We start from the raw sequence: 72,089 nt of genomic DNA, 5'->3' as shown, positions 1-72,089 counted from the left end.
ATTTCTAGTTAAGACCATATTCTGAAAGAGCAGACTTTAAGCTTTAAAATGATGTATAACTCAAATCAAATGGACTCTCCTAACCTATCTAAATATTGGAAAGAAAGCACAAACTCAGGAAAAGTGTGAACTGAGAAAAGAGGCTCTGAAGTACAGTGTCTATTCAAGCGCTTAATCTTTACCAAACCGTGCTGGCTGTGCGATGAATGGGACAAAAAAAGAGGAAGTAAACCTCCAGAGTAACAACAATGAAGGGATTATCAGATTAAACTGAAATTAAGCATGCCTCATTAACATATTCTGTCCATAATTAATGCCAACTTTCAAAGCAGTAGCACTATCCTTTCAAAAGTTATCAGAGTTGAAAGTGAAGAGTGTGGACAAGGTTTTTCAAAAATGAAAAAGGGATTCTAAAGACACACCTAATCACACTATTCTACCAAAAATGTTCGAGATAAACTGCTAAAAAAAAACACACTTTCCTGCCCGTTTTATGATACCAAATTTTAGCATAATGTAAAAGAAGACCCGCTCTTTCAGAAAATATGAAAAAAGTCAAGTTCGGCTAGGTTGACCCATTTCACTTATTTTCAGTCCTCGCGCAAAATCAGTGTGTGCGACTTTATGTTCGTTTTGAGGTACACGGTCACATATATTCTTTTTGTATTTACCTCAGCCAATCTATTTAAAATGATTTGAATATCCGGTGTTTTCAGCTTTGCCCGCTCCACTTGTTTATTTTCTCTGATCCTCATACCATCAAAACTTAATCAAATATTATCTGGCTATGAATCTCCACTTGCATAAGACCCAGAGAGATATTAGACATTATGATGTTCATAACTGGTGAATAGAATACATTTTAAAGATGTTGTAAGTCCATCACCTCTCACGTTTTTTTTTTTTTTTTTGTATCTGTCTTAGATAAAATCTTTATTCAGACTGGTGACTGAATCATGTCAAATGTGTACAATATTTTGATGTATGTTTTATCTATATTTTGCACACAACCTCTTGTTGTCCGTTGAACAGTGTATTATAGTTATTTTTTGTGTCACTACAATGTAACAATTTCATTTGATTGGTCTGAATAAAGGCTATAAAAAGCGTCAAAAAAAAAAAAAAATATCGACACCGTCGAAAACTTATGAAAGACAAACTCACGCCGGCCTGGTAAGGGGCGGAAGGTTGAATAATAATTGTATGAAAAAACACGTATAGGCAGTAGCAATAATAGTTAGACAAGGATCTGACAGTGTCAGAAAGGAGATTGAGGTTTTACAAACAAAATGCAAAAAACAAACCAATCAACAAACAGACAAATGAAACAAACAGAAACACACACAGATAATGTCTTTGCAGTGTGTTTAGGCGTCAGGAGTTTTACGAATGTTAGGACTGACAATAATGATAATAGTAATAATAATGATAATAATAATAATAATAATAATAATAATAATAATAATAATAATAACAATAATAAGAAAAATGATAATAATAACAATAACAATAATAGTAAGCATGATATTATAATACCAGTATAAAGTAAATGGGCAATCTTTACGTATTCACATGGAAAAAGAAAGATATTATCATTAAAACGCAGGACGCTATAGATGGCGCTGTTTCATTTGTGGCCAGACCCACCACAAAACCAACAACAAAATGTCGCCAGAGAATCGTGTCCCATTCCGTACGAGAGCCTGGTGGCCTGCGTATTAGGTCTATGGAAATTTATTCAATATGGAATGGGGTAAGGATCTGTTTCTGACAGAGTAGTCGCTAGATTAAGAAATATAATAACTCACTACAAAAGAGCTTCCTTGACAAATCTAAACAATGGAAAGAAAGAAACACTTTGGAAAAGTGTCTCCTAAGGAAAAAGAGGTTTTGACGTTTAAGCTCACTTATCTCCTTTCTTTGCAGCAAATGGAAAGAAAAAGATGTAAAGCTATGAAGCTACCACAGGAAAGGTAATAATAAACTAACCCCCGCTCTCTCTCTCTCTCTCTCTCTCTCTCTCTCTATATATATATATATATATATATATATATATATATGAAGAGCTTGTTTGCAAAAACCGATAAGTCCATTTTTGAAGATTTTGAGTTACGGTCTCTGTCATAAAGTACAAAATAATACCTTTTAAATGATATATCGGTCACTACATATAAAGGTGTATTTTTGAAGTTATGGTCAAAAGAAGCACAAATTTTCTTATTATCCTCTTTATTTTTCTTGACTTTCAATCGCAAATATCTCCATTTGGCAAATATGTACTTATCGGTTTTTGCAAACAAACTCTTCATATATATAATATATATATTATATATGTCTACACTCGGGGACCGATCTCCTTCACGTAATGGACTGTCTATACACGTCTATTTCAATCAGCTATCTGTTGCAGACGTTGAGTTGTTTTGTAAAATATTTGCCAAGAGATATATCAATGATTGTCCTTTTTCTAGCTGCATTACTCAGGAGAAGTTTAAGTTGTTTGCATGTTGCGTGTATTGGTAATTAAATGTTGGTTATCTAACAACCCTGTTTCTGTATGGTAACAAACTTTACCTTATAACCCTTCCTACACATCCTGCTGCCAGGCACAAAATTTTGTCAAGGTGTCTTATCTTTCGTAACATTACAACCACAGCCACACTCACAGTCCTCATATACATGTGAATTAACTGCATGCAGCAATAATTTTATTGTAGAGCACATCAGGAAAATTTAAGGGCAAATCGGAAGATCCGTGAAAAAGTTATGATTTTTTAAAATATCTGCGCAGTCACTGCTGGATGAGAAGACTAGTACGACGAACTGAAAGAAAGAAAGAAAAACAGAATTAGGTGAAAAACACTCCTTACCGTTTCGCCTATTAACGCAGAGATATCACCACTTCTCAGAGTAAATGGGTGACAAAATGGCAAGTCATATGTATGCAACCCTAGCTAACACGGTATTCCTACGTCTTAACTTGTCTATGTAATTATTGTCTCATAAACTGCGTTCCCTCTACAAATTTAGTTCAAGGGTAACTTTACATAAAAAGGCTTTAACGTAAGATAATGATAATGATATTGGCATCGTATGCGATCATGACTATTTAACGATCTATTCAAATGTTTTTTTCAAATGAGTAGAGAACTAAAGATTCGACGGCTGTCAGTCTTTACTATACCTCACTTACTGCCTCCACTTCTTTTGTTGACATGACAGTATAACTCATTAAATCATTTAATCCGGGTTCATCATTAGGCAGAGAGACCATGATGTTATTGTGCTTGAGCAGCGCAGTGTAAACACTGCCGTTGTATAATGCACTTGCCTATTTTGCACAAGATGATGTAATACTTATTTTGATTCGAATGTTCAATTTTCAATTTGAAATATACACTAGTAACCTTTGAATGCAAAAGCTGGCATTTCCAAACCAAATCCAAACTAATTTAATTAAACAAGGGTACCACAAGTCATGATGTTACATTATGTCAGCACAATAACTGTTACATTGGTAACACAATAAATCAATGTTTCTGCAAATAGCAAACCTAATTCGTACAATACTTTAAATAACAATAAGGTTACATAAAGGACATTACTGACCACGGCGTCTATGATACTGTCACTTATATATAATCAAGGATGCAGTTTATGAAAGCAGGTCGTCTTTATCTGTGACTTACAAAAACGGAGAAATTATCAAAAACAAATGTGGATACGACTAAACACAATATATTTTCGACTTATTTCCGTTGGAAGATTTTCGAATGCACTCTAAGGTGCAGACGACCCTCCATTTATATACCGTTGTCGCATCGAAATCTACCCATGGTTTTAGTGTAGTTATGTAATATAACACTTGCTGACTAAATACTTATCAATGGAAGACAACTTTTTTTTTTATTAGTTTCTTCAATCTGTTTCCCTCTACAGATTAAACATAATGTGTTAAGATCGCAACTTCTGATCTATATTTTACAGATAAACAGCCGCGATCTTAACAAATTTATATGAAAACAAAATCATTTTAATGTAATTCAGTTAAATTCATTCGAATTTTTAGAGAGGGGAGAAATTGAAGAAACTCCTACCCTAAGACCTTCACTCCTCTAAATAATACCTTGCTTTTGAATGGGAAACAAGTTTCCCACATTTCATCGTGCTGCGTGAAAATTCAACTCATAATATAAATAGGGAAACTTAAAGTTATGAATTAGGGAAAAAAGTGTTCTGCCTCACGTACTGTGAATCTCACATTGAAACATTATAATCATTGCCGCGATTCCATGTATTTATTGGGACATAAGTAATGAAAATTGATTCCACACCCGACGTTACGCTCAATAGTGGGGAGGAAGGTGGAAAGGTCTTCACCAAATTTTCTTTCTCTTTTAAATTCTAAAGGTACATGCTACATTACTTCATGCATTTACTGATAAACAAAGAGAGTTAACCATGTACATGTACCGATACACATTTTAAAAGTTGATGATTTTGCAATCGAAACAAAAACAAACTGTGGGTGTATTAAAAAGAAACCAAAATCCTTGATTGCCTCTGCTCACAAGGTGAATTTCAAGACGACAGAGGAACGTAAGGCCTACTCATCTGGGAACAGAGGATCATACTCAGTCTTGTTGTCAGACAGCTTCAAAAATATGGCCTCCCTCTCCGGGAGTGGTACGAAGAATTTGATGTGGACACAATTACGGTGATCTTCTGGCTGATAAGGCTTAACCTTCAACTGAATGAAGTTTGAGAGAAAATCGAAAAGAAGGTAAGCAAACAATTAGAGCAGTGACCATTGATTACCAATATGTCCAATTTTATTGAGCCATACAGGAGTTACCAATGAATGTCAAGAATTGACTACTGGTAGTCGAAGATAAAATGCATTTGTTTTGTTTTGTTTTTCGTTGATTGCCAAAAAATGGTATAGCGTAATAACCTCCACGTGACTATAAAGATAAGCGTACTGAAGTCCCGAAACCAAAAAAAAAAAAAAAAAAAAAAAAAAAAACATGCGCATGACACTAGGGTGTTACTCGTTGAAACAATCATCATTCTCGCTTAGAATTGAAAGATGAGATGAGATCGTACCACAAATAATGTAATTACATTACATTAGAGGGTGTCTATGGGAAATGCGTGTTTTAGCAAAATTATTCCGTTCTCAAATGGTTAAAGGAGTGTTTTATGATAATGTATCAATCTGAAACAAGCGAAATGTGTCTAGTTGACCGCCTAAGGTGACTTAGGTATACCGTGATACAACCACAAGAAAACTCATAAGCAGATGAAAGACAATGACGAAATTATTTCCTTCGTTAAACCGAGTTCCAAACCAAGCGCTTATAACATTACAGAATACCTTACGTCTTAACTTTTGTATGGAAACAGATTGTGAAACTGTATAACACGTCTTAGAAACGTAACTTTTTGAGGCAGACAATACATCTGAAGGATGAAAAACAAAATCATGTTCAACTAAAACAAATTACCACAATGATTACCTTCACTAGGTAGTTGGTTCCCGCGACAGCCTGAGATGCAAATACGAGAGGAGTGAACTCCTTGAACTTTCTGTCAGCTGCTTTTTCAGTTTCACTTTGCACCTTGGTAGAAAAAAAGATAAAAGAAAATTTATGGACATATTGAGTAATTTCAAGAGATAAGAAGAAAGAATTCATGGGACAAGGGACATAAGATATCAGGTGTAAAGGGGCATTTCAGACGATGTTCATAGTTTCACATCCTAATAGCCATGTGCAGATGTATTTTAAGTCGGAGTAAAATCTAAAGGCGCAGCAATTAGGATTCAAATGTACGCTTATCTTAGCACGACACTGTGTCCACGCGACGGTCGTGGGAAGAAACTCTGACCAATTTACCACAGCCTTCGTAGGGATCACCGTAGAGGGTCGGTGTAACTTCCGAAAATGGTAGCGCCGTGCACGTCAACCATACCATTGTTTTTGTTTGTTTGTTTGTTTGTTTGTTTTTACCAGCGACATTTATCATTTCCATTCTTGTTGATGAGAATTTCTGAGCGCTAGCTTCTCCGTTGAGATCGACTAGGTTAGAATCTGTGTACTGCAAGCGCATGTGTACTCGCATTTGACTCCGCAAGTTTTACTTATGGGTCGTACAAAGTTTGTAAGGTCATAGATACTCCGAAGGCTTGTCCGCAGGGGTGATTTGTTCCGAGCGGCTAGTCGTGGTAGCGAGCTACTCCTGAGGGCAATTTACTCCGACCGGCTAGTCGTGGTAGCGAGATACTCCTGAAAAAAAAAATCAAAAAACAACAACAACAAACAAACAAACAAACAAACAAACAATTTAGGAGTATCTTTGTTGGAGGAAGAGGCCGTGGTAAGTTCCCCCGACCGGAGGAAGTTACCTCGACCTTGTTCAGACGGGCACTACTCCGACCTTTTCTCCGACCCCTTCCTCCCATGTTACTCCGACCAAAACTGCCTCCGTCTGAACGCAGCTAATGTAAACTTAATGTTACATAAATCAATAGATCCATGGATAGATTGGTGGAATGTATTGTGATCCTCGAGCAGAAAAATCGTTACTCTGAAAAACCCAAAACAAATTACGCTGAACAAAGATGATGACATGGGACCCTCGTAAAATACTTCAGAAATGGAGTAGTGTAATTTGTATGACATAACCACGTGCATAACAAGTTCGCCTATGCAGAATTTATGCATGCTTTCTTCTTTGGTTCTGCTTCCTCGAGCCCGAACCCGTGCATTCTTCAAGGGAGTGAGGCTGCCATGTTATCATTCTTGTTCATCATAATTTACTATAAGATTTTGGAAAAATTTTTATTCCTCACCCCATATCACTATAACTCCAAAAACTCTGTACCCAGTACAACCAAATTATAGTTGTTCATAACGTAAAAGTCTAAAAATAATCCGGAAGTCTCCTTTCGGAGATGGGGTTCCAACCATGCCAACTGCCTGTAATTATTCATACAGTTGTCCGTTTGTTCTTTGTTTTGTTGTTGTTGTTGTTATTGTTGATTTGGTCAACATTGTGACTTCAATTCTAAAGCCATTCGATGATGGTAAACACACTATTGGTGTATTCATTGATTTTCAAAAGGTTTTCGACACATAAACCACAAGATCCTCCAAAGCAAATTGCGTTTTTATGGCATTCGCGGCAAACCCTTCCAATGGTTTGAGAGTTATCTTGCAATGCACGCTAATCGATCACAAGTAATATGTTACAAGGAAACAGTCAGTATAGTCAGAGCACTCTGTATAAAGTGTGGTGTACCACATGGATCATTTTTTTTTTTTTTTGCTAACGCTCTTCTTAAGATGACCTACACAACTCAACTTCATTTTTTTTTTTTTTTATTCAGACTATTTGTGACCCGCTACAACCAAAGGATCCGAAAGTCGGGGGAGGACAATTTTCTGAAAATGGCATGACATTATTCCCTTACTCTTTTACTTTGATTTCATACATAGTACAATTCATAAAGATACTCGGTTGCGGAGATATCAATGATCTTAGTAGCGCATGTCAAGTGGTTGAGGAAATCAGAGTTTCGAGAAAAACGCCTTCAAAGTTTTCCTTCCAACGCTATCATGATCAAGGGGAGGCGAGACAGTTTTTCCCGCTTAACAATAGAAGGCATGTTCCAAGTAACCTCCGCGTTGTTCATTCAAGCTTAGCGCCAGCGGTTTACGCATGACCAATCAATTCAATTCGATTCAATTTATTCATTTCATAAAATCACATATAGAATATTTACATACATGTGTGAGTCAAAGGAGGAAATCACACAAAAGCCCAGGGCTGGGAAATGGAGATTCCCTTTACAATATAGTTCAAAATCACAGTTTTGAATGAAACATATATATATATATATCAAACTAGAACTTAGATTAGAGACCGTTACAAAATCAACAAGATATTGTGATGGAAACAGGAAACAGGAAACAAAACAAGGACTGAACTAATACAATAATATTACAATACAATACAATACAATACAATACAAAACAAAACAAACATGCAGGGTATTTGTCAAAGGTTTGTATGGGAATTGCACAATTTTCATAATTCATTCATATATAATAAACAATCAGTACAGATTAAGAAAAAGCTGCTTATATTGAGTCATAAAAAGATTCAATGTGTTAGCAATTTTCAGTTTCATGCTTAACATATTCCACAATTTAGCCCCTTTGTACTTTATTGAGTTGGATTGACTAATTTTCAGACAATAAAATGGTGAAACATAACATTGTTTATTTCTAGTATTGAAAGAATGTTTCTTGGCATGAGTAGAAAAATAATCATTAAATATATCTGTCAAGACTGAGCGAACATATTTATACATAAAAATACCAAGTTTGAATGAAATTCTGTTTCGAAAATTTAACGTTTGCAAGTCCTTAAATAATGGAGGGGTGTGGGCAAGATTGAGGGAATTTGTACAAAGGCGAATGGCTTTCTTTTGGAGGACCGTTAGCCGATCTAATTGTCTCTGGCTGTTCCCTGACCAGACGAGATTACAATAGTCTAAGTACGGCAAGATAAAGGCATTGTAAAGCATTAACAGTGTAGTTTTCGGGATTAACGAGCGAAGCTTGAACATCATACCAAGTGCAACACTTATCTTTCCGTGGACGTAATTTATATGGTTATTCCAGGACAACTTTTCGTCAGTATACACCCCTAAGAAATTTATTGTGGCAACCTTTTCAATTTCATTATTACCAATTTTTATAGAAAAGTTTGGATAAAATTGTATCTGTCTTCTGGAAGATTGAAAAATCATATATTTCGTTTTACTAATATCCATTTGTAGTTTATTTGCCTTGAACCAGTTGCATAAGGATTGCACTAGTCTTTATCATTAACAATTTGGTTAAAACATTTTCTGATCAGAATGTGAATATATAATATAATATCATCAGCATAAATTACAAAACGAAAAACTTTCGATGAATTGATAACATCGTTGACATAAATCAAAAAGAGAAGAGGGCCAAGATTACTACCTTGGGGCACGCCATGAGATACGGGCATGAGGTCCGACTTACCACCGTTGAAGCTGGTGTATTGTTGTCGTCCACTCAATAATCAACAAACCAAGAATGAGGCACACCACGAATACCATAGTGTTCTAGCTTGTGCAAGAGTATGTTATGGTCCAGTGAGTCAAACGCTTTGCTCAGGTCAATGTACATAGCCAAAGGAATTTCTTTCTTTTCGAGGGATAAAATGACTTGTTCCAAGGTGTGTAACAATGCTGATTCTGTCGAAGAGGAGGGTCGAAAACCAAATTGTTCTTTTATGAGAAGGTCATTTTCGGACAAATACTTATACAATCGTTTATATACAATGCGTTCAATTATTTTGGAGAAAGTTGGAAGAAGAGAAATTGGTCTATAATTTTCTATCAAAAATGTATTATTCTTCTTATAAACAGGAATTACCTTTGCAAGTTTGAGGGAGTCTGAGACCTTACCTGAGCATAGCGATTGATTAGATATAAAATCCAGGGGACGAGCAATATAATGAGTAATCAGGATGCCACGCACTGACCAATGATATCACTCCCTTGTTGCTAGGGGCGGAGTTTAGCTGCCGGCGCTAAATCCAAATCTTTGGACACGTTTCTGTTCCGTTGAAAGTCGGAAAATCATGGTGCAGAAAAAACAAACAAACATTGATTTCTTGCCTTTCCTTTGATCATTCAGCTTCGAAATTTCGGCAGATGATAGACAAGACATGAGACTACAAAATTATGCCAAAAATGGAAATCCGACTGTTCTGACCATTGTTTATGATCTGACTTCAAACTCGAATTTCTCGGCTCAGCCGTCAGCGACTTTAGGATCCTTTTATTGTAGCGGGTCACATTTGCTGACGATTCAAATATATTCCATACATGTAATGTTGGCCAGAGGGAAGTTGACATGTGGATCATCAATCTGCATTTAGGGAAAGAGTCGTGCAATTCTCATGAAGTTATAATTGATCTGAAAAAAAAGGCAAATTATACGATTATACAAAGTAAAAAAGAAGAAAAGAAAATGGGAAGTTTCTGTGAAAGGAACAATGAAACTGTTAGATAATGTCATTAGTAGAGAAAATGAGGCATTTTTTTTTTTGGAATATACATTGATATTCATCTGACTTGGAAGAGTCACAAGCTGCAAATAAATGTGTAAGAAGGAAGGTTGTATTCTGTTTAAATTACGACACTGTGTCCCCTAACTATACACAGCACAGTCGCTGTAAAAATAGCAACAGGGCTGTACCGGAACGGCCCATAGCATAAAGAGAGCTCAGCGATAGCTTTACAATTGCTTTGAGTTTTTGATACTTGACATCATTATTTTCTGTCACCTCAAATTCATTAAATGTAATCTTTACTAATGACACTACATATATAGGTATGTTATCGAAAAAGACACACATATCTCACAACATACCGAAAATAAAGATTATACACGTACATGCATTATTACGTCGATGCAGGGCAATTTGTCAATCAGTTGCAATGAAAGCATCTCGACGGAAGAATTCCATGATTTGAATAATTACGCAGTACCCGCTGCATGCTTTAAGTATTAGAACCAACACTTGCTGTCGGGCGAAAACTCGGTTGTCTAATATGGAGATGACGCCTGTCCGGTGATCAGGAGGTCGTAGGTTCAAATCCTACTCGACTATGTTCGCCTATGATATTGTTATCATGGCTAGTACAGAAACACTTATCAATTCAGTGCTTATTTACGTCCATGAAGGGCAATTTGTCAAGCAGTTGCAATGTGTGTTGTTGTTATGAATAAACTCAATCTCAAACTCAAAAGAATTCCGAAGGAGCATTGTGTCTTTAAGGATCGGGCTTTGATGCGGTTATCTTGCTGAACAATCTAAAATTCATTTTGACCGTTAGAGTTCTTTATTCTTTACCTAAAAGTACATGTTGAAAGCGATGATAACAATAATAGTTGGATTGAGATGGGGTTTCATGTTTTAAAGGGATCGTATAGTTTTTGGTTGCGACCTAATTTCAGGTTTCTAACATTCTTTGGTGAGATAATGAGAAACCTCTTATGAAAATTGAAAGGGCATGTAATTCCATGAGAAATTCAACGTTTATTTGATGAAAATTGGTTTTGAAATGGCTGAGATATCCAAAACAGGGCGATTTTAAAGTGTGGAACCCACACTTTATTACGATCGCTTTGTCGTGTTTTACTTTGTTTTTGGATGTTTCAGTCATTCCAAACCCGACTTTCATCAAATAAACTTTGAATTTCTCTTAAAATGTTATACTCTGTACTATTTCATAAGCGTTTTATTGGTATCTTGTAAAAACTAAAAAGCCCACTTTTCATCTCCACCAATACTGTACTTTCCCTTTAACGTTATGGTTTTGCGAGATAATAAGAAACCACTAACATGAAATATTAAAGAGCAGATAACATAGGAATTAAACGAATTAAACGCTTATTTGACTAAAATCGATTATGAAACGGCTGAGATGTTGAAAAACAAAGTAAAGCACAGTGATACAAATAAAAGATGCAAGTACATGTAGGCCCTACAAGACGAGGATGAGAAATAGCTAAGCTTTCAAGGTCGACGTCTTGCATGTTTGGAAATCATATGCTCTAATTATGCTCTGTACCTGTGAGGCGTTGGCAGTGAGAGTATACTGTAACGAAAAAGAAGAAGATGATTATGATGAAGAAGAAAGGCCATGTCTGTGGATTACTACAATACACATTACTAGTACTTAGCGTGTTTGCACAAACCTGTAGTGTATATCTCCACCGTAGGGGTTATTTTCTGTGGAGCAGTCCATCCTCCAAACATCATGTTGGTTTTGCAGGATTGCTGTTCCGCCATCATTAAAACTCACTGAGACCGTCAAGTCTATTCAAAGAAGAAGTCACCAGCATTTGCAGCAACATTCGTATAATCTTGCCACTCACTTAAATACTCGAACTGAACAAAATAGGTCTGAAAAATGCACATGTAATTATTGTTATATCTATATGATATCTGAAGATCACAGACATGGGCGGGTACTGCGGCTACGCGCAGTTCCGGGTACCAAGGGGACGCGTGTGATTCGTTCGTTAGTTAGTTGCTTTACGTCGCTGAACTTCTGACTTTTGCAACTAACATTTGGAACAAAGCAACCCAAAACATTTGAATTTTTTTTTTTCATCAAATAAAGAGAAGATCCAAATGAGTATTATTGTACAGATTCCCTGTACATTGCTCTACAGGAAATACGCACAGGTATCAAATTAGATATTCTGTATGAACCTATATGAACATGACACACAAAATATTTTACACACAGATATCTACGGAGTATACGTTGTATATTCCAAGGTTAAACATTGTTCAAATTTTGTTCGAAATTTTATACCACTACAGCTATCAATGGCTGTGTTCAGAAGACTTACATGTTTAAAGTCACCATCGAAGAAATCCAAGCAGTAAACCTACTGAATAAATTATTGTAGTATATAGAAAGAGACAGAGAGAGAGAGAGGAGGAGAAAGAGAAAGAGAGGGAGAGAGAGAGAGAAAGTGGGAGAGGGGGGGGGGATGGTTTCTTGGCATCTCGTAAAATGATAAAAGCCCAATCCTCATCTCCATCAATACTGTACCGTCCCTTTGATGATGCACTGAACCATGAATTCCGAAAAGTATACTCTGTTATCGCCCTCAAACACAGACACACACGCATACGAACAGCGGTTAGGGAACTTTCTACACATATAAGACCCCGTTTACAGTGCGGGTCTGAGCCCTCTTTCATTTCGGTGTAAACGCGCAAAAGGCCTTTGCAGAAGGAAAAAATCCTTTGCAGGACAAAACCACCTTAACCAATACTAGTTTTCGACGTTGAGGTGGTTAATATCCTGAATAGCGAAATAGTACGGGCAGAAGGTTTGGAAGCCAGACTAAAATTGGCCGCGCATTTGGCCCAGTTTGCGTTTACACTGAGAAAAGGCTGAGCTCGGCGGCGGCCGAGACCACCTCCAGAGCGTGGCCAAATGCGCGGCCAAATGCGCGGCCAATTTTGGCCTCGCATTTCGCCTTTTGCGCGTTTACACTGAAATGAAGGCGGCCTCGCACTGTAAACGGGGTCTAATTGTACAAGCACTGCTGTTTGTGCAAGTTCCCTCCATATCCATACCCCGATATTCCTTACTATCGAGGGCTATTAAAACTCACAGTGAATTCATGATGATGAACTATGTAAAGCGCGTGTAATTATGTTTGTAGGTGCATCTCCACATGTACCGTATACTTATGTATTATTGCCAGCATTTGAAGAGTTTGTTTGCAAAAACCGATAGGTCCATTTTTGAAGATTTTGAAGTACGGTCTCTGTCATACAAAGGTATATTTTTGAAGTTATGGTCAAAAGAAGCAAAAATCTTCTTATTATGCTCTTTAGTTTTCTTGACCTTTAATCGCAAATATCTCCATTTGGCAAATATGGACTTATCGGTTTTTGCAAACAAACTCTTCATTTGTATCAATCGTTCATGACACTTTAAGTTCACGTACCAATGAACTATTCTATTTTGCAATTGTTTTGTATTATCTGGATAAGGAAAAAGTAAATGAATTAAAATGATTTAGACACATCTCAGTGGTGAGAGTAGATGTCACTTATTTCCTACCAAAAAAAAAAAGGCAAGATTAACATTTACATGTAAACAAAGATGATGGGTTTATTGGGGTATTAGTATTAATCCCACTTCAGTGAAAAAAAAAAATGAGTACAAAAAACCTACAGCACAAGACCATGTAATCAAACATTATTTGTACATCATACACTGACTTTTCAAACCTACACCGGATTATTATTGCGATCTTTTGTTTTAATAGCAGTTGTGTGAAAATGAGGTCAACTTTATAGGGCATTATACAAGCAACTTTAATAATATTTTCTTTGTTTCTACCTAAGAATCGTGCAGTGAATTTGAAATTTGCGCAGTGATTTTCTCCTTACCGTCCAGAATCAAGTATGCATAGTTCTTAAAATTAGTTTGATTTCAATCAGTTCAGTTCGATTTTATTTCTGCATTTTTTTTTCAAGGAAATCAAATATTGACAAAAATGACAACACGTGCATCTGACAACAGAATAGGAAAAAAAAAAACAACATTACACTCATAGTGCCTTAATCACAATCTTTAAGGTATACACATAACAATAAGATCAAAGGAATCGAGGATGCACTTGTTTTAGAATAAAGAGGAAGAAAAAACGTGCAGGAGCTGCCGTCTTTAAGCACATGCTTGATAGTTATGGCAGCCTCAGAATCTCAAAAAAGGAAATGAGAAACATACAAATTTGTATATACAAAATGGGCAATTTCCCATTGAAATGCTTTGTGATAATTTTGTGGCGTCCGCAAGGGGACGCCAGTGGGATAAAGAAAAAAAAAGAAAAAGAAAAAAAAAAGCAACATGTGCAGAGTAGTGAATAAAATGCATTAGATGCAGTTAAATGTGCTTTTATTATTACTATAATTCATTAAGACAAATTTTATGGATGTATGTATTACATGATTGTGGACATGAATATGTTTATGTTAAATGTACAGAGCGTATCAAAAAAAAGGTAATCCAACTTCGGAGAGCTGCCATTTCTTAATTGTCAGTTATGAAGAGCACAATGTTGATTGTAAGGAAAGGGGAACTCTTCCTCTTTCAATAGATACCTAATTACATGTATGTTGACAATTGTCATGCATGACTGAGCACGTGGACTTTAAAGACGACAATGACAAATTGCACTTTTTCCAAGTTTGCGTGTTATTGTGAAGGAACAATGCATGTCTCACTGCATGGATGAGATCTGTCAATGAAAGTTGCCAAATAGGCCAGCCTGTACGAATGCAGGTTTGTGTTTAGGTTTTCTCCTAACATTTTATGGCCCATAAGCTTTAACATGGCCTTTTGTCCGAAAACTTGGTTGCTCCCACAGAGGCCAACACACACAATCCATTTTCCCTGTTCATGTTCAACACATAGCTCCCAGTGGCAAACCACGTCTTGAATATGAAGAGAGTAAAATGGATAATGGTTTCGCCTTAATGGGAAGGACCAAATATCGACAACGTGGCCATGTTGAAGGTTATGAACCATAAAACGTTAGAAGAAATCCTAAAACACGAATCTGTAGTCGTGCAGGCTGGCCTGATAATTTGACCACTTTCACTGACAGAGATCTTATCCATGTAGTCAGACATGCATTGTTCCTTCACAATAACACGCAAACTTGGAAAAAGTGCAATTTGTCATTGTCGTCTTTAAAGTCCATGTGCTCGGTCATGCATGACAATTGTCAACATAATTAGGTATTAATGGAAAGAAGAAGAGTTCCTCGTTCCTTACAGCCAATATTGTGCTCTTCATAACTGACAATTAAGAAATGGCAGCCCTCCAAAGTTGGATTACCTTTTTTTTTTGATACGCTCTGTATTTGTGTGTGTGTTTGTGTGAGTGTGCGTCACCTGTGTATACCGTATGTCTGCATGCACGTATTATGCATTTGGGTTGATACATACTGATTTAATAGTTTGAAAATTCGTTTATTATAAAACAAATTATCATATTTTATACAAAATTATTAAATGATTAATAGAATTAGAAATCAACTGAATAACTCAAAATTTAGAAGAAGAAAATAACTTTTTCATCTCCTTTAATATGCCTGATATTTTGAAATAAGATATTTCTTAAATGATACCTTAAAGGAATTTAAAAGAGGAACACGAATTTAAATGATTGGATAAAGCGTTTCAAACATCCGGTACGTGATGCCTGATTGATCTTTGAGCTAAAATGAGTTTGGGATTATTGGTGAATGACGCGTCGGGTAATTATGTATATTTGATTTAACATTATACATATCTTGAAACAAAAACGGGATTTGGGTGGACTCATATTTATACATAAATATACCTGTTTGTAAAATGTGAATGTCTTGTATTCTTAGAGTATTTAGATGATGGAATAATGGTTATGTATGAGACAAATAATTATTGTTAGTAATTGTACGAATCGCTCGTTGCTGAAGTAATGACAAGGAATTTATTTTTGATGTACTGCAATTTTCCCCAGCGATATTACAATATGTATTGAAATTAGAAATTAGAACTCTCTTGTAAAATGTTACTCCTGTATGACACACTTACGTATAGAGGTTGCTGTGAACCAATCAATTTTCGTGTCTTTGATTAAGTAATTAATTCATTAATTGATTAATTTATGTACTTATTTATTCATCTAGCTATCTATATTCTATTTCAGTCCCTGTTAATGATGTTCTTAATTTTACCCTTTTTTTTTAATGGTCGACAGTTTTGAACCTCCTACAGTGTTCATCCATCAACCACAGTACCCCCCCCCACACACACACACACTCACCGCTACATAATGTGATCTATCACCACTTCAAAGGCATTATTTATCATTTATCAATGTTTCCAGGTTAGCATGCCTGTACAGTGACGGGGCGATCGTTAACGGACCGTTAATAAGTAGGGTACACGGTTTGAATCTTTTCTATAGTACTAAGCTCTGATTGACACTCTTCAGCTTTCGTTTTACCGGTTTACATTACATTTTGTCATTGGCGGGTAGTTCAGTTCATTTAAAGGGGATGGCTAGTAACTTATCAGTGGGAATCAATGGGAATGCTGGGGGTTGATTTTCCAATCCTTAATAAGAGTACATTATATCTATTGTTGTGTGAAAATTATTTGCTTCAGAATGGTCTCATATTCAAGTAATGTGCAGTTTAATGTTTCCAGTTTAGCATACCTGTACTGTGACGGGGCAATCGTTAATGGGACGTTAAAGGGACTGTACAGCACTGGTTGAACTGGGGATTCATGTTTTGAACATTCCTAAGTGAGATAATGAGAAACCTCTTATGAAATATGAAAGAGCATGTAATTTTAAGAAGGATTCAACTTTTTTTTTGATGAAAATTGGTTTTCAAATAGCTGAGATATCAAAAAAGTGATAATAATAAAAGGCGACAGGCCACGCCTTTTATTAGGATCTCTTTGTTTTACCTTGTTTTTGGATATCTCAGCCATTTCAAAACCGATTTTCATCAAATAAACTCTTGATACCCCTTGGAATTGCATGCTCTTTGACATCTCATAGAGCGACTTCTGAATATCTCGCAAAACGTTAAAAGCTAAATCCTTACCTCAACCAGAACAGTACACATCCTTTAACGATGAAGTAAATAATTTTCACACAACAATAGATAGACCTATATAATGTACTCTTAAATGAATCCCACAAGAATTGGAACAATCATCCCAAGCATTACCACTGATTCCCACTCATCAGTTACTAGCCATCCCCTTTAAACAAGTCCAATACACCGGATTTTGCACAATATCATAATTATATTATTACACTTTAAAATGAATCTCGAGAATGCTTGAAAAGATGGCAGTTTCAAGAATGTATTAAAACCACGCAGCTGTGGCATTTTTGTTTTTACATTCACAGAAAACAGACAATATATACTGTTTTAATAATTAAGGGCTCTTCTTGGGATTCAAGCTCTTGAATCCCTTTCGTTCAAAGCAGATTTGTTTGTCAAGTAGGAACCTACTTGTCATAGAGAAGTAAGAACAAAATAAGCATGCTCGGACATTAGCATGTTTTTTCAATGGGTATAATAGCCAGACGTTGAATGTCTTTACATTATTTATGTGTGGTGACTGATTAAGATATTTGTGTGTTTTCATCCGGGCATGGATCTGGACATGTTGAAAAACAGCCATCGGCTGAATCTTTGCTGGGCTTACCAAAAAAAAAAAAATTATAAAAAATAAAAAAAGCAAATAAATAAACGAAACGAAAGAGAAGCTTTTCCGGATCTCTAGACACAAGCAAGATGACTACACACATAAAAAGTACACACAAACACACACACACACACACACACACACACACACACACACACAGACACACACATACACATACATGTACCTTCTTACCAAGGACATGCGATATATACACATGGGAATTTGTCGTTCGTTAATTCACCGACATATTTGCTTTCTGTCAAAAAGCGTTACAATAACATAAACCTGCTTTCCTACTTTTTCCTACTTCCTACTCATCATCACCGTGAGAAAAAGAAGAGGCACGTCTAGAATTCTAAAAATTACGTCAACAAAAGAGAACAACTCTATTATTAACAACAACGCGTGTGCGTTGCAGTGCATATTGCGCACATACATACCCGCACACACAGACCAACAAATAACGCAATCATGCATGGATCATTGATAGTAGCGTGGTTCTTTCTTTTCTCTCTTCCTCTCTCTCTCTCTCTCTCTCTCTCTTTAACCACAAACTCTAACTTTGAGATGAATTAATGTATCAAGAAAAAGCGGACCGAATGAGGGATTCACAGAATAGGGGTGAGAGGGTGGGGAGAGACAGACAGGACAATACCAAAGATTAACAAGCGCAAGAAATTGCAAACAGACATTGTGCTTATATCTGCTGTATGTCGCACTGCATTTAAAGGGACTGTACAGTACTGGTTGAGGTAGGGATTCATGTTTTGAACATTCCTAAGTGAGATAATGAAAAGAATCTTATGAAATATGAAAGAGCATGTACAAAGGTAGTTTTAAGAAGGATTCAACATTTGTTTGATGAAAATTGGTTTTCAAATGGCTGAGATATCAAAAAAAGTGCTAATAATAAAAGGCGACATGCCACAACTTTATTAGGATCTCTTTGTTTCACTTTGTTTTTGGATATCTCAGCCATTTCAAAACAGATTTTCAAACTTTTGATACCCCTTAGAACTGCATGCTCTTTGACATCTCATAGAGTGATTTCTGAATATCTCGCAAAACGTTAAAAGCTAAATCCTCACCTCGACCAGAACTGTACACACCCTTTAATGTGTTCAATAGATATTGCCATTTCCTCGCATGCACCTGTATGCTTTTATCATTTTACGAGTACAAGTATAAACTCTCTGTTTTTGTCTTGTGCATTATGTATTTCTATATTATAATGCTAAGTGACAAGACAAGTGGACAAATAAGATGTATCTGAACCTACAGGGAAACCATTCATATTTCCTTATTCGATATAAGAAAATTAGGATTCAACCATTTGCTGTCCCAATCCGTCAAAGTGATTACCACAGCATTAGCTCATCTTTGGTGGCAAGCTTCCATATAAAGGAACATGTTTACTTGTATTACTACAAAAGTCGTTACTTAATACACATTAAGTCGAGATGTACTAAAATGTCACGAAGAAATAAGTGCAAAAGTATGACTGTTGCCAAACTGTATACGTGTTTGGTGGGTGCTCCACATGTCCTATATAAGACCCGAATACTCCCACCAGATCATAATTGGCTTAGCTTTGTTGTGTAAACCTCTTGTAACCCACTACATTAATGTTGTTTTATTACTGTCAATAAAAGTGCACTAATGGTTAGGTGTTGTCATTTGTTTTACTCAAAATGCCAGGCTTTGCTTCCCTATAGTTGGAGAATCCAAAATGATGATAATAATAAGACGACCCACTGGACCTTGTTCGTTTAATCAAAGGCAGAATACAGCAACCACTGAATCTTTCACCGTTGTTGTTCAACCTTTTTAGTTCTATGTTCACAACAAACGAAAAACTATAGATACAAAACACTCTCAAAACGACTATTATTAACTAAATGAATGTCATGGTATTCTGAAGTCAGAAGTAATAAAAAAAACAGCATAAGAAATGTTATTCAGTAGGTTCAATACTGCGATTTCTTTGCTCGTGAACTTAAACAGTCTTCTGCACCTATATCGAGTCAACGAAATTTGAACAACTCGGATATTAAAAGTTGGTCAATACAGAATAGTTTAAAGCTGAATGAATATAAAACAGAATGAAAGTAAAGGCCCCGTCACACTATAGCGTATAAATCAGCGAATGCCTAGCGGATACCATTTAGGGGCAAAATTTGGCAAAGTCCAGATACGCTCGAATGATGAGCATATATGAACCGTCTTACGAGCGGATATAGTAACGAATGAAAGCGAATGCATACAGGCTATCCAACGGATGCTGAGCGGACAAACCGAATTATCAGCGAATGCCTAACATATGCAAAGCGATACTGCTGCAATTACGTGATGGATCTCGGCTGACGCACACTTTATCAAATCCGTTTGAGCTGAATTTAAACTCGAACGCATTTTTTTTCCCTTTTTTGTGACAGTCATCTTTTTTCTTTTGTTGTTTTGTTGTTTCCTTTTTGTTCATGAGTGGACAATCAGGTTCTTGTCTGCTTCTCTTGCTCTTTCTGTTTAAGCATTTTGATAGGTGTGTCATGTAATGATGTGTTATAATTTTAGCTTGATGGTGATATTTAGCTCAATTGGGCATATTCGTCAATTTCTTTTGTTGGTTTTGGCTAATACATATTATCTGGGATTTCGGGATGTTCTTGAAGAGTGACTGGGCGAATCATAAAAAAAAAAATCATTTTAGAATACATCCATACTGAGGAAAAAAAAATAAAAGTCTCCTCACGACAGTCCTCTTTTCATCTCATCTCGTCCAGCATGCTTGTTCGCTTTCTGTATCATAAACAAAAGGTGGGCCCTACAAATCAATTACAGGAAATAATATTCACCAGCAGCACCAATAACAATGGAAAAAGATCAGTAACATTGTAGATAGGTGTTAATATGTTGCATTGCACACTCAATGTGCGTCGTGGATTCAATGTTTTAGGGCTTAGAGTCAATCTATGAAACTTTATCTTTGAGATACAATGCATAGTTTTATACTAACATCGATAGACAGTGCATACAAGGTGAAGTCCTTTAACCACGGTTAAGCATGAAATTCAACAGTTTATATTAATCATCTTATGATAACGGGAGTCGAACTTTCACAATTTCCAATTTCCATGCAGAGATACCATTTAGTACAGGCTGACTTTTATAGCAGCGGTTTAGAATAATGTTATCGATGGCAAGCACTGTAAGTGCGGTTATTATTCCAAATTTTCGAATCCGTTGGGCATTCGCTGGCTCGATCTGCTCTACTGTGTGACGGGGGCTTAAATCAGAATGTTTACATTTTCATAAGCAGGACCAGGATTTCAAGCCCGATTAGTGCAATTTCTTTAAATGACGTTCCTATGCAATGCTCAACAGATGCAAGAAACTTGGTTATTATTCTTTACCACAATCTGTCTTTGAAGACTCATGTGAACAACGGGTATATGCAGATCAGCTTCATTTGCTCTCCCCAAAATTGCAGCATCCGCTAATTTCTGATTAAAAAGACAACCCGGAGACATATTCAGACACTGGTTATGTCTCCCATCCATTTTTTGCAACAATCTCTTGTACCATCTGCCTGGTAGACAAATCAACAAACTGCCGAAGAATACAAAATTCTGCTGCCATGACCTGCTCTGCAGGCTTATTGTTAAACGTCGTTCACGCGAGTCTTTCCCCACATTATACTGAGAGCTGCATTCTGCTAAGAATTCGGGAACGAATAAGATTCTTTTGTAAACTTCCAACTGGTTGCGAAACACCACATCGGTCTATAATGCGGATCTTCCTTAATTTTGACGAACAAGCTAAAAGCAAAACTCAGATGATCAGCGACGAGCAAAACATCGCACACGATTCAGCTCACGGACGAATCATACGCGGACACTTGGCATTACGGAACTGCGCAAACTCGCAGGCCCAGCGCAAATCTTTCATCTTCAGATATCATAGATCTATGTGTGGCTTTTCTTTACCTCTTTCTTTCCATGCAAGATTATGCGAATGTTACTGCAAGTGCTGGTGGCTTCTTCTTTGAGTAGTCTTGTGGTCTCAGCAAGTTTTAACGATGACGGAACAGCAATCCTGCGCAAGCGACAATATTGATGGAGGACTTTCGGATCCCCAAGAAATTACTGCCACAGTGAAGAGTTACGCTCTCCAGGTTCGTGCAAACACTATCAGTACTAGTAATGTGTGACAGTATAAGTCCACAGGGGTGATTTTTTTTTTTTCTTTAGAGTGTATACACTCACTGCCACCGCCTCCCAGGTGTAGAGAATATTAATTTCATACCTGTAGGGCCTACAAATTCACAACCTCCAGTGGGACCTACTATACTTGCATCTGACTTTGCAATCCCAGATTTGAGTTGCACCCATTTGCTTTACTTTGCTTGTGGATATCTCAGCCAGTGCTCAGAACCGTTTTAATCGCATAAACGTTTAATTCCCCTAAAAATTGTGTGGTCTTCAATACTTCAAATAAGTGGTTTCTCATTATTTTTCCAAAAAAAATAAATAAAACATGAAACCCTGTCTCAACCCAAACTATAACATTTTTTTAAAGGTGTACTCTCGGACCAGGTATACAGTATATAAATGAGTACACGAATGAGAACGGTACAAACTTAAGTACTGATTTATCTTTTTACCCTGGAACCTCGCCAATGAGAAAGGTGACAACAAATTACCAGTATGACACAATGAGTCGAATGTGTCTGTATAATTGATGTCCCCTGTTCCAAGATTTCTTTCTTCGTGTCTCTCCATTTGTTTGATATGTGCTTTAATGTTGACTTTTAATTTCTTCTACCAAGGTTCGCAGTGACGCTGAAAAAGCAGCTGGACGGAAGTTCGAAGAGTACATTAGTCTCATATTTGCATCTCAGGTTGTTGCGGGAACCAACTACGTAGTGAAGGTAACCAATGCTGTAATATGATTAATTGAACATTATTTTTTTTTTTAATTCCTTCAAAAGTAATGTCTGAACCAGAAAGTTACGTTCCTAAGATTCATTAAAAAAATCACACACAACAATCGCGATACATTTGATTATGTACCCGGTGTTGTACCTGCTTGATGTGGAACTAAGTGTAACGGATATTTTTTATTTCATTTCATTTCATTTCATTTCATTTCATTTCTTTATTGTCCAAATTATTTTGAAGCCCAACGGTTGATGCAGAAGGTGACGTAGATTTAGAATTCAATTCGCTTATAATCACTGCAGCTGACTCGCAGCATTACATGCGTGCGCCAAAACCGAATGTCAATGCGTGCGTCTTTTTATCTCACGCTCTTCGGTACGTTCTTACCTCATCTTAAAAAAAAAAAAAAATGGTTCTAGCGTGAGTATCTCAACGAGTAATACGCTAGTATCATTTTTTTTTTTATTAAACACTTTGATACTTATGTATATTAATTTGGTCAGTTGGTGGTTATTGCGCTGTACCGTCATTAATAAGGAATTAAAAAAAAAAAGCATATTCGACTATCAATGTTTAACTCTTGAAATACATGGACAAGGCTATGGTCACAACCCCAAAAATCAGCCTGCTCGGCGACCGGTCGGCGAGTTTTTAGCTAAAACCGGTCGGAGAACGACCGGTGACCGACCATTGACCGACCAGGCGCCGCTGATTTTTAGGGCATCGGTCGGTCGCCGCTGAAGTTTTAACACGGAGTTAAAATTTCAGCGGCGACCGACCAGTTTTCACTCGCTGCCCAATTGCTCTGTGTCCGAGCAGGAACCGCCCAGGTACTGACCTAATCGAGCGGTCGCTGCCGAGCGATTTAGGGAACAAAAATAATAGAGACAAAAATGACAAGAGCTCAGAAGAAAACCAAGAGAATAGATCGAGCGGTCGCCGTCGAGCGATTTGGGGACTAAAAATTTTAAGATAAAAATGACAGAGGCACTGGAGGAAATCAGGGCCTAGATGGAGAAGATAATCTAGCGCAATGTGGAAGAAGCAGGGGGAGGGATAAGAGGCAAGGAAACCCCACCAACATATCAGCATCTCAACATCTCGGCAGCCAACATGAGGGACACTGAAGTCAGAGGCAACCACTTCGGGGCAAAAGAGATGAAAGCTAAAAGTTAGTGTCGATATGTTGACGTAGTAAAATATGGTTTGGTTACTTTATCATTCATTAAATGCCTATTGATCGAAGAAGAAATGAATAACAAGAGATGGGGAAAATTAAAATATGAAATCAAATAGGAATAGAAAATACTGTAAAATATAGAAGCAAAAAAGATATTTTGGAAAATTCTAATTTATTCTAATCTTTGTTCCATCTTGGGTGTTCCTCCCTTTTGTTTTATTTCCTAATTTCTAGTTATCTGTGGTATCACATGGCGGAGTTTTGTTAGTTGATAATTTAACTATTGGATGTTTTGCCTCAAGTTTTCTCTTAATTATTTAATTAATTAACACATCACAAATCACATAGGAACATTAATAAACACAGGTAGCTCGTGAGAAATTTCCGGCAGAGATCGGCGGGTGGCCGCCGGTACGCCTACGGGTCACCGGTAGATGACCTATCGATCACCCGTCGGTCGCTGAGCTTCGTAAAAATCGGCCGGTGGCCGGTGGGATATCGTCCAGTTGCCGATGAGACATCACTCGGTGACTGCTCGGACTCTGCTCGTTGCAGATCCCCACATTTCGCCAAAATTTTACTGAAAATCGATCGGTGACCGACGGGAAATCGACAGGGCACTGCTCGGCCATCGCTAGGATTTAACAGCCTGCTCAGCATCTCAAAAAACTGCTGGGCGGTGCGAAAATTCAGCAGCGACCGAGCAGGCTACAAATCGGTCGGTCGCCTCTCTGAGTTGTGACCGTAGCCTAACTTCAGATGGCTCACTATTGATGGACCTATCTATAAATGGACCTAGAATACTTAAAGGACAAGTCCACCCTCATATACATGTGGATTCAGTGAATGCAGCAATATTAGTAGAACACATCAGTAAGAGTTTGGGGGAAATCGGACAATCTGTTCAAAAGTTATGAATTTTTAAAGTGTCTGCGTAGTCACTGCTGGATGAGAAGACTACTATAGTGTATGATGTCATATGCGTACAACTATATAAAGAAAATAAGAAGAGAATTTCACAAAACTTTACTTTTTGAATTATGTGCACATTTCTTCGACTTGTAACTGACGTAATGTTAAGGGTAATATTATTCCCCCTGCCTTCTGAAAGAGAGAAGTCAAGTGTTCTTTTCTTATGCGAGAAAAGTGAGAATATGTTGAATTTTCTTTATTCTTTCTTTATATCGTTGTACTCATGTGACATCACAAGCTATAGTAGTCTTCTCATCCAGCCTTGAGTGAGCAGAAACTTCAAAAATTCATAACTTTTGAACGGATTGTCCGATTTTCCTCAAACTATCAATGATGTGCTCTACTAACATTGCTGCATTCACTGAACCCACATGTCTTTGAAGTTGAACTTGTCCTTTAACAAGTACTAGGCCTACTCAGTGTTACTGCTCTAATTCGTTGCTTTTCTTCTTTTTTTTTTTCTCTCTCTCTCTCTCTCTCAAACTTCATTCAGGTGAAGGTTCAGCCTGATCAGCCAGATGATCACCGTAATTGTGTCCACGTCATATTCTTCGAACCGCTCCCGGGACAGGGGAAGGAGGTTGAATTTATAAAGCTGTATGACCACAAGACTGAGCAAGATCCATTGAGGTTGTAGGCCTTACATTCCTTGCCAGTCTAAGAATTCACTTCTGAGCAGAGGTGACCGGAATTTTTTTTTTTTTTTCGATCGCAAAATGATTAATCTTTGAAATGTGCATTGGTATAAGGTAAACTGTCTCTTTTTTCAGTAGATACATGAAATAGTGTAGCATGGAACTTAACAATTTAACAGAAAAAAAAAAGCATATTATGACGAAGACCATTCGGCCCCTGGCCTCCCTCGTCTATTGACCGTAACTTCAGGTGTGGAATCAATTGTCATGCATGTTTGTCCCAATGTACGCATGAAACTGTGTATATTAGTGATTATTATGCTAACATATTAGATTCACAGCACATTACACAGAACAGTTTTTCCCCCGATGTCAGAACTTATATCCGTATAATGTACCGGATTCGAATTTTCGCTCAGCACGATGAAACGTGTACAACTTGATCTCTATTGATTAGTAATGAGTCAGCGGGTGATGTGTTTATTACATAACTATACTGGAACCATCGGTAGATTTGATGCGGCAGGGGTATTATAAATGAATTGTCTGCTAAAGGAGCATTCGAATGTCTTCCAACGAAATAAGCCGAAAAAGGATGTGTGTTTAGTCGTATCCACATTTTTTTTTTTTGATAATTTCTCAGTTTTAGTAAGTCACTGATATCCACGACCTGGCTTCATAAACTGCATGCTTGATAAATACCAATTAGTGTCATAGAGGCTGTGGTCAGTAGTAACCTCTATGGGTGCGTTCGAGCGCTCTAAAGCGAACCAAAGCGAACTGAACTAAAGCGTACCGTACCGAACTGTGCCAGTTTGGGAGCGTTCGAATGCTCTGTTGAGAAAGCGTACCTCTCGAGTTATTTTTAGAAAAGGTCACGCTTGTTTGTAGCAAGAAGGTCATTCACCTTGCGCTTGACCTACTTACAGCTGTCCAGAACAAAGAGAATGATGTTTTTGCATTGTGACGTATGCGCATGATACGCGCATGCTTTACAACGAACTTTTGGTACGCTTTGGTACGCTTTTGGAGCACATCGGGAAGTGATCCACTTTTGGCTCGGTACAGTACGGTACGGTACACTTTAGGAGCGTTCGAACGCTCCCCTGGCGCGGTACGGTACGGTACAGTTCACTTTAGGAGAGCGCTCGAACGCACCCTATGTGACCTTATTGTTAGTTATAGAATTGTGCGCATTATGTTTGCTATTGGCAGAAATATTGTTGTATTGTATTATCACTGTAGCAGTTGCTCCGCAAATATGTGTACCATTATGATAGTGGTACCCATTATGGATTCAATTATGTGAATGTGGTTTGGCAATGCCAGCTTAAGACTGTGAGTTCTGCTTTCAAGCGTTTAAATTAACTTGCATTTACTCAGAGAACCCCTCTCGATAATTTAAAAATTCGATTCGAACTAAGTATTACAGCATCTTGTCCAAAATAGACAGGTGGATACAACGCCGATTTTTACAAAACCACGCTGCTCAAGCACTTTGTATCTTATGACTCAAGATTAAAGGATTTCATGAATTGTACGATCATATTAAGAACCAAATTTGTGACAATGAATGCGGTGTAGTAATGAGTTTTTGCAGTCGAGGGTTTGTTTTTACTAACGTGAATTACTAAGGTAAAGTTAAATGGTCGTGGTCGCACACATGTCAGTATACGTTCACTGTCATGCTTTGGTTGAAGCTATTAGTGCAAAGTTACCCATTAACCAAAATTGTATATGGGACGTATTTTATGAGACAATGTTTACGTAGATAAGTTAAGATCTAGGAGTACTGGGTTATATCTACGATTGCAAGCAGATGAGTTGCTTTTTTGTCGCTTATATACTCCGAGAAGTAGTGATGTGGATGCCATAATAGGAGAAACGGTTAGGAGTAACGTTTTTCACCTAATTACAGTTATTTTCTTTCAGTTGACAACACTGACGGAAACATTGACTAACTATAGCTCTAGATATAGTTGGATTACGCTGTGTATACCTTAATGTTAGGTAAGTCAGTTGTTGCTATGTTAAAGAAGACCTGCTTTGTGGTAGAAACTGAAAGTTTTTTTTTGTGTAGTTTGTCCCTTTTCACGTTTTGAATGTCAATATAAATTGTTCTACTCTGATACGTTATTTCGTTAATATTTTGTGTGAAGATGGAACATATCCAGATTTTGATTTAAGAATTAAAGTACAGTACTGTGGAGTTTATTTGTTTTTTTCAGACATCTCATTCAACTTCTTCGAAACATAAAATCATCAATTTAAAGGGCAAGTTCATCTTCAGAGAAATGTGGACTGAAGGAAAGTAGTAATATTATAGTAGAACACATCAGTAAGAGTTTGAGGAAAATCGGACAATCCGTTCAGAAGTTATGAATATTTGAAATTTCTGCACAGTCACTTCTGGATGAGAAGACTACTACAGGTGGTGATTTCACATTGCATGTGTACAATGATATCAAGAGAAAATGAAAAGAAATATCAACATATTTTCACTTTTCTCGCATAATAAAAGAACACTTGTCCCTCTTTCAGAAGTTACGAAGAATTATATTACCTCAACTTAGATTCCGTAAGTGACAAGTCGAGGGAATGTGCGTTTTCTCCGTTAAAATAGGTAAAAAAAAAATGTGAAATTCTCTTAATACTTCCATTACAATGCTCTACGCATGTGAAACTATTTTATTACAGATATTTTAAAAATGCATGACTTTTGAATGGATTGTCCGATTTTCTCTAAACTTTTACTGATGTGTTCTACTTATATTGCTGCAGTCACTGAAGTCACGTGTATTTCAAGGTAGATTCTTTGATCGTGGTTGTGGTGCTGTGATGCACTTGACTTGTGTGTGTGTGTGTGTGTATTTGTGTGTGTGTGTGTGCGCGCGTGTGTGTGTGTGTGTTTGATAGCAGCAGGGAGGTGTCACCTCCATGATAGCAGGATGGACTGGAAGAATTGTAAGGTGAAGATGGTTATGATACAGAAAACAAGGTTGTTAGCATTAACTTACCCACGCAACATGCAAACAACTTAAACTTCTCTTGTATGATGCAGCAAGACAAAAAACAGTTATTGACATATCTCTTGTCAAATCTTGTTATATTTTGCACAATAACTTAACGTCTGCAACAGATACCTGATTGAATATGACGTCTAATCAATTGCACTACAGGCTATTACATGGATGAGACTAGTCCTTGAGTTAAGATATGTTGATAGAAGAGAAAGAGATAGATAGATAGATAGATAGATAGATAGATAGATAGATAGATAGATAGGGAGATAGAGAGAGAGAGAAAGAGAGAGAGAGATAAGTCATCTGATCCACTGAATGATGCACTGAACCATGAATTCTGAAATAAAATATTGCCGCAACGCATGCACACACACATACACACACACTACGCACAGCGGTTAGGAACTAACACCCACTTATTACACACGTCATGTAAACTCATATACCCTCATACACACAGCGATATACAGCCGAGAAAAGAGAGAACATAATTTCTTTATTTTCTTGGATAACTGTAATACACAAATTAAAATGAATACGAACTACCTTGTATTGCATTATCATGCAGCTAGAGAGAGAGAAGGGGGGGGGGGAGGGATAGAGACAGACAGAGAGAGAGAGAGAGAGAGAGAGAGGAGGTTTTCTCCACTGCAATGATGAAAGCACAAAATTAAAGTTTACCTCTGCAAGAAAAACAACACACAATAGTCTAACTTCGGATTTATCACAACACGGTAGTCTTATATCAGATATATCAACAAAGAGTAGTTGAATTTAAAATGAATTAACAAAGAGCAATCACATTTCAATACTATTATATCAGCAATCAACATAGTCTGGTAAAGGATAAATCAACGACAAGTAGTCTCATATCAGACTTAACAACAAGGAGAAATTGGATTTTACATAGTTCAACAAATAAAATTTGATATCAGATAAATCAACAAACAATAACCATCTGTTAAGAAAAATCAAACGGACTGTCCGATATCAGAAGCAACAGAGAGTTGTCTGCTTTAGATAGAGCAAAACAAATTATCTAATTTCACATAGGTCCCTACATCAGTAATAGTCTGATATCGAGAATCAAGAAGCAGTAGACTGATACCAGATGTATATGAACTATCAGTACCCTGATTTCAGATAAATCAAACGGATTGTTTGATATCAACTTTGTTAGAAGTGTAATTTCAGATACTTTAACATTGTGTATGTAGTCCAATTGTTTACATAATATGAACATATTATAAATCAGATATCAGATAATCCGTTTGATTTATCACATAAAGCGATATACAAAATGTGTTATCCTATAAAATCAAAACAAATGGCCTAAGTTAAGATGAAATCGACAATAGTACTCGGATATCAAATTAACCAATAAAGGTATTGTCTGATTACAGTTGTACTAACATGCAGTTGTTTGTGATCTTATCTAAGATTCCGATTCAACAACAAGAACTTGTCTGATTTTATTTTTCTTTAAATCAAAGTTGTATTACATAGTTTGTTAATTTATCTGATTTCATACAACTTTTTGTATTTATCTTATAGGATCGATGAGGGTTCAAAGCAAACACATAGAGGTAAGGAATGAAAAAGATATATCAGAAGGACACATCAACAATCCCTTTTTAAATAAACTCACTATCAGATGAATTTGAAACGTCTCAAATGTTACAGGGAGAGTATATGTGACCCTGCACCACAAAACAAACAAAAAGTCGCCAGACATGAAATTTTAGTTAAGAGCATATTCTGAAAGAGCAGACTTTTACCTTTGAAATGATGTACAGTATAACTCAAATCAAATGGACTCTCCTAACCTATCTAAATATTTGAAAGAAGGCACACACTCAGGAAAAGTGTGAAGTGAGAAAAGAGGCTCTGAAGTACAGTGTCTATTCAAGCGCTTAATCTTTACCAAGCAGTGCTGGCTGTGCAATAAATGGAAAAAAAAAAAACAACAACAACAACAACCAGGATGTAAACCACCGGAGTAACAACAATGAAGAGATTATCAGATTAAATTGAAATTGATCATGCCTTATTAACACATTCTGTCCTTAATTCTAAAAAGCACACTTTCCTGTCCGTGTTATGATCCCAACTTTTAGCATAATGTAGAAGAAGAATTGCTCTTTCAGAAAATATGAAAAAGTCAACATCGGCTCGGTTGACCCATTTCACCTACTTTTCAGTCCTCACACAAAATCAGTGTGTGCGACTTTTTGTTCGTTTTGTGGGGCACGGTCACCAATGTCACTTATTTTCTACCAAACAAGCAAACTTAACTTTTACATGTGCACGAAGATGTGTATGGGGGGGGGGGGGGTTATAGTCACCCTATACATGAAACAAAACCCAGCTTTAGTGCGATATATTAATAGCAGTTGATTTCTGTATCTAGATATTGTAACCTACTCTGTATTGTCATTTTCAGTATCCAGTGTTGTAACTGCTCCTACATCTTCTCGTGTACTTGCTTTGTACTTCAATAGCACCTTTTGTTGTCACACCCTACACATGGGTATGCCAATAGCATCACGTCCACATCAATGAAGGGGATTAAGATCTGGCGTCTCTGGCATCTCTTCTTTTGTATACCTCTGATTGTATCTCTCTGAACGTGAACCATGTATTCATGCTGCCAACTGATGCTTGCAACTGTAATCACAGTCTTCTCTCTTTTGTTCATAGGCTTGTCAGACACTGTGGTAAACATTGCTTACTAATAGCAACACATGTGCATGATTTCAGTTAGCCATTCTACTATCTGGTGATAATAAAATTATGCAGGTCCATGTGCACGGAAGTTCATGTAACGAAACATCCTAATGAGTATTTCAGTAATTCTCAAACAAATCGTATTGTACATGATGCACATGCCCGCCATCAGTTAAATAGGAAGCCCAGTCATCTACTTCCTTTGACTGTTTGGAGAAGGGTATGTGATCTTGGGATTACGCAGCAGAGGCGTACTCATAGCACAGGGGACGCCGCAGGCGAAGAATTCCAAGGTCACAATCCCATTATTGTGATATTCCCAATGGGTCTCAATTTGGTTTATGGAGCGACTAAAGGCGATGCCAATGTCAACTCTGATCACATATAATGATATCGATGTGTTGGTCATCACCGAATTATAGCTTTCAGGTGACCATAGGGATGAGACTACCATTGCTGATTTGAAATTATCCCTTCCAAATTTCAATATCCATCATCCAAGAAAGACACTTAGAGGAGGTGGTATCTGTGTCATGTATAGGTCTGCTGCAGGCGGTGTTGTCCATTACATTAACACATTTTTGTCTTTCGAAATGTTGGATCTCACATTCCATATTACTCATTTATTGCCCACCCCATTCTTCTCGCCACACCATTACCAGCAACAATTTTCCTGATGAGTTTTTAACTCTCCTTTAGTGTGCTGCTGTTGATGTTCATCCAACCATTCTTCTTGGTGACTTTAATATATATGTAGATGAATTTGCTTTTTCTCAATACCGTTGAATCCTTTGGGTTCCATCAACATGTTCAGGGTGTCACTCACCAAGCAGGCCACACAGTATTTTAATTTAGTCTTCAGTAGGAAATCGGAAGATATTATTTTCCATAAATTATTACTGTATTGCCATCTTTGCCATCTGATCACTTCGCCATCCTTTCCACCATTAATCTCAAAGGCCCACAAACCCTAAGAAGGAAAGTAAGCTTTAGAAAGCTTCGCGACATAGACACCAACTCTTTCCGCCATGATATTAAACAGGCTTTTTTTAACTTTTCAGTGTACATGTTGTCCTACATAAACAAATTCAAGTTGTACTGACATTTTGAGAAATCTGATGGACAAGCATGCCCCTGTTTAAACCGTGACTGTTACAATCATGATATTAGGGAGGCCAGGAGGCGTAGGCGTCGTGTTGAACGTCGCATGTTGAAGTCCGACATGCAGGTTGACATGGACCTGTATTGTCAAGAATGTGAGTCGCACTACAGTCAGATCACTGATGCAAAGTCCCAGTACCTGAGAAATGAATTTGCCAACGCTGACTCTAAACGACTATTCCACTTCGTGAAGAAACTGTCCACCCCTCCTGAGTCTTGTACTGTATTTATCCCGAACATTCATCCCCATTCTGAACTCGTGCACAGGTTCAGTGTGTATTCTTCAAGAAGAAAATCGATGATATTGTGTCTTCTTTTGCATCTGACGTTAGGCATTTTTGAGTTATCTGTCCAGGCTCATGGAAACTCTTTGAATTGCAACCTGAGTGAGTTTAGGCCACTTACTGAGGTTCAGCTTCGAAGCCTTATCATATTAAGCTATATCTACCACAATCTTGCAGTCTAGACCCTCTTCCAACTTGGCCCTTGGTGACCTACTTCCCGTTTTAACAAACATCATTAACACATCATTGTCATCGGGTGTAGTTCCAATACCATTCAAGACATCTTTTGTTTCCCCTGTGCTGAAGAAACCGGACCTAGATCCCGATGTCCTGAGCAATTACCGACCATTCGCTAATCTGCCATTTGTGAGCAAGCTCCTTGAAAGGATTGTGTCTACACAGCTGATGTTTGATGTTTTGACACTTATCATCTGCTTCTTGCAAACAAGACAGCATACCGCAACTTCCACTCAAGAGAAACTGCCTTGTTGAAAGTGTTCAACGATCTCCTTCTTGCTGTCGACAAGAGCAATGATCAGGCTGCTCTTTTTCTTCTTGACTATTCGGCTGCGTTTGACACGCTCGACCACACGTTGCTACTAATACGACTTTATAATGACTAATCCATCACAGGAACTGCCATCCAATGGATCAAGTCATATCTTCAAGATTAACATTTATCGAAGTACAAATATCATATTACAACCACAGGAGGATTAGTATCTCATGCTGCTGTGCCACGTACACAGAATACGTTATGGCGAGCATTTTGTGCATTATTTGAAGTTTAGCGGCTAACAACTTTCAAATATCACAAACATGTTATAGCTTTACAATAGTGTTGTCATTCATGTGGAATATATCATGTTCTGTGCTATTTGGGAAGGAATGCAAAAGGGATGGCCTATCTTTTAACAAAGCATGCATGCCGATATCAATGTTGCATTGGTGAAGTACATAATGAGAGCAATCAGACTTTGTATCTCAAAGTGATAGTTCAGTTTTGGATGAGATGGTGCCGCAGGTTTTCAAAGTTTTGTGATGATTTCTTTGAGATTATGAGACTTTTTTTTGTTAATAAAACAAAGTACCGGTATTGTTAGAAAGAAGCAACGTTTATTTCATAAATTTTGAATTGAAATGGCTGAAATATCCATATCAAAGTGAACGCAATGAAAAATGGGAGCCACCTTTTATTAGAATCGCTTTGTATTACTTTGTTCTTGGATATTTCAGCCACTTCAAAACCGATTTTTCATCCACTAGACTTTGAACTCTTATAGAAATGACTGCTGTTTAACATTACATGAAGTGGTTTCTAATCATCTCACACAAAAAGTTGAAAGCTGAATTCTCACCTCAACAAATACTATGCCATCTCTTTTAACATCATCTGGATGTAAATGTCTAAAAACAGCATATAGTATACAGGCACGCACGCTCACAAAATACCCAGTCAAGCATGAGTCATTGAGAGCATCAAATTGTGTGGATCCCCCCCCCAAAAAAAAAACAAACAAACAAACAAAAAAAAAAAAAACGCAAGCTTTTTTTCTTTTTTTTTTTTTGGAATACAGATGAATTGTAGAGAGAGAGAGAGAGAGAAAGAAGAAACCACGGATTCTTAGGAGGTGGGGGATATAGGCAACGAGCTTACAAGCGGCATAAATGGAAAATAAACATTGCAATCGTACCGGTATTCTTTTTCTTTTTCTTTCTTTTCTAATGCATTGTATCCAGTATTTTCAAGGGAAACCTTACGTCAATTTACTCGGGGGAAAACATCTGTACAATTTCTTTGAACATACTGAGAAACATGAGGATCCGCTATTCGCTGACCCACTTAGTCTGTCACAGACACTCTCTCTCATGACCGTGATGATTAACTGAAGAGGGGGAGAGCGAATTGCGTATTCTCTGCATGTGCAGTTCTGCTGTGAAACTTTCAAGAAGCCAGGTTCCACCTTTAATCCGGGATTTTTTTTCCCGATTTTTGTCTGGATTCACTACGCTCTATGCAGACACCGTATAGCGTTAGCTCACTATCATGACTATTGTCCCATTTTGGCAGTATATATACTGGTAGTTTATTTTCATATCTCAAAGAACAGCAATACTTTTACAAATCAAATAACCTGTTGAAAGAACGTTTGAATATCACAAAAGAGAAAGGAAGTGACAGTAATTTTGTGCAGAGGTAATACGCTGATGATATGTAGTACTCGTAAAAGAGCCGTGGAAGATGATGGAATCCTACGAAAAAATACTCGTAGAAATTGCAGGATTCCAAGGACACATTTAAAGTTTGTGTTTCAATAATTTGGTGATTCCCTCATCCTGATTCACTCACTCTATGACTCCAACATAATACCACTCTATACCTCTGAATATTTGTGACCCGCTACAACAAACGGATCCTAAAGTCGTTGACGGGTGAGTCGAGAAAATCGAGTTTCAAGTCAGATCATCAAAATTCGTCAAAACATTCGAATTTCTGTTTTTGATATCATTTTGTGGTCTAATGTATCTTCTAATATCTGCCGAAATTTCAAGGCTAAATGAACGAAGGAAAGCCAAAAAAAAAAAAAAAATAGCATTTTACTGGGCTATGATTTTCCGACTTTCAATGGAACAGAAATGTGTCCGAAGATTTGGATTTAGCGCCGCAGCTAGACTCCGCCCCTAGCAACGAGGGAGTGATCTCATTGGTCAGTGCGTGACATCCTGGTTACTAATTGGTCGTGCGTAGACCGCTGGCGCTAAGCTTGAATGAACACCACAGAGGTTGCTGGGAGCGTACCTTCTATTGTCACATGGTGAAAACTGTCCTGCTTCCCGTTGATCATGATAGCGTCGGAAGGAAAACTTTGAAGGCGGTTTTCTCGAAACGCTGATTATTTTCTTAAACCACTCGACATGCGCTAATAAAATCATCCATATCTCTGCAACCGAGTACTTTTATGAGTCGTGTTATGTATGACAATAAAGTGGAAGAGTAAGGGAGTAATGTCATGTCATTTTCAGAAAATTGGCCTCCCCTGACTTTCGAATCCTTTGTTGCAGCAGGTCACATTTTCTTTTATTTAATTCACACTCCCTCTCTTCTGATTATCATTATTATAGCTGAAAGGATTGCTATAATTATGTCAGTAATGGAGGTTATTCTGTACAATAAACCAGAATTGTTTCTTTGCTATTGTGTTTTTTCCCAAGAACTTTTTTTGTCAAGATTTATAAGGGTATGTATTGCCACGATTGATGTATTTATGATTCTAGCTTGTTAGTGTTTTTGTTATCTGTAATACATGTAAAACTACATTTTTTGCCTAACTGTATTTTTATTTTCATAACTCAGACGTAATTAAGCCATTTTGCGGCGAAATTTGATGATCAATAGACCAGCCATATCTCCTTGTGTTCACTGAGTTAGAAGTTGAAAGAGTTTGCAAGCGGAGAGTTAAGGATGTCCGCTTGATTTTTCTCTGAAAGTCACCACAACTGCGTTTCAGGAGACCCACTGAATTTTAAAGAATGTTTTTTCAATATTTGTGCGAAGGCAGTCAAGCGGTACGTGTACCGCCGTTCCGCTGTCAACTGCATGTGCCATGGAACAATGAAAATATTGATCGGGTGCGAGGTATGAATAGAGCATGGGCTGATGGGCTCACAGATTCTTTTGTTCTACACAAAACCAGGCACCTGAATGGGATGGCTGGAGTCAGAGAACACAGAAATCTACTGAGTTCAGCTTTCAAACCTATGTTCATGTTCATACGGGATTTATATCAGAACAAACGCAAACTAATACCCCTTTCAGGTAATCGTGGATGCGGATAATAGGAGCACTAAGTCGTAAAATTTCGATTACATGAACGGGAGAGGAGTAGAAAAGTGCGCATTATTCTGATGCTGCTATTATGCGCATAATTGCAGCATGAGGAGTAGATCGAGAATACATGAACGCGTTTTACGACTTATCCGCACTAACATTCCACAGTTCGGTCAAAGGTCACTCGATTTCCCGCACAACCGCTGATTGCTGAGCTTGAGCGCGCGAGAGGTGTGCATACACGTGAGGCTATTCACCGGAAACATTACGTCATTATAGAGGCGTGCGCCGTAACCATGACAAATAACTCCGTCCTTCGCACCATTATATGAACGGGTGCTCGTAAAAGTAGTGCGCACTTCATGGGATATATGAACGCGATTTTGACTACTTCATCCGCATTATTTGGATGCGGATAATTGAACCGCGATTACCTGAAAGGGGTATGAATGAGGAAAAAAAAGTAGATTATACTATATTATAAAATGGGTTCAAGAATGAAGCCAATAGGAAGCGCTGAAATGAGTCAGATGTGCTTTGGTTATTCTAGTCCCATCGCACTGCGTGTTAAATCCTATTGCCGATCGTCTGTGCGCGCGGCGGCTCCTTTGAATTGCATGCATACAGTACGCGCTGTCAATCCTGTAAACAACTTCCAGTTCGGGCTGCCGGCCGGCCGGCCTTTCTTCCCTTGTGCATAACATGTGTGGCGTGCATGCCTTGGGCTAACCGCAGCAGCGACCCCATACGGACAAATACGTACCGTAAAGGGGTCGCACAGCAAACCTATACCTGTCACGGAAGCACCTGATATGGCTAAGCATTTACGTGACCAGAGACCAAAATAGAGGGTTTTATACTAAAATTAGTAGCCTTACTCTTAGATAAGATACTTACAATCACGGCAGGCGAAGTCGATTTACAATATGATCTGTTTTGAGAGCCCTGTGAAAGAGTTTATCCGAGGTTTTTATAGTCCTACCGCATTTCGTATTGTAGTACGACTTACACAGCGCATGCGCTAATATGGATAAAACGTAGCACATACTGTAATACGCAATGTATGCGTGTGGAAAAAAAAAAGGACAGCTCGCTGAGAACTGAAATGAATAAATTATTCATGAGACGTAACAAACAGAATACATGCTGGGCGATGATTTACTATCGGGCCTACCGGCACTTATTTATTTCGTTTTTAAAGCACATTTCGAATGTGTGGTTCATTACTTATTTGCAATAAAGGAAGTGCACACATAATGAACATTCTGGAGATGTGAAGGATTAAGAAAATAACAGGTGATTTTCATGATAGAGGGTACTTTTTCCCCAGTCTGCAGAGGCAATGCCCCAGATGGTCTCATCTATAGATCGTTTCCTTTCACACTGTACATTATAGTTTTAATGTCGTACATTCACAATGGGCTCCACTCACAAGCTCTGCTTCTTGGGGACTCATATTCATTTTTGCTTCATGTTTATTTTCTACTGTGATTTGAATTGAATACACTTCTGTTACATACATGTTTTGTTTATTTCCAATAGTTGAGAATTGTTTGATTATTTATTGAGAGACCTTTTTTTTTTTTCTCCAAAGACTTACTATCGTATGAGAGGAGATCCTTCCTGTCTTTCTTTTTCTGTCAGGCTTGTCACTTTCTGGTTGATTGTGTGTATGTGTGTATGTGTGCGTCCGCGTGCGTGTGTGTTTCATAATTATTGTGTGTAACAAGTTGGAAGAATTGGAAGCTAAATTTCTATGTACTGTGACATACAGATCAATAAAATTGACTCTTGAGTATTCATTCATTTTCATGCATTCATCCATTCATTCATTCATTCATTCATTCATTCATTCATAGCAATGGGACAAGAAGTGTCTTCTGAAAATTTTTGAAATTTCAAATGTCATAACTTCCTTATTTTTTATCCGATTTTATCATTTTTGCACTGTTCTGCTAGATTTTTTTTTATCATTGTCGTGAAATTGATAAAATTTTAGATTGGCTTTCATCTTAAAGGCATAATGGATTGGTTAATTATAAACTAGAAATTAACCCTTTCAGATCCATCCACATGGTCATTGGGATTGTATTCCATTGCTCCCCATGGCTTTTTTTTTTTTTTTTTTTATACATACGTGTATGTACAATACTGCTGAAATGCATGCCGGTATTCCCCCAACGCGTTTACATCGTTCGTTTGCTTGCGATCGGCGGTCATGCCATCAGACAAGGAGTATGTAGAGGCGCACGCATTTCTGTGGTCATTTCACTCATGCCTTTTTTAACCCATGATCCGATCCCGGCTTTGCAGCAGCGTGGATGGCAGATGACATGTTAGAACGAGTTTACTTGTGCAGATTTTTAGAAAAATTGAAAAAAATTACAGCAGTATAAAGATCTGATTGCGTTTGTTTTCATTTCATTCCTTCAGAATGGTCTCATAATGAAGATAGGCACAAAAGGGATAACGAAATTTGTCCTGTTGTGTACTTATCGGTTTTTGCGAACAAACTCTTCATATATATATATATATATATATATATATATATGAAGAGTTTGTTTGCAAAAACTGATAAGTCCATTTTTGACGATTTTGAAGTACGGTCTCTGTCATAAAGTACAAAATAATACGTTTTAAATGATATATTGGTCATTACATATAAAGGTACATTTTTGAAGTTATGGTCAAAAGAAGCAAACATTTTCTCATTATTCTCTTTATTTTTCTTGACCTTTAATAGCAAATATCTCCATTTGACAAATATTGACTTATCGGTTTTTGCAAACAAACTCTTCATATATATATATATATATATATATATATATATATATACAGCGTGTCCCAGAAAAAAAAACGAAACCGAGTTTCATTGCAATTTTGTGCGATCATAATCATATATTTGTTTTATGAGATATGCATGAATGGAAAGATTTCCTTCTCTTCTTTTATTTGATGCACAACTCATTGTTCATAATTCATGTAAGGCTGAGTTAGAACAATAGAATGTAATGCTACGAAATTTTCATTTGCACGAGCAAATGGCGACTTTGGATGAGTTTTTAAGGCTTTTTCGGCTTTCAAATGACATCTCATGCGTAAAAAAATTGTCTACGCCTGCTCGAGAAAACTTAATTTGAAAATATGCTTCCATTTTACTCAGAAAGATGGATAGTAATAAAGGAGTCAGTTAGCTTTCCCGACGCCTGCCCGACTTGGCAGATAAAAATGGCCTTCATGCTTCAATGAATTTACACAAACATGAAGGGAGATGTTGAAAGGGAATGTTAGAGACGGTTCGGAATAGGGTTGTAACTTAGCACATGATCCAACCACAGAGGAAGGGTGTTCATCAGCGGAATGTAACGGGGGAGGAAAGTAACTGAAAAAGCCTTCCGAACCCTCCCCCCCCCCCCCACACACACACACACTTAAAACAGAACAAAACAGAAGACGGCTTTCTGCCCTGCACTTGTACCTTTGAAATGTTAGAAGCGCAAGTTCAGTGATAAATAGAGTGAAGAACCCTCTCTTTCTGCTTCACCTCCCCCTTCAAAAACTTCAAAACCCTGTCACTGATGAAGGTCTGGACTAACCACGTGTGAGGGAAATGTAGAGAGTAAGGAAAACAGTGAAATAAGTTTGAGGTATACAATCATCAAAATGTGTAGCATTCGATTTCCCGTAGCCATTGGACTGCGTGCAGCCTGAGAATACTCACGATATTAGTCTTCAATTATCGGTTATGTCTCATAGCTTATTCTAAATAAATGACAGCAAAGGGCTGTCCGTCTCATACAGCATCCTCTGTAAATATCCCCATCCCCACCCCCGAACAACATTTACTGTAGCACTGTGGTTGTTTTGTGTGAATTCAATGCTGCAGATGAGCCCATTGTCTGATGCTATGTCGGGAGAGCTGAATGCTTGTTTTCTTCGACTATCTGTAGAATTGGCAGAAATGAAGCATGCTTTCATACAGATTTTCTCAAGCATGCGTTATTCATATTTGACGTGTAAGGTTTCATATGAAAGAAGAAAATATGAATATTTTGGTTAAGAACTTTGTTTTTCGAAAACGTAACATTAAAAGTCTGAAAAATTCACTTAAAGTCACCATTTGCGCGTGCAAATGAAAATTTGGTAACACCACTTTTCATTGTTCTAACTCAGTCATGCATGAGCAATGAACATTAAGTTGTACATCAAATGAAAGAAGAAAAGTTGATCTTTCCATTGATGTATAGCTCGTAAAGAAAATGTATGATTTCGATAGTAAAAAGTTGCATAGAAACCCGGTTTCGTTTTATATATATATATATATATATATATATATATATATGAAGAGTTTGTTTGCAAAAACCGATAAGTCCATTTTTGAAAATTTTGAAGTACGGTCTCTGTCATAAAGTACAAAATAATACCTTTTAAATGATATATTGGTCACTACATATAAAGGTACATTTTTGAAGTTATGGTCAAAAGAAGCAAAAATTTTCTTATTATTCTCTTTATTTTTCTTGACCTTTAATCGCAAATATCTCCATTTGGCAAATATGGACTTATCGGTTTTTGCGAACAAACTCTTCATATATATATATATATATATATGAAGGGTTTGTTTGCAAAAACCGATAAGTCCATTTTTGAAGATTTTGAAGTACAATCTCTGTCATAAAGTACAAAATAATACCTTTTAAATGATATATTGTTCACTACATATAAAGGTATATTTTTGAAGTTATGTTCAAAAGAAGCAAACATTTTCTTATTATTCTCTCTATTTTTCTTGACCTTTAATCGCAAATATCTCCATTTGGCAAATATGGACTTATCGGTTTTTGCAAACAAACTCTTCATATATATATATATATATATATATATATATAGCGAAGAATCAAGAAATAAACTAGTAATGCATTATTTCGCCAATAAGAATGAGTTTATTGAACAACTCAAATTTTCGGTGGCCTCCACCTTCTTCAGGAGTCTCGACGCGGAATGTCAATACCAAAACATAAATTGAACATGAAGAGCGCGCACCCATATACACAGAATTGGTTGCTATGAGAGTGCGTACCCTTTACAATGATGTTGCCATGTAGACGCAATGTAGTCAAGGTACCCCACGCATAAGGAGGAGGACATTGACATGTTTATTACGTAACAATGGTGTTCAATTACTTTGTATTATCACATGTTAAGATATCGACAAATGTACTCATCAACGTACCATAAGTTACAAAATTAGGTTAAAGAGCGCTCCAACAATCAAATTGTTTCATGACTTAAAATACAAAAATCATCGGTAGGAAGAAGTTGGTATAATAATTCCTGTTAAGAAACTGATGAAATCGTCAATTACAAAAGTCACAGTTTGGTGGTGTCTCGCTGAAAGCTAAACAGATTTGAACATGCAAGTGTGAAATTGATTGACTCATACAACTGAGTAATAGGATGACAGTGTGAATCCATCTACAGAAAATAATACAAAATAAGAGTAAATTGATTATTAAGATGGAGACATGAAATCATAATATTCGCTATAATTCGTCATAATCTCAGGCAGAATAACCAACTAATTTCTCTATCACAACACCAGTGGTAGTGAAACAGTTATCAATTAGAAAGATATTTTGAAAAAAAAATATCTTATAATCCTCATCATGACTTATTCTTCTCTTTAACGGAAGAATGAGTAACCGTTTAGAATGGATAAATCCCTGTTCAACCCTTCACCTTGAAAGCTCTTACTCTTCACGATTACTCGTAACTCGGCGAGTTTTCTTTCCTCTGCTGATGTGTAGTCTCCCCCGAAAATGCACACTCTGACATCCTTCAATGAGTGGCCGGGGAGGTTGAAGTGCTTGGCAACGGGAAGGTCGTTCCGATTTTTCAGGATGGACGATTTGTGATTATTAAAGCGCATCCGGAATTTGGTGCTGGTCTCACCGATATAGATAGCGTGAGGACATTGTGCACACATCAGACAATACAGTACATTACTGGAATCGCAGGTAAGTCTCTGTGGACGGAGGGTGACATTGTTGGAGATTTTCACCCTAGTGTCAGTAATAAGGTGTTTACAAATTTGGCACCTAGGCTTAGCACATGGTGTGTTACCACTCGGTGGTAAAGGAGCTGGGAGTTTGGTACTTACAAGCAATTTTCTGAGATTTGGGGGCTGACGCTGGGCGTGCAGAGGTTGATCTCCAACAAGTTTCCCTAACTCGGGGTCGAGTGCCAGTGTAGGCCATTCTTGTCTGACTTGTTTCACGAAAGATGTGGTAGCAGGGTGGTAAGTGGTCACGAATGGCAGACGTGCCTTGTTTTCCTCCAAATTAGTTTTGTTGAGGAGAACTCTTCGGGATTTCCCTTTTACTCTACGAATTGCATTCCTGATCATTTTTGGAGGATATCCTCGTTTGAGGAATTGTCTACCTAGTGTAAGGACCTCTCTGTCAAACGTATCCTCGTCCGAGATGATTCGGCGGAAGCGGAGCATCTGACTATAAACAATCGATTGTTTGATGTGGTGTGGGTGAAATGAGTCAAATCTCAAATATGAGAAAGAGTCGGTGGGTTTACGGTACACGGATGTTTGTAGCGTTTGGTTGTCCTGGTCTATCGACACCAATACGTCTAGGAAATGGACCTTCTCTTGTGAACTTTCCATTGTGAATTTGATGCTTTGATTGCATGAATTGAATGCCTGGTGGAAAGCAGCCAGTTCTTCAATAGAGTGATCCCAAATTATAAATATGTCATCAATGTAACGAACATATACCGTAGGTTTCTGAGGATAGCTTGACAGAAATTCCTCCTCCAAGGTGGCCATGAAAATGTTGGCGTACGCCGGTGCCATCTTAGTTCCCATGGCAGTGCCCTTTTTCTGTAGATAATACTTGTCGTCAAAGTGGAAAAAGTTGTGTTTCAGAATGAATTCTGTCATTTGAGCTAATGCGTCTACATCTACAGCCTCGTCCTCATTAGCATGGTCACGGAGGAAGCGGCGTATTGCTTGTACACCGTCCTCATGTGGGATGTTAGTATACAGACTTTGAACATCCATGGTGACGAGTGTCGAACCAGGGGCAACTTGAACCGATTCTATCTTTTGTAAGAAGTCCGTCGTGTCTTTGATGTAACTCTTGATTCTCGGTAAAAATGGTTGAAGTTTCTCGTCAACAAATTGAGACATTGGTTCAGTAAGGGAACCGACACTGGACACAATGGGTCTGCCTGGTGGGATTATCGCATGTTGTTTGGCTGCTGCAATGATAGAATCGGAACTTGCTGCTTCCTGTTTAGTTACACTCGTCACCATCTTAGGAAGCTTGTGTACTTTAGGTAAGAGGTAAAATTGACTAACCCTAGCCTTCTCAGGAAGAGATATGTTATTGCCTGTCAAATGCTTAACACATTCCATAGCCTTCTCACGAAATTTATCATTGGGGTCCTCTGACAGAGGTTCATAGTAATTATTATCTGACAACTGTCGCACTGCCTCAGAATGGTAATCCTGAAAGTTCTGAATTACCACGGCGCCACCTTTATCGGCGGGCTTGATAATAATCTCATTATTGTTCTTGAGTGATTTTATAGACTCACGTCTTATCTTGTCGGTTTTACTGAGCTCTGGTTGCCGGACGTCACGGAGAAAGTTGTCAAGATGACGTTGGACGTTAGAAGTGAAAGCGTCGATGTGGGAGTTTCTTCCCGGCGGCGGAGTCCACTTAACTTTGGCTGTAGATGGTTTGTGTAGCTTGTTCGGCTGCTTGTTAGCGTTGTTGTCGTTGTCGGAGAAGAACTCTCGCAGCTTGATTCGTCGGTTGAAATCTGCCGTATCTTGACATAGCCGAATGCCATCAAGGGGTTGAGGTGGGCAGTACGACAGGCCAAGTTGTAGAGTCTCCTTCTCTTCCTGTATCAGCTCGTAGGACGACAGATTGATAACCATTTCAGCAGAGTTGCGTTCGTCTCGGGAAGGTTCTTCTCGAAGTAACGGGGATTGCTGGATTAGATGGTCAAGTCAATTATGGTACGATCCTCCAGCACCTGGAACGCCATTATGACAAAATGGTGAAACACTTCATGTGGCAGAAGTCACAAAAACTTGACCATCTAATCCAGCAATCCCCGTTACTTCGAGAAGAACCTTCCCGAGACGAACGCAACTCTGCTGAAATGGTTATCAATCTGTCGTCCTACGAGCTGATACAGGAAGAGAAGGAGACTCTACAACTTGGCCTGTCGTACTGCCCACCTCAACCCCTTGATGGCATTCGGCTATGTCAAGATACGGCAGATTTCAACCGACGAATCAAGCTGCGAGAGTTCTTCTCCGACAACGACAACAACGCTAACAAGCAGCCGAACAAGCTACACAAACCATCTACAGCCAAAGTTAAGTGGACTCCGCCGCCGGGAAGAAACTCCCACATCGACGCTTTCACTTCTAACGTCCAACGTCATCTTGACAACTTTCTCCGTGACGTCCGGCAACCAGAGCTCAGTAAAACCGACAAGATAAGACGTGAGTCTATAAAATCACTCAAGAACAATAATGAGATTATTATCAAGCCCGCCGATAAAGGTGGCGCCGTGGTAATTCAGAACTTTCAGGATTACCATTCTGAGGCAGTGCGACAGTTGTCAGATAATAATTACTATGAACCTCTGTCAGAGGACCCCAATGATAAATTTCGTGAGAAGGCTATGGAATGTGTTAAGCATTTGACAGGCAATAACATATCTCTTCCTGAGAAGGCTAGGGTTAGTCAATTTTACCTCTTACCTAAAGTACACAAGCTTCCTAAGATGGTGACGAGTGTAACTAAACAGGAAGCAGCAAGTTCCGATTCTATCATTGCAGCAGCCAAACAACATGCGATAATCCCACCAGGCAGACCCATTGTGTCCAGTGTCGGTTCCCTTACTGAACCAATGTCTCAATTTGTTGACGAGAAACTTCAACCATTTTTACCGAGAATCAAGAGTTACATCAAAGACACGACGGACTTCTTACAAAAGATAGAATCGGTTCAAGTTGCCCCTGGTTCGACACTCGTCACCATGGATGTTCAAAGTCTGTATACTAACATCCCACATGAGGACGGTGTACAAGCAATACGCCGCTTCCTCCGTGACCATGCTAATGAGGACGAGGCTGTAGATGTAGACGCATTAGCTCAAATGACAGAATTCATTCTGAAACACAACTTTTTCCACTTTGACGACAAGTATTATCTACAGAAAAAGGGCACTGCCATGGGAACTAAGATGGCACCGGCGTACGCCAACATTTTCATGGCCACCTTGGAGGAGGAATTTCTGTCAAGCTATCCTCAGAAACCTACGGTATATGTTCGTTACATTGATGACATATTTATAATTTGGGATCACTCTATTGAAGAACTGGCTGCTTTCCACCAGGCATTCAATTCATGCAATCAAAGCATCAAATTCACAATGGAAAGTTCACAAGAGAAGGTCCATTTCCTAGACGTATTGGTGTCGATAGACCAGGACAACCAAACGCTACAAACATCCGTGTACCGTAAACCCACCGACTCTTTCTCATATTTGAGATTTGACTCATTTCACCCACACCACATCAAACAATCGATTGTTTATAGTCAGATGCTCCGCTTCCGCCGAATCATCTCGGACGAGGATACGTTTGACAGAGAGGTCCTTACACTAGGTAGACAATTCCTCAAACGAGGATATCCTCCAAAAATGATCAGGAATGCAATTCGTAGAGTAAAAGGGAAATCCCGAAGAGTTCTCCTCAACAAAACTAATTTGGAGGAAAACAAGGCACGTCTGCCATTCGTGACCACTTACCACCCTGCTACCACATCTTTCGTGAAACAAGTCAGACAAGAATGGCCTACACTGGCACTCGACCCCGAGTTAGGGAAACTTGTTGGAGATCAACCTCTGCACGCCCAGCGTCAGCCCCCAAATCTCAGAAAATTGCTTGTAAGTACCAAACTCCCAGCACCTTTACCACCGAGTGGTAACACACCATGTGCTAAGCCTAGGTGCCAAATTTGTAAACACCTTATTACTGACACTAGGGTGAAAATCTCCAACAATGTCACCCTCCGTCCACAGAGACTTACCTGCGATTCCAGTAATGTACTGTATTGTCTGATGTGTGCACAATGCCCTCACGCTATCTATATCGGTGAGACCAGTACCAAATTCCGGATGCGCTTTAATAATCACAAATCGTCCATCCTGAAAAATCGGAACGACCTTCCCGTTGCCAAGCACTTCAACCTCCCCGGCCACTCATTGAAGGATGTCAGAGTGTGCATTTTCGGGGGAGACTACACATCAGCAGAGGAAAGAAAACTCGCCGAGTTACGAGTAATCGTGAAGAGTAAGAGCTTTCAAGGTGAAGGGTTGAACAGGGATTTATCCATTCTAAACGGTTACTCATTCTTCCGTTAAAGAGAAGAATAAGTCATGATGAGGATTATAAGTTATTTTTTTTTCAAAATATCTTTCTAATTGATAACTGTTTCACTACCACTGGTGTTGTGATAGAGAAATTAGTTGGTTATTCTGTCTGAGATTATGACGAATTATAGCGAATATTATGATTTCATGTCTCCATCTTAATAATCAATTTACTCTTATTTTGTATTATTTTCTGTAGATGGATTCACACTGTCATCCTATTACTCAGTTGTATGAGTCAATCAATTTCACACTTGCATGTTCAAATCTGTTTAGCTTTCAGCGAGACACCACCAAACTGTGACTTTTGTAATTGACGATTTCATCAGTTTCTTAACACTAATTATTATACCAACTTCTTCCTACCGATGATTTTTGTATTTTAAGTCATGAAACAATTTGATTGTTGGAGCGCTCTTTAACCTAATTTTGTAACTTATGGTACGTTGATGAGTACATTTGTCGATATCTTAACATGTGATAATACAAAGTAATTGAACACCATTGTTACGTAATAAACATGTCAATGTCCTCCTCCTTATGCGTGGGGTACCTTGACTACATTGCGTCTACATGGCAACATCATTGTAAAGGGTACGCACTCTCATAGCAACCAATTCTGTGTATATGGGTGCGCGCTCTTCATGTTCAATTTATGTTTTGGTATTGACATTCCGCGTCGAGACTCCTGAAGAAGGTGGAGGCCACCGAAAATTTGAGTTGTTCAATAAACTCATTCTTATTGGCGAAATAATGCATTACTAGTTTATTTCTTGATTCTTCGCTATATTGGAGCCAATACGTGAATTCGCAACATGTTTGGACCTAGACTAAATGCAGCATCTCTTCACGCCCGACGCGCTTGTGAACGTACCTACACCAAACTCGCTAAAACTAGATCTGATATCTTCTTCCTTTCACGAACTAAAAAACTTGATCTTATCCCGAAGGGATTTCGCATTAAGAATCCTCTAAGTTCAACCCTCAACACTCGAAAGGCGGAAAACATCTGCAAGAGGACGTCTGAGCGATTAAGGAACGAAACACTGAACGAATCATATCGCAGACAAAAGAGCTTGGATAACGAACTTCACCGAGCTAAGGAAGGCCTTGCACTCCGCCTTCAAGAATCGAACGCTGACGGCAATTATGGTACGATCCTCCAGCACCTGGAACGCCATTATGACAAAATGGTGAAACACTTCATGTGGCAGAAGTCACAAAAACTTGACCATCTAATCCAGCAATCCCCGTTACTTCGAGAAGAACCTTCCCGAGACGAACGCAACTCTGCTGAAATGGTTATCAATCTGTCGTCCTACGAGCTGATACAGGAAGAGAAGGAGACTCTACAACTTGGCCTGTCGTACTGCCCACCTCAACCCCTTGATGGCATTCGGCTATGTCAAGATACGGCAGATTTCAACCGACGAATCAAGCTGCGAGAGTTCTTCTCCGACAACGACAACAACGCTAACAAGCAGCCGAACAAGCTACACAAACCATCTACAGCCAAAGTTAAGTGGACTCCGCCGCCGGGAAGAAACTCCCACATCGACGCTTTCACTTCTAACGTCCAACGTCATCTTGACAACTTTCTCCGTGACGTCCGGCAACCAGAGCTCAGTAAAACCGACAAGATAAGACGTGAGTCTATAAAATCACTCAAGAACAATAATGAGATTATTATCAAGCCCGCCGATAAAGGTGGCGCCGTGGTAATTCAGAACTTTCAGGATTACCATTCTGAGGCAGTGCGACAGTTGTCAGATAATAATTACTATGAACCTCTGTCAGAGGACCCCAATGATAAATTTCGTGAGAAGGCTATGGAATGTGTTAAGCATTTGACAGGCAATAACATATCTCTTCCTGAGAAGGCTAGGGTTAGTCAATTTTACCTCTTACCTAAAGTACACAAGCTTCCTAAGATGGTGACGAGTGTAACTAAACAGGAAGCAGCAAGTTCCGATTCTATCATTGCAGCAGCCAAACAACATGCGATAATCCCACCAGGCAGACCCATTGTGTCCAGTGTCGGTTCCCTTACTGAACCAATGTCTCAATTTGTTGACGAGAAACTTCAACCATTTTTACCGAGAATCAAGAGTTACATCAAAGACACGACGGACTTCTTACAAAAGATAGAATCGGTTCAAGTTGCCCCTGGTTCGACACTCGTCACCATGGATGTTCAAAGTCTGTATACTAACATCCCACATGAGGACGGTGTACAAGCAATACGCCGCTTCCTCCGTGACCATGCTAATGAGGACGAGGCTGTAGATGTAGACGCATTAGCTCAAATGACAGAATTCATTCTGAAACACAACTTTTTCCACTTTGACGACAAGTATTATCTACAGAAAAAGGGCACTGCCATGGGAACTAAGATGGCACCGGCGTACGCCAACATTTTCATGGCCACCTTGGAGGAGGAATTTCTGTCAAGCTATCCTCAGAAACCTACGGTATATGTTCGTTACATTGATGACATATTTATAATTTGGGATCACTCTATTGAAGAACTGGCTGCTTTCCACCAGGCATTCAATTCATGCAATCAAAGCATCAAATTCACAATGGAAAGTTCACAAGAGAAGGTCCATTTCCTAGACGTATTGGTGTCGATAGACCAGGACAACCAAACGCTACAAACATCCGTGTACCGTAAACCCACCGACTCTTTCTCATATTTGAGATTTGACTCATTTCACCCACACCACATCAAACAATCGATTGTTTATAGTCAGATGCTCCGCTTCCGCCGAATCATCTCGGACGAGGATACGTTTGACAGAGAGGTCCTTACACTAGGTAGACAATTCCTCAAACGAGGATATCCTCCAAAAATGATCAGGAATGCAATTCGTAGAGTAAAAGGGAAATCCCGAAGAGTTCTCCTCAACAAAACTAATTTGGAGGAAAACAAGGCACGTCTGCCATTCGTGACCACTTACCACCCTGCTACCACATCTTTCGTGAAACAAGTCAGACAAGAATGGCCTACACTGGCACTCGACCCCGAGTTAGGGAAACTTGTTGGAGATCAACCTCTGCACGCCCAGCGTCAGCCCCCAAATCTCAGAAAATTGCTTGTAAGTACCAAACTCCCAGCACCTTTACCACCGAGTGGTAACACACCATGTGCTAAGCCTAGGTGCCAAATTTGTAAACACCTTATTACTGACACTAGGGTGAAAATCTCCAACAATGTCACCCTCCGTCCACAGAGACTTACCTGCGATTCCAGTAATGTACTGTATTGTCTGATGTGTGCACAATGCCCTCACGCTATCTATATCGGTGAGACCAGCACCAAATTCCGGATGCGCTTTAATAATCACAAATCGTCCATCCTGAAAAATCGGAACGACCTTCCCGTTGCCAAGCACTTCAACCTCCCCGGCCACTCATTGAAGGATGTCAGAGTGTGCATTTTCGGGGGAGACTACACATCAGCAGAGGAAAGAAAACTCGCCGAGTTACGAGTAATCGTGAAGAGTAAGAGCTTTCAAGGTGAAGGGTTGAACAGGGATTTATCCATTCTAAACGGTTACTCATTCTTCCGTTAAAGAGAAGAATAAGTCATGATGAGGATTATAAGATTTTTTTTTTTCAAAATATCTTTCTAATTGATAACTGTTTCACTACCACTGGTGTTGTGATAGAGAAATTAGTTGGTTATTCTGTCTGAGATTATGACGAATTATAGCGAATATTATGATTTCATGTCTCCATCTTAATAATCAATTTACTCTTATTTTGTATTATTTTCTGTAGATGGATTCACACTGTCATCCTATTACTCAGTTGTATGAGTCAATCAATTTCACACTTGCATGTTCAAATCTGTTTAGCTTTCAGCGAGACACCACCAAACTGTGACTTTTGTAATTGACGATTTCATCAGTTTCTTAACAGGAATTATTATACCAACTTCTTCCTACCGATGATTTTTGTATTTTAAGTCATGAAACAATTTGATTGTTGGAGCGCTCTTTAACCTAATTTTGTAACTTATGGTACGTTGATGAGTACATTTGTCGATATCTTAACATGTGATAATACAAAGTAATTGAACACCATTGTTACGTAATAAACATGTCAATGTCCTCCTCCTTATGCGTGGGGTACCTTGACTACATTGCGTCTACATGGCAACATCATTGTAAAGGGTACGCACTCTCATAGCAACCAATTCTGTGTATATGGGTGCGCGCTCTTCATGTTCAATTTATGTTTTGGTATTGACATTCCGCGTCGAGACTCCTGAAGAAGGTGGAGGCCACCGAAAATTTGAGTTGTTCAATAAACTCATTCTTATTGGCGAAATAATGCATTACTAGTTTATTTCTTGATTCTTCGCTATATTGGAGCCAATACGTGAATTCGCAACATATATATATATATATATATATATATATATATGTGTGTGTGTGTGTGTGTGTGTGTGTGTGTGTGTGTGTAAACACAACATTTACATGTATAAAGGTTTATGAGTGCTATCAATCGCCCATTGAAACTCAGGGCAGAAACAAAATACTAATAAACAAAAGTCGTCTTTCTGTGCGTCGTCTTTCTTTATTTCTATGCGCAAACACCAAGACATCCTGCACTCTATAAAACCTGCTACGATAGACTGAGCGAGGCATGTTTTACTGTAGTTTTAGTATACCGACACGATGAAGTTCATTCTGACATAATAGCTTGTAGATTTTTTTCCATAATGTATTGGAGGATTTTCATTTTATCTTTTATGTTGGTGAATGTAATCTTTATGTTGAGAATTTGTTGAACTACACGAATTATAAAGTCATGCGTTGCGTAGAGCTTTAGTGATTTTGCCGTGATTTCATAATAAAACGATGTAAGTTCAATAATTTAATGAAATCACTACATGCCATTTTCGAGTTTTTAAACAACGCAAAAAAAGAAAAGAAGGTTAGAAATTTATTGATTGTCTATTCCTCTACTGTAAATAGCATTCAGAAGAACTGCACAATTTTCATCATGAATGCCGAAAGTATTTGTGTTATTGTTTCCTACTGTTCATGGTAGGCCAATCTCTAACGGCCCACTTGTGACCATGCGTAACAAAACCAACAAAAAGTCGCACCCCTAGATTTTACGCGAGGACTCCAAAAAGGATAAATAGGTCAACCAAGTCAATCTTGAGTTTTTCATATTTTCTGCAAGAGCTATTGTTCTTCTACATTATTTTCAAGTTTGGAGTCATAAAATGAATGGGAAAATGTGTTTTCCGCAGTTTTTCTTCAACTTATTTTTTTTTGTAGAGTACTATGATCAGGAATATCTTAGAGATTCCTTTTAATTCCTCGAAAACTGCTTGCACACCCTTCACTTTCAACTCTACTAACACAATTTACACTTTTCCAGAGTGTGTGCTTCCTTTGCAATATTTAGATATAGGTTAGGAGATTCCATTTGAATTAAGTTATACATCATTATAATGATCTTTCAGAATCTGCCCTTAACAAGAAACCCATATCTGGCGACTTTTTTTTTTTTTTTTGGTTTTGTGTTGCAGGGCACATTTATTGTCCTTATATATAGATGCGTTTAAAACATCTACGTATCTTTGTTTGAGAGATACAAAGGTGGAACAAAATGACATAACAGCAAATTGGCAGAGAGAGAGAAAGATGAAGGGGGCAATGGTCTCTTAAGCGGGAAGAATATTCAGGGGAAATGGGTGTCGATGAGCATGTGCACAGTGACTTATGCCTATATGTGAATTCTACAGATTTTTATCTTTACAATGATACATAATACAACCTAATTCCACACCCATATGAACCTTAAAACGAATATAAACTACGCTAATGATGTCAGTCTACGGAGAAAATCGCTCTCAAACTTCAGGTTATGTTCAAGCTCACAATCTGTTTCTTTCCCCGGACGAAACAATGCAGCAGTCCTGCTTTTAGTAGCGACGGCGTTAACGCTCGCCCACCGCACGCCCTAACGTAAAGGTAACGGCATGGGTATGTGCGACGATTATCAAATCAAAAGACTGGTCTATCATCAATGATTCCGACCAATACTGTAGACCGCATGTCCGTTCTGCTGTAGGAATGAGTCGGTACGCGTTGTGTGTAGGCTGCGTTGTAGTTTGCCGGAAGTTTTTTAACGCACAAACATTAGGAAACAGAAAAAAGGCATGTCTGCGCATTATGAAAAGCCTCTTTTACCGAGGGCGTTGATTGCTTCCATTCTCCTTCCATTTTTATTTTTTTTTTTACTTTCCGAAAAAAAAAATGTAAGCAATTGATTTCTCTTCCACTGCAACAAACAGTTTTGCTGAGCTAAAGACGGGAAGAAGCGTCAGCTTTGAGATTGACATGATTGTGCTGTTGGAAAGCTCTCACCAACTACAACATGTGGTTCCAGCATGCATCCTTGCATGTCCTTGTGATATTGCCTTGCTCTTCATTAAAAAAAAAAAAAAAATGGCTTCACATTGGCTGCAAGAACGTGGCTCTTGTTTGTTGCAAGTTACGGAACTTTTTTTCTTCACCACTCATGAGATCGGGGCCTGGGAACTGGGGAGGGGGGGGGGGGGATCAGAGTGAGCGGAGAGGATTGAGGAGACGGAAATCGAAAGACGGAATCGTCTGCTCAGCAAGTTGTCTCTTACACCAGCAAATTGTCAGCACCATCGCGTATGGAATCATTTGATCCTTTTCCCGCGCCTCGCGTGACAGAGAAGGGAATGCTTCACTCACGAGCAGTGTAGATACAAAATGGTAAGACAGTAGATAAGATTAAAGCAAGGAGAATAATGGTACTCTACTTCAAATTAAAAAAAAGCAAAAAGGTTCTTGTAAATTGCATTAGTTACAATTGCGCTTCCTTAAAATCGGAATTTTATTTCTACATGTGTCTAGGTCTATGTGGAAAAATTAATCAAATTCTTGAAAAGGTTTGTATTCAAATCTGATTTCGTGAAATTCATGTACAGATCATTGAAGTTTTTAAGCTAAAATCATTAAATTTCGTAACGTTCGTTGTTGCGTTGATCTTGATTTCTTTAAATTCGGTAAGTGCGTTGCTTGATTTCGTCGAAATCCGTTAATTAGTTGTCATATATAATCAAACGCGTTTGTATTCGAAAGGTCCGTTGGTATCATTTTCTGATTTCCTGAAATTCGTTCAGTGCATTTGCGATTCCGCAAACATCGTAAGAACCGTTGGATGTTCCGGGTAGTATTCGTTAGATTCGTAAAGTTCGTGGAAAGAGTTGGGAGTTTCGTTACAAGCGTTGTCGGGCTCGTTTCTCGAACGTTCTCAACGGAATTCTAACGAAATTCTGTCGGACGTTTTCACTTGGGCGTACTGTATTGTAAGGGTGACAGTTATTGCTGTATCAGTGACAATCTTCTGATTTTAAACCAGTGTGTCTTTGATCTTACGTTTCCCATTTTATATTGGACTGTGTGGCCAATTACTCATAATCGATCATTGAAGTTGACTGTGAGCTGGCTGGAGTAGGACAAGTTTACGAGATATATTGTCCTCAATACACAACACGCATGCGACAGTAGGAATTTAGCAGTATGGATAGATGACATAGAAAGAAAGAAAGAAAGAAAGAAAGAGAGAGAGAGAAGACACTTGACCGAAAGAGAACAGGGAAGCAGAGACAGGAGAGATGTAACAGAGTGGTAGTGAAAATTTAAAGAAAGGGTTTAAAAAGGTTGTCACGTCTACCCAAGCGATGTTTAACAAATAATTATAATATTTCATCATGTCAAGCACCAAGCCCAGCACAAAATATTATTATGCATAACAAATATTACAGTTGATATAGTGATGTACATGTAGGTACAAAATTATGGCATGAGTAAAACAGCGTGGAATCGAAATAACTACAGTTGCACACACACACACACACACACACACACACACACAGAATACAGTACTTATATTTTCACGCTGTCTACGTCTATCAACAATAAGCACTCACCTTCATTCAAGCGTAGGGCACAATGTCCCTGGTTGACTAAGTTTTCTGACTATTGCTATTCACCTGGGGCGAGCCACAAGGGGTCGGCATCATTCGCCCGTTTTCTTGTGTAGGTGGGTGGAGGGACCACCCTACTTCACAGGGTTGGCCATGCTCTTCGGGTTCTCTGCTCTCCGGGTTGGCACTGCTTTCAGAAAGCAGGGGGGATATCATTACCCTTGACATATGCCATTAACAAGTCCAGGGAATGCGTACTTTTCATATGAAATGAGATTTTGTGGAATTTCTTTATATTTTCTTTATACCGTAGTCCATATGTGATGTCATGATATGTAGTAGTCTTCTGCAGCGGTCTCGTCACCAAATTTCAGAAATTCATAACTTTTGAACGGATTGTCCCATTTTCCTCAAACTTTCACTAAAGTGTTCAACTATGGGTTTTCCCCTCCAATTTTGCTCTTTTGTCAGTCCATTTGATAGAAGGTTCATGCAGTGTAGCGAAACCCCTCGTTATCGCACAGTCTGTCTTTCAAAATTGCAATTTGTGTGTTCAATTTAGCATTTCGATCAATGAAATTTGCACATGTGGCTTTCGAATATTCGTACAAAGGGCATTTAAATTGGCTGGTGCTCTACGTTCATTCAATTCGCCACCACCCGCCGAAAAGGGTATTTGAGTCATTCGATTTTGCGAATGGGCAGTCAAATTCCAAACATTTTCATTCAGATTAACGTCATGTTATTTCTTTTTTGAAAAGGTGAGATTAAACGTGTGCATTTCTATGTGACTTTCTGTTTCATCCACACACTGTTAAGCAGGAAAAATATAATTTTTTGGACCCGATATAACTCGAGTTTGATGTTTTGTGACGCCCCTTTTCTTTCATTTATTACTAGAAGAAGACAGAGAGAGAATTATAGGAACATTTGATTATAATAACCTTGACTTCCTGGAACTTGCTGACACACTCGGAATAAAGCGCTCAAGTTGTGGCCACATGCACAATCTTCGGACTGGGAGACTCAATAAGCACAATGTGTAGCGGCAGTATCGATTAATAGTGATGTGTACAGTTCTAACATTAATCCAATATTTCATGCCATTAATGTTGCTCCTAGCTTGCCAAGCCAGATTTGGTTACCTTTGATGGCAATCCGACTGTGTATCGCAGCTTCATTAACAGCTTTGAAGTTAATGTGGAATAGAAGGTGCTGGACGATAGGACCAGACTCACTTATCTCATCCAGTACTGCTCGGGTAAGGCCCGCAACAGCATCGAGAACTGTGTTCTCATGGAACCACGTGAGGGTTACACCGAAGCGAAGAGGATTTTGAGAGAGCAGTTTGGACAACCGCATGTGGTGGCGAATGCTCACTTGGATAAGATCCTGAAACGTCCACAAGTCAAGCAGAACGACCATGCAGGACTGTGGGACCTTGCACGAGACATGAAGCGTTGTGGGATGGTCCTAGCCCAGATGGGATATCTCGCTGATGCAAACGGCTCTGAGACACTACTCAAAATTCAACGTCTGTTACCCGTTCACCTTCAAGCAGAATGGGCGAGGAGAGCCCATGCCATGATGGTGAGATGTGTTGTGCCCAACTTCGACTTGGTGACAACGTTTGTAGAAGAATCCGCCCAGTTGGCCAGCAACATCTTTGTACGAAACGTTGGGAAAGCGATTCCAAAGAATGATAAGTTGGTGAAGGTAGAAGCAAGAGCCAAAGGGACAGCGTTTGCAACTCAGAGGGTTGAAGAGAACTCGCAACGTCCATTCCAAGGCATTCGTGATCGTCCCGAAAGGAAATGTCCTTGCTGTTAAGGAAAGCACAATCTCACGTCCTGCGAATCCTTCAAGAAGAAAGGAGTAGACGACAGACGAGACATAGCTAGGAAAGCCTTATTAGATGAAGGCAGCGACGTTTCGCTTTGCACCAAGGGTCTTGTCGACAAATTGGGTCTCACCGGGACGAAAAAGATGCTTTAAGCTGTCTACGGTGGATCAGACAGGAGCAAGCAAACACAGCCTTGAAGTTTCCATGTCAGTTCAATGAGTTATGGGCCAAGAAACATTGACATTGGACAATGTTTGGACTGTAGACAGTCTCCCAGTAGCCGACGAATGTTTCCCCCACTCAGTAGAGGTAAAAGAATGGTCACATCTAAATGACATCACCCTTCCTTCTATGGATAAAGGAGAAGTGGAGCTACTAGTGGGAGCAGATACCCCAGAAGCATTCTGGAATTTGGATCAGAGAGTCGGCAAACCGAAAGAACCCTATGCAGTTTGAACTCCACAAAATAGGATGGACACTTATGGGTCCCGTGTCCGGGAAGCAGCAATCCACGACAAGTTTCCATGCGAATTTTACTCGCCTTGAGGACGACTCCCTCGAACAACAGTTGAAACAGTTCTGGAGGGTGGACTTTGGTGGGTATCTCAATCAGGACAATGTTAGAGACTCAGTTGAAGATCTTCGAGCACTGAAGGTGATGGAGGAATCTGCAGTGTTGGTTGATGGTCACTATCAAGTCGCTCTATCGTGGCGCAGTTTTCCACCTGTCCTGCCAAACAATCGTCTTTTGGCTGAGGCGAGACTTGGGTATTTGAAGAAAAGGTTGGAAAATAAAGAAGCCCTACGTGAGAAGTACATTGAGACAGTCAGCGACTTCATAGCCAAAGGGTATGCAAAGGAAGTCGAGTGCGTACCATCGGATGTATCAGCTGAGAGCGCCACCCAAGAAGAAGCTTCAAATGAGCCAGTATGGTATCTCCCACACCACGCTGTAGTTCACCCCCGTAAGAACGATAAAGTCCGTGTTGTGTTCGATTGTGCGGCGAGATATGGAGAACTTCACTCAATGAACAATTGCTCCAAGGGCCGGATCTTACCAACAATCTAGTCGGCGTGCTTACGAGGTTTCGTCAGGAACAAGTAGCCATAGTAGCAGATGTTCAGTCTATGTTCCACCAAGTGAAGGTTCCACCCAGGGACAGAAACGCCATGATGTTCCTTTGGTGGAAAGACGGGGACTTGGCGCAGGAAGCAGCTGAATACTGCATGACTGTACACCTATTCGGCGCCACATCTTCACCTAGTTATGCCAGTTTTGCTTTGCGAAAGACTGCTGAGGACAATCGCGGACACTTCAATGAAGAAGTGATCGACACAATGAAAAGGAACTTCTATGTGGATAATTGTCTTAAGTCTGTGAAGGATCGAGCTGAAGCAGTGACTGAAGTAGAAGACATACGTGACCTGCTCAGTCGTGGTGGATTTCGGCTCACGAAATGGTTGAGCAACGACCGCGACGTCTTAGGCTCCATACCTGAGGAAGATAGGGCAGCATCAGTGTCAAGCCTAGATATCGACGAGCTTCCTACAGGACGCACTCTAGGAATCCTTTCGGATGTAGAAACAGACTGTTTTGGCTTCAAGGTGCATCTCCGTGAGAAGCCTGCAACACGACGGGGAATTTTGTCGATAGCCAGTTCCCTCTATGACCCACTTGGGTTCATTGCTCCCTTTGTGCTGCCAGCCAAGATTCTCCTTCAGAAGTTGTGAAGAGTAGGATTATGCTGGGACGAGCCTATTGGAGCCGAGGATGAGAGAGAATGGCAAAGATGGATGGAAGACATTTCCATGTGCTCCTTGGTCATACTGAGCCAGCCGGGCCCGTAGTGGCTCACCTTGAAGTTGTCGTCCTCAAACCTGTCGCCGTAATTGATCTTGTCTCCAGTGCCATCTCCACGAGTGAAGTCCCATCCCTGGGTCATGAAATCCTTGATGACTTGGTGGAATTTGCTACCTTTGTATCCAAATGCTTTCAAATGACTTCTTGTTGGATCTTGTAACGTTTTCCCAAGCAGACCAGTGACATTTCTCCCCATTTCCTTTTCTCCGATCACAGTGTCATAGAATTTATTTTTTTTCTTTGTTTTTGGTGACCATTGATCCTTTTGCCGATGATTCCATACTCTTTTTGGCATCTGATGGCATAAGTAAGTAGACTAAAGCTAATTATGCCATCAACAAACAAGTTAGGGCTTTCAATGGCTTTACGTTGAGAGTTGTCATGCAGACCTTATAGCCAACAGAAGTCGCCAACATTCGCCTTATTGCCCATGTCGTTCGCAGGTCCTTGGCATTTCTGTCATTTCATTTGCGTCATTTCGATGGCATTTATAAGTTCAAATCCCACCGTTGCTCACCAGTGTTATGTTCTTAAACGGGCTAAGCCGTGTTTCAGCCAATCAGAGCGAAGTATGGGCATGGTGGGGCTCTATCACTTGGTCTACTCCCCCTTCGACCAATACCTGTTTTGTCTCAACTCACATGGTCTAATCCTAGTTCGCTCACAATCAGTTCGTCTAGTTACCATTTAGTCCAATTGCCACTAAATCTAATGACCAGTCCGTCTACTTACCAGATGGGCTATGCCCATTTCGTCTTATATCCATTTGGTCTATTACCATTTGGTCTTTACACCATATGGTCTCATCACCCAATCGTCTTATATTCGATTCGTCTGTTTCCACTTCGTCTAATACCCACTTTGTCTAATTACCATTTCGTCTAATTTGCACTTGGGCTCCATCCACTTAGGCTATATCCACTTCGGCAATTTATTGATTAGTCTAATAACCAGTCGGGCTACTTGTGAATTAGTTTACGGACCATTAGGTCCAATGACCACTTAGTCTAATACCCAACTATTCTACCACCATTTAGTCTAATGACCACTTAGTCTAATACTCAACTGGTCTACCACCATTTACACTACGTCCGATGTTCACATGGGATAACTACCATGCACACCCGGCCGAATTTGAGCGGTTCTGGGTTTTTTTTTTGTTTTTTTTTCTTGAAATTAAATACTAATGGTTAGAATGAATATTCTTGAGATACGTTACTTGTGGAGTGCAAGTAACAGGGAGAAATTGGTATCTGCAGAATCTAATTAGGTTGTATACCGGTGATTTGATGGCGAGCTATAGCAGCTAAAACTGCTTATAAGTTAGGCATATTAGGCCTAGAGTATTAGTTTTAAAGGGGATAGCTAGTAACTGATCAGTGGGAATCAGTTGGAATGCTGGGGATGAGTGTTCCAATCCTTGTGGGATTCATTTAAGAGTACATTATCAATTGTTGTGTGAAAATTATTTGCTTCAGAATGGTCACATATTCAAGTAATGTGCAGTTTAATGTTTCCAGGTTAGCATGCCTGTAGACTGACGGGGCGGCCATTAACGGTCGCCCCGTCACTGCACCAGGCCGTTTAATGACGATCATAAGAATGCAAGAACTCCCTCCAGTTGAAAGGGGTGTCCCCGTCCAACATCTTTCACCAGCTTATTGCCTTGAATATACTAGTTTTTATTCTGCTTACACTTTTAATAGAAGCAAAAAAAAAAAAATAGTATTTCATCAACAATGTGCACCATAAAACCCGAGATTTTCAGGTCTGAAAAAAAAAATCCCTCTTGTGGGAGGGTGCATCACCTCCTGCACCTCCCCCGCATATTTCCATAAATATATACTTTTATGATGACACTATCCCGAATATATATGTATATATATATATGGGTGAGAATTTTGAACGATGTACAATTGCCAATTTTCGTACCTTATGACATTCTATCCCTTAGAACACGCCAGGATGATCTAAGAAACCAGATTTTTTCATGTCATCTCAAAGATTGGTAAATTTCCTTTCAGGAAATATATGGTTTGATTGACTTTTGCCTGATGTTTTTCATTTCACAAGGACTTAAAGCGTAAAAATACGGTAAAAACGCTATTTTCACAATAATTTTTGTTTTTCAAACTAATGATGTGCATTTTTAATGGTACGTGGCATCTAATATCTGACCATGTTCTGGATCTGACATATCATGGGTATGCACCACAAAATTATAGCAACTTTATGAGCACGTATAAAATCACAGAGAACAATTTATTGATATATCAAAGTCCTAAACAGACGAACGTCCGTGATGCTTTTATTTCAATCGCTGCTGCAAATTCTACCTTGTTGTCCCAACTGTAACGTATGCCAAAATTTGGTGTTCCACCTAATGAACATATCCTGCAAAAATTGTACGCCTGCTGGCTGTACATGTGACGTAATATTCTTTTATGCAAAATTATACTCAGTTTTCGTCACGGACGTGCCTCCGCTATTTTTAAATAAAGATCGTAGCCCATGAAACGTTATTGGCGATATTGTTCTGAGTCGTAATCAACTAAGATCTAGCAACACGATAATGTTTGTTTTGAGTTTCTGTCCATCCTTTGTCAAATAGGAACCGAAATCATATTTTTTTAACGAACCTCCAAGAAAAAAAGAACGTCCGTGATGATTAAAACGTTTTCGAGTGGGACCATCTTGCTTTGATGGCGAAGGTGCATTTTACCTTTGGCTCTCTAGCTGCATGCCATTTTTGGAGCGGAGTGAGGTTCGTCCGCAGTTTTTGGACCATGCAATTCACCAAAAACCAAGCAAATAATTAATATTTTCTCTGAAAATTCACCTCCTGATACCCCTCTGAGCAATGCATATGTTGTAAGGATGTCAAATTTCTTATAATTTGCATTGACAATACATTTTCAAATTTTTGAAAGAGTTAGGAAGGTTAAGTACTCTCTGCCGATTAGTTATCCGTCCTGGAACATGACCCTAGTAGTAAAACGAACGTCCGTGATACCTCCAGAGAACGTCCGTGATAGGGATAACTTGTCCTGAAAGTGTCCTGTATTCTTTAAAACTTTTGGCTCGAATGGCGACAAATAAAGTTTTACAAAGTAGAAAATGAGTTTAGAGCAGTAATTTCAGAATTTTTAAGGCGTTATGTGATCATGATGAACAAACAATTGAAAATTTTCTTCTCACAATTTTACGCTTGTTTTCCCTCTAATCATACAAGAAAACAGCTAAACACTTTAAACAAAGTTATAGGAAAATGCGTTTAAATTTCTTTCTAATGAGGTTCTGGAGACAATTTGTACTGTTACAGGTTCTGAAAGTTTCGCTCACGGACGTTCTGTCCGAGAAAGGAAATTTCTGACAATTACAAATATATCACTGCACATAAGATTAATGTTAGTTGAAAATATTACCAAATCACCGAGCCGCTCATACCTGAAAGTAAATAGCGTTCAGCACTCAATTTACCTTTAATAACAAACCGAAAACTTTTTTTTTTTCACGGATGTTCGTTGGTTGAATAAGTCAGTGGATTACATAGTAGGAGAAAGAGGATCAGTGCCACTTTTTAGTGACAGGTGCTCTAAGTGTTTATCTTTTGAGCATGGTAGCTGCCGTCTCAAACAGAACACATCCAGTTTTGGTCTCCATAACGGACGTTCGCTGTAATTGTCGTGATATTAAATGCCTTAATTCATTCTAATTTTTCTCTTCATGACGATTTTCTCTCATTCCCTCAGTATCTTGAACATGCTGCGACCAAACAGAAAACAAAAACAAAACAAAACAAAACAGAAAAGTGCTACGCAATCACAGTCAGGATAATGACGAAAATAGTCTGTAATGAGCATGTGTTGATTAAGAAACGGAAAAGTTTCAAAAGGACGTGGAAGCAGTTGAATGAAAATGACTGAGAAACAGAGAAGGGATCGAGCTCCAACACACAGAGAAAAGAATTGCCAGTGCACTCCTGTTATACCAAGTTCCTCTGGAGAAGTTTTTGTTTGTTTGTTTATGTTTTTTATTCATCGAAATACCCTCACAAGCGAACAAAAATCATGCAGTATACAATTATTGTCTGATGAAAACACACAAATCCTCCGCTTATCATTACATGGTGTTGTTTTATACTCATCAATGAAAAGCAATATTCATTTGTAATTTTTTCCATTTTTTTTTCATTTTACATTTAAGAGACAGAGAGATGGTCACTTTCTTTGTGCTTTTGTGCTTACTTTGAAAACACATGTTAAAAAAAGTAATAATTAAGAATAGGTTTAAGGTTGCCCTTTGATACGTTCGCTCGTCCAAAGATTCGTTACTCCGATGTCCAAAGGTTTGTTATTCCAAAATGGAATGTAGTTAATTTAGGAGGTTTGTTATTTGAAATGTTCTTCGAAAAATAGATATTAAGGATCATTATTTTTAGGTCCATTCTTCCAAAAGTGGAATGGGCCTGATATTCGTTTAGGTGAAAACAGTTATTATGAGGTTTTGAAATTGGAGGATTTTAGTTGTTAACTTGTTTCTCCACATTTGGATAAGCGAACATAATTTTTCATGTTCCAATTAATAAGCCTTTCGGTTAACCTTCGGAGATTCCTATCATTTACCGAATAAAAATGCTTCATAATCATACGAACTCTATCAATTTTCGTATTGACAAACTGTATGAATAACGAGCCTCCAAAGTGACGCGCTACAAAAGGTTTGTTATAACAAACCGTATTGTATAATATCAAAGTCACAAACATCCATCCAAGTCATATGGACTTATTGTGTCTTGTTATGACGAAACTTCGCAGTATCGAACCTATTATCATTTCTGACTAATATAATAACACAAATTCTCCTCGGTAGCAGTGTGTAACACAAGGAGCAAACACAGAGGGATTTCTCCCTAACGTATTCGTTTGCCTTCCCCAGCTAAACTTCGTATTTCTATAACGGAGCACATTTCTGTTGTTTTTCTATATTAATTCTTTGTCATGATTTTAGCTGTGATCATGTTCGTTATATAAAAAGCAAATTTTGCATTGTAGTCTTTATATAACAAGTTTAAGACCTGAATATTTACTTCATGATAACGAAATTTTGATAAATATATTCGTTCTCAAGGATGGACTACGTCACTGAGATTACACGTACGTTTGTACGTTCACTTACGAGAGATGGAAAATTGTTTTCTTTGATTCCTCAGTATGAGAAGATAAACAAGCTTATGTAATTGAGAATTGGTAATATCTATTCAGGATTTTGCAGAGGAGTTTGTTCTCGACATGAAATTGCTGTTTGTTGTGAGTAGAATGCGTTTCCAACTCAAGAGAGCTGCGTTGTTCAATATCTTGTTTGTTCCGAACGTCCGTGAGCTACATGCGAACCTCCGTGATGAAGACTATGCTATGTTTGTTGGGTTATAGAGACTGCCAAGATGAGATACATCTTAAAAAGGTATATTATTATTTAGGAGTGAGGATTAAAGTATGGGATAGTGAAATAAGAGGTGAAAATATTGAGTTTCTGTAAAATGCGCGTAAAGTTAAGAAAGTGTTTACCGGAAGAGCAATATTTCCACAGAAATGACGAATTTAGTTAAATCATCAGTTGTCTACCATTACGTACAGGTTAAGAGTACAAGCTCAATATTCTGCAATCACGTACACATGTCCCTTAATATATTTCGTTAGGATTTTGAACTGAATCAGATCTTTGGAAACTATGTTAAATGGTATTCAAATGTGTGTACAGTACTATTCCTCACGGACGTTCGCTGCTCTGGACATGGTAAACTTCAGCGGAAAATAATAATTTGTTCCTCTGGGAAAATCCTAGTATGATTGGGTTCATATTAAAACTTGAGTTATACTCTTTCAGGTAAGATGAATGATTTGGAGAATTTCCCACTTTTTAAATTTTGGCTTGTTTTGGCTCAATTGTACATCGTTCAAAATTCTGACCCATATATATATATATATATATATATATATATATATGTGTGTGTGTGTGTGTGTGTGTGTGTGTGAGGGTCACAGTAATATCAGCTCTCACCCCCCCCCCTACCTGTGATGATTTGACTCGCTAATTATATCATGTAGTATTTATTTGTATGTCTATCTATTTGATTCTCAACCCACACATATCTATATGTGTATGATATATCACAGTACTCTAGTTGTATAGTAGAGGTACATACACGGTGGTGTAAGGTCAGAAGGTATTTTACATAATCATAGTGAACACTCCCCCCCCCCCCCCTAAGTGGAATCTCCCTGTGAGGGGTAAAGCGCGTCCTGAAGTTATTCAGAAGGGGCACCTCCTTTGATCATTCTTGAGAAGGCGTCCAAGCAGGCAACGTCACTTTAATCAACCTGCTCCTGTGGCTGTAGCTACAGTCCAGTCCCTCATCCTTTGTACATAGAAGACACCAAGACTTCTGTCAAGTGGATGGACCCCTGCGCACTGCACATGCTGTATACATGTCAGAGCTTCTGTGGGAAAGGGACACGGACTTGATGTATTCTGCGTCGGACAGTGTTGTGTTGCCTTTCGTTGTTTGAGTTGGTTTTAGTGTTGCGTTGTTTGAGTTGGTTTTAGTGTTGCGTCGCCTTTTTAAATTTGATTTTAGTGTTGTTCTGCTATTAGTTGTTTTGAATTTGTTATAAATTGCTCTCCGCTGTTTTAAACTCGTTTGTTTTGTGTTCAGTCTAATGTTACAATTTTGGAGTTGTTTGGATTTTGATTTAGTTTGGACTACTGTAACAAAGTGAAGTAATAAAAACACCTTTTTTTGTTGTTGTAACGGAAACAGAAAAAAAAGATCATCTTTGAGCATTCCTTCTTTTCCCAGTCCTTATTAAATAGAACCAGGTGATTGATTTTGTCAAATTGAGTCCGAGCTAGTGTAGGTCAATACTGACTGGACGTGTCCAGCCGGTCATATATATATATATATATATATATATATATATATTTTATTATTATTTTTTTTAACAGAAAGAATATCGAATATTTCATCAAAAGGGTGCACCAGATCTCTGAATTTCAAGTCTGAAAATAAGAAAATCTCCCTTGTGTTGGAGGGGACAACCCTACCACCGGACACTTTCATGAAAATATATCTTTTTGTTCCTTTCTGATGGAAACAAAAATCTAATATTTCACCGATAGGGTGCATCATATATATGAATATCAAGTCTGAAAATGCACAACCTCCCTCATGTGGAGGGGGGGGGGGGGGTTGATCCCCCTTCCATACCTTCCTGTAACCCGTTTCTCTATATAGTACTTTATATTTTTCTTACTCTTTGATGGAAACAATTCAATACTTTACCAAACGTGTTCAATACCATGTTTCATCTTCAAGTCTGACAGAAAAGAAAAAAAGTCCCTCGTGTGGGAAGGGAGTATTCCCCCTCTATGTCATATTCTCTGATTTTTATCTCTTATTTATCTAATCTACATGAAATGAACGAAATAATTTAATCACTATGTGTATAGGTGGAGCAATAAACTGCAACACAGAAGTTCACTGTCATGTGACAAATTACACATTATTTTGAAGCACATGTAGACACTTATTTTGAACATGTATGCAGTACAGATACCAAAAAGAATTGTGTTTACTTCCTATGTGATAATTGACAGTTTCAAATGGAAGTCACCTCATGGTAGACATCAAATGCCTTGGTAAAAAAAAAAAAAAAAAAAAAAAAAAAAGGCTTGCACTAAATTTTCATCTCATGTGCTTGGGGTGCCGAAAATAGACAGTGTGGTAAAAATATCGCCTTCTAGTAGGCTGTCTGTGTAGCAACTTATGGTGAGATGTTTCTCTCGTAACGAGGACACACTCCTTGATTTTGACATTCAAATCTTTTAATTTGTATACTTTACACATAAGAACTATTTTTAATAAAAAAGGTTTTTGAAATTTTTTCGGATGAAAAATCACATGTTAATCATAATATACTGATATGTATTTACATAATTGTGAGATAACAATTGTTATTGCCGGCCATTTTACACGCCATTTTGAATGCGAGGAAAAGTTCGAGCGGTTTTATCGGTAATTGCGTGCTTAAACATCTCTTAATATGTATTTTATTGTGTTCTGCATGCTTCAACACATATATTTAGACATTTAAATTTTGTATTTGGGTGACCTGGTTGAAAGGTAATAAGATCTTCAGAAAATGGTGGTCATTTTGGACGCCATCTTGGATTACGTTACTTGTGTACGTCAATATCTCTTAATAATGTATTTTATTGAGTTGTTCATGTTTCAAACCATAATATATCTAGACACTTCAATCTTATATCGGGTTGCCTGGTTGAAAGGTAATAAAGATATTCAAGAAATAGCTGCCATTTTGGACGCCGTCTTGGATTACGGAACGTGTGTGAGTCAACATCTCTTAATATGTATTTTATTGAGTTCTTCAGGTTTCAAAACATGATATATGGAGACACTTAAATTTTGTATTGGATTGCCTGGTTGAAAGGTAATAAAGATATTGAGGAAATGGCGGCCATTTTGAACGCCATCTCGGATTACGGTATTTCTGTGCGTCAACATCTTTTAATATGTATTCTATTGAGCTCTTCATTCTTCAAAAAATATATTTAAACATTTAAATTTTGTATTTGGCTTCCCTGGTTGAAAAGTTATAGAATTTCAGGAAATGGCGGCAATTTTGGACGTCATCTTGGATTGCGGAAAACGCTCTTAGAGAATTTATGAGGACTTTTACTATGTTATTCTCGATATATTTCCGGACCTATCCTGAAAGAAAAATTCAGGTTGTTTACCAGAAAGTAAGCCTATTCTGACCTAATGCTCTTGGACTATATAGTATTTTCATTTCCATCCCCCTTTGTTCTATGATTTCTGTACAACTTTGCTTTATACATAAAAACATACTACATGCAAAAGAGATAATAAAATCCAGCGACAATAAAGGTTGAAAAGTGACGTTTTCGTTTCTATTGCGCCTTGATTCAAGGGAGAGTTTCTTTGTACCTCGAGTCCATGATGACACCTTGCAGGGCTGAAATTGATAGCGCCTAATTGTTCTCGTCAAAGAAAGTCAAGTGGTACGACTCCAAAGTTAAACTTTGCTCCCGCAGCTATCGTATAGGCCTATATTTTGCGTCCAGAACCCCCTTGGTCATATCATGGACCCTACCATGATCACATACATTATTACACAGAACCTTGTACATTAACAAGTACAACCTGTGTGAACCTGTAGAGATCCATGAAGAAAACTGCAAATTCAGCTCACCACCACACACCGAGCCTTGGCCTGCCTTGCCTACACTAACAAGCCCGGCACGTCGTTTCTCGTAATGGAATGAGCATTAAAAGAAATTGCATTTCCCCTTGTTCATGCTTGCAATATACCGGGTTGCCGTAAAGCTTAATTCATTCATAGTCTCTGTATCTCGCATTAGGTTCGGTGTAATAGTGTCAGAGGTAAAAATGTCAGAGGTAATAATGTCAGATGTAATAATGTCAGAGGTGAAAATGTCAGAGGTAAAAATATCAGAGGTAAAATTGTCAGAGGTAAAATGGCAGAGGTAAATATTGCAGAAGTAAAATGACAGAGGTAAAATTGGTAGAAGTAAAAATGTCAGAGATAAAAATGCCAGGGGTAAAAAAATCGGAGGTAATAATGTCAGAAGTAAAAATATCAGAGGTAAATAGTTATGTCAGTGGTAAAAATGTCAGCGGTAAAGTTGTCAGTGGTCGAAATGTCAGTGGTCAAAATGCCAGAGATAAAAATGTCAATGATAAAAATTTAGTCGTAGAAATGCAAGGTGACGAGGTATATCTTTTTGTTCCTTTCTGATGGAAACAAAAATCTAATATTTCACCGATAGGGTGCATCATATATATGAATATCAAGTCTGAAAATGCACGACCTCCCTCATGTGGGGGGGGGGGTGTTGATCCCCCTTCCATACCTTCCTGCAACCCGTTTCTCTGAATAGTACTTTATATTTTTCTTACTCTTTGATGGAAACAATTCAATACTTTACCAAACGTGTTCAATACCATGTTTCATCTTCAAGTCTGACAGAAAAAAAAAGTCCCTCGTGTGGGAGGGGAGTATCCCCCCTCTATGTAATATTCTCTGATTTTTATCTCTTATTTATCTAATCTACATGAAATGAACGAAATAATTTAATCACTATGTTTTTAGGTGGAGCAATAAACTGCAACACAGAAGTTCAATGTCATGTGACAAATTACACATTATTTTGAAGCACATGTAGACACTTATTTTGAACATGTATGCAGTACAGATACGAAAAAGAATTGTGTTTACTTCCTATGTGATAATTGACAGTTTCAAATGGAAGTCACCTCATGGTAGACATCAAATGCCTTGGTAAAAAAAAAAGAAAAAAGAAAGAGGCTTGCACTAAATTTTCATCTCATGTGCTTGGGTGACGAAAATAGACAGTGTGGTAAAAATACCGCCTTCTAGTAGGCTGTCTGTGTAGCAACTTATGGTGAGATGTTTCTCTCGTAACGAGGACACACTCCTTGATTTTGACATTCAAAGCTTTTAATTTGTATACTTTACACATAAGAACTATTTTTAATAAAAAAGGTTTTTGAAAATTTTTCGGATGAAAAATCACATGTTAATCATATACTGATATGTATTTACATAATTGTGAGATAACAATTGTTATTGCCGGCCATTTTACACGCCATTTTGCATGTTAGGAAAAGTTCGAGCGGTTTTATCGGTAATTGCGTGCTTAAACATCTCTTAAACTCATAAACCGTTGGTGAATACAGCATGAACATTCAACAATGTTCATGCTGTATTCACCAACGGTTTATTTCTTCACACAAATTTTCGAGCGTCTCGCCGCCCTTTCTCAAGTGTTGATACAGTATCAACACTTGAGAAAGGGCGGCGAGACGCTCGATATATATAGGGGTATCACCAACTACTCTACTATAAACTTCAGAACCTATACTACATAACTATGATTATGACCTAGTTTGACAAAATATTTTAAAAGTTAGAAGGAATCTTTCATGATGTTGCAAAAATGTCCCATTTCTTCCCGGTCTCCCCTACACTTTCCTGCATTTTTTTTTCTCACGAATATCCTCTGCGTTTTAATTGAAAGGACCAAATCTCCCACAGTGTGCGTGTTAGCATGATGAATATGGGGTTGGTTCATGCAGAAAAGAAAGTAGGCGTATACTTATATTTGTCATGCACCCAGGGTTGAATTGTTTAACTGTTTGCTTCCTTTTCACTGTGTTATTACTACATTAAATTGAGCATGACTCGAAGGTCTTCCAAATGAAAAAAAAAAAAAAATAATAAAAAATCATGCACAACACCAGATCGTTATACCCATGTTAATTCAAACTTTCACAACCCCCCCCCCCCCGAACGAGGGAGGGGTAATTACCCCAATACAATGAAGACTTTAGACTAACACAGTGACAGCGAAATGCCTGTAAACAGGTTTTCTTACATGGTTATTTTATGTTATTTTCTGTGACCCACGTGTATCAAAGGATGTCATTTTGCTTGAGAAATTTGTCATTTGTATGTATTTAAGGACCTAATTTTAAACAATGATGACAAAATAGCTTCTCATGCAGCAGAAGTGTTGCAATCGATTTCCTATATCAATGCAGGACAGAGCTCTGAATTTGCTGTATACACGAGCAAACCCCGGAAATGACTATTCAAACTGAACTGCTAGTTAAATAAAGAGTTCTCCATCAAATTGATTCTGATGTTATTTCAATAAAGAGTGGATGCTCCACCCAACAAGCTAAAATACTATCGCATTTTATCCCAGCAAAGTCCTGAAATCCCGCTGTTCCATTTTTTTGGGCCACCCTGTAAAGTGTAAGCTCACCGTAATATTGTCGTTTATCTATTTGCATCTAATCATCAAAGTGCCTTAGTTTTCGTAACATTGCGGTCTTTCCAAGCAAGTGTAAATGGCCCTATAGTACAAACTCTGCCAAATTTAGTGACTTCCCATGAAAACGAGTAGCATTAGTTCTCACCTTTAAACTGACATGGTGCAATCTGTATAGTCACTGTAAACAGTTTTTGAAAGCATACATTATAACTCAAAATCTGGAAGTCAATCACGAGCCCCAAATGTTCCTACATTCCTGTGCTACATACTACTGAACTACCCCCCCCCCCCCCCGAAAACGAATGCCCCGTCACTGTACAGGCATGCTAACCTGGAAACATTGAACTGCACATTACTTGAATATGAGACCATTCTGAAGCAAATAATTTTCACACAACAATACATATATAATGTACTCTTAAATGAATCCCACAAGGATTGAAACAATGATTCCCACTGATCAGTTACTAGCCATCCCATATTTGATTGCCATGGATATTGTGTTGAATAGATGTGACAAAGGTGAATACTCACCGCAAGTATTCGCAAAATGAATATGCATTCACATTTTGTTGTTACATGGCCTTATTCAACTAGAAATGCCCATCAAAAAATGTCGGTGAGGGGATCGATTCTTCAAAAAAAAAAAAATGTTTGATCAATCGTCCCTGTTATTTGGCGCATAAGAACTTGATGAGAGATAAGGGGCATCGTTCCTTATGATCACTTGACAGACAATGCATTGTTATCGAGCCAAGTAAGGTAAGAAAACGGTTAAACGGTCTAACTTTTTTATTTCAATGATATAATAGTTTCTTACTATTTGAAGAGTTTCAAAACAAAACGAGTTAAATTTATTGTTGTTAAGTTGAGATAACACTATTTGCGAGAAAAGTTGCTAAAAACATAGAAAGTATGAAAAAGAAAATACTGGATATTTGTAATCACAACTTGAAGAATTTTCATTGTTATGTAACAAATGAGGCATTCCTGAGGTTTCTTATTTTGCTCTATCTAATTATGGACATTCTCCAAAATGTTTGAAATTGGTGCATAGCCCATTTTGCTTTCAAACTCTTCATATTCTTTTTAATTATACGTTGCATTCCTCAGTTTTTTTCTTCTTCTTTTTCTTCCTTCTCCTTCTTCTTTTATTTTATTTATTTATTTATTTTATTTTATTTTTTTTTTTTTGGGGGGGGGGAAACTGTGCTTGTTTTATCGCAAAGAATGTCTGTCCTGATGATCTCCTTGACTCCGTTTGTGCATTAGATTTTAAACCCTCCGAGGGGGTTAGTAGTTTGTCAGTGTGCATGTTTGTGTTGCGACTTTCATATATTATGACGAGTTAATCACAATAAGAAGCGGCATTATTTGTGCAAAG

General features: G+C 38.3%; 3 protein-coding genes across 3 annotated transcripts; 2 read left to right on the top strand and 1 right to left on the bottom strand.

Moving 5' to 3' along the window:
• Positions 1-25,438: 25,438 nt before the first annotated feature.
• Positions 25,439-44,579, bottom strand: LOC140226711 (uncharacterized). The gene is made up of 2 exons (XM_072307150.1): positions 43,407-44,579; positions 25,439-25,555 (listed from the first exon to the last, which is right to left on the bottom strand). Exons 1-2 carry the CDS (start codon positions 44,577-44,579, stop codon positions 25,439-25,441), a joined length of 1,290 nt encoding a protein of 429 aa, XP_072163251.1.
• Positions 44,580-57,403: 12,824 nt separating this feature from the next.
• Positions 57,404-57,991, top strand: LOC140226710 (uncharacterized). Its single transcript, XM_072307149.1, has one exon. It carries the CDS (start codon positions 57,404-57,406, stop codon positions 57,989-57,991), a length of 588 nt encoding a protein of 195 aa, XP_072163250.1.
• Positions 57,992-58,092: 101 nt separating this feature from the next.
• On the top strand, positions 58,093-58,653 carry LOC140226708 (uncharacterized). The gene has a single exon (XM_072307148.1). The coding sequence runs from the start codon at positions 58,093-58,095 to the stop codon at positions 58,651-58,653; it is 561 nt and encodes a 186-aa protein (XP_072163249.1).
• The last annotated feature ends 13,436 nt before the right edge of the window (positions 58,654-72,089 follow it).

Source organism: Diadema setosum, chromosome 3, assembly GCF_964275005.1.
Source record: "Diadema setosum chromosome 3, eeDiaSeto1, whole genome shotgun sequence".
Classification (NCBI taxonomy): Eukaryota; Metazoa; Echinodermata; class Echinoidea; order Diadematoida; family Diadematidae; genus Diadema; species Diadema setosum.
Note: the sequence above shows the minus strand (reverse complement) of the source record. Positions and strands in the feature narration are given on the sequence as shown.

What these genes read in the sequence shown, in the direction of transcription:
- LOC140226708 (XM_072307148.1), top strand. Translation starts at nt 58,093, where the DNA reads ATGATGTTCCTTTGGTGGAAAGACGGGGACTTGGCGCAGGAAGCAGCT.
- LOC140226710 (XM_072307149.1), top strand. Translation starts at nt 57,404, where the DNA reads ATGGGTCCCGTGTCCGGGAAGCAGCAATCCACGACAAGTTTCCATGCG.
- LOC140226711 (XM_072307150.1), bottom strand. Translation starts at nt 44,579, where the DNA reads ATGGTTATCAATCTGTCGTCCTACGAGCTGATACAGGAAGAGAAGGAG. An exon ending in GCTATCCTCAGAAACCTACG is followed by an intron (nt 25,556 to 43,406) that starts GTATATGTTCGT and finishes GTGGTCATACAG; the next exon opens with CTTTATAAATTCAACCTCCT.